The 72,089-nt window shown below is 29.4% G+C and overlaps 3 protein-coding genes across 4 annotated transcripts; 1 reads left to right on the forward strand and 2 right to left on the reverse strand.

The window, feature by feature from the left end:
- Window positions 1-5,476: 5,476 nt before the first annotated feature.
- On the reverse strand, window positions 5,477-15,914 carry LOC113377284 (DNA mismatch repair protein spellchecker 1). Its single transcript, XM_026617543.1, has 15 exons — window positions 15,717-15,914; window positions 15,585-15,634; window positions 15,118-15,498; window positions 14,573-14,719; window positions 14,048-14,448; window positions 13,837-13,981; window positions 13,402-13,563; window positions 13,024-13,330; window positions 10,433-10,652; window positions 10,081-10,196; window positions 9,761-9,856; window positions 6,880-7,016; window positions 6,705-6,796; window positions 6,271-6,493; window positions 5,477-5,746 (listed from the first exon to the last, which is right to left on the reverse strand). The coding sequence occupies exons 1-15, from the start codon at window positions 15,751-15,753 to the stop codon at window positions 5,519-5,521; spliced, it is 2,742 nt and encodes a 913-aa protein (XP_026473328.1). The 5' UTR covers window positions 15,754-15,914; the 3' UTR covers window positions 5,477-5,518.
- Window positions 15,915-19,112: 3,198 nt separating this feature from the next.
- Window positions 19,113-28,162, reverse strand: LOC113374588 (pre-mRNA-processing factor 39). Its single transcript, XM_026614568.1, has 15 exons — window positions 28,018-28,162; window positions 27,626-27,750; window positions 26,746-27,258; window positions 25,344-25,484; window positions 24,322-24,495; window positions 23,933-24,040; window positions 23,416-23,541; window positions 22,276-22,550; window positions 22,067-22,214; window positions 21,810-21,920; window positions 21,584-21,748; window positions 20,897-21,100; window positions 20,677-20,820; window positions 19,556-19,863; window positions 19,113-19,471 (listed from the first exon to the last, which is right to left on the reverse strand). The coding sequence occupies exons 1-15, from the start codon at window positions 28,064-28,066 to the stop codon at window positions 19,192-19,194; spliced, it is 2,871 nt and encodes a 956-aa protein (XP_026470353.1). The 5' UTR covers window positions 28,067-28,162; the 3' UTR covers window positions 19,113-19,191.
- Window positions 28,163-31,149: 2,987 nt separating this feature from the next.
- LOC113374589 (inhibitor of growth protein 1) lies at window positions 31,150-33,203 on the forward strand. 2 transcript variants are annotated; one of them, XM_026614569.1, is made up of 4 exons: window positions 31,150-31,410; window positions 31,497-31,721; window positions 31,791-32,084; window positions 32,827-33,203. In XM_026614569.1, exons 1-4 carry the CDS (start codon window positions 31,266-31,268, stop codon window positions 33,168-33,170), a joined length of 1,008 nt encoding a protein of 335 aa, XP_026470354.1. In that variant the 5' UTR covers window positions 31,150-31,265; the 3' UTR covers window positions 33,171-33,203. The 2 variants fall into 2 exon arrangements, with proteins under 2 accessions (XP_026470354.1, XP_026470355.1); XM_026614570.1 differs by having other exon boundaries at window positions 32,830-33,203.
- Window positions 33,204-72,089: the final 38,886 nt, after the last annotated feature.

Below are 72,089 nucleotides of genomic sequence, written 5' to 3' on the forward strand. Positions count from 1 at the left end.
ATATCCGCAACGTAGAGTTTTGAAGTTCGAAAATTGATATATATAATATATATATATATATATATATATATATATATATATACGAGGTGTGTTCAAAAAGTACCCGGAATTACTAATAATTAAATTTCGCGGGTCTGGAGTGTCTGATTGTCAAAATTTTTTTTTATTGTGTTGGTATACATGCCCCTAAAGTATGATGAAATTTTCAGCTATATTCACTGTTTACTTTGTCTGTGGTAGTCGCTAAGGTTCGACGTGTTTTTCTGAGCTCGGCGATTTTTACAATGGAAGAATTGAAAAAGTCAAAGAATTTGTATTAAATTTTGCGTAAAAAATGAAATAAAGTGTTGCAAAGTGCAAAAATTCACCAGATATGGCTCCGTGTGATTTTTTCCTATTCCCAAAGTTGAAGAGACCCATGAAAGGACGGCGGTTTTCCTCGATTGAAGAAAATCGCCGAGAGTGCTCAAGGACATATCAAAAAGTGAATATCAAGGGTGCTTCGAAAATTGGAAAAAACGCTGGCATAAGTGTATTATATCTGGGGGGGACTACTTTGAAGGGGACCACATTAATGTAGACGAATAAATAAATATTTTTTTGAAAAAACGAAAATTCCGGGTACTTTTTGAACAGACCTCGTATATATATATATATACGAGGTCTGTTCAAAAAGTACCCGGAATTTTCGTTTTTTCAAAAAAATATTTATTTATTCGTCTACATTAATGTGGTCCCCTTCAAAGTAGTCCCCCCCAGATATAATACACTTATGCCAGCGTTTTTTCCAATTTTCGAAGCACCCTTGATATTCACTTTTTGATATGTCCTTGAGCACTCTCGGCGATTTTCTTCAATCGAGGAAAACCGCCGTCCTTTCATGGGTCTCTTCAACTTTGGGAATAGGAAAAAGTCACACGGAGCCATATCTGGTGAATTTTTGCACTTTGCAACACTTTATTTCATTTTTTACGCAAAATTTAATACAAATTCTTTGACTTTTTCAATTCTTCCATTGTAAAAATCGCCGAGCTCAGAAAAACACGTCGAACCTTAGCGACTACCACAGACAAAGTAAACAGTGAATATAGCTGAAAATTTCATCATACTTTAGGGGCATGTATACCAACACAATAAAAAAAAATTTTGACAATCAGACACTCCAGACCTGCGAAATTTAATTATTAGTAATTCCGGGTACTTTTTGAACACACCTCGTATATATATTAGATGGTAGAGTCTTAGATTATTTTGTAGATATATTTTGTAGAGCAAAATATTCGAACAAAGAACACGTTTTGAAGGTTTCTGAATATTTTGACATACCTCAGAAAAAAATCGATGTGTGTGTGTCCGCATTTTTCGTTCAAGTTTTAGGGCGCACGGATCAACCGATTTGAATGGTTCAAAAAACATTCGCTTCCTATTGATAGGAAGATGTGCTTATTAGTTTTTGGCAAATCCAGGTTCAGCCGTTACGGAGATAAGGAGCATAGAGTGCAGAAAATAGAAATCGAGTTTTTGAGAGAACATCCGATTTGAATGATCTAAAAAACATTCAATTTGTAATGATTGGGAGAAGTGGTGATTAGTTTTTGGCAAAGGCAGGTCCAGCCATTTAGAAGATACAGAGCTAAATGTACAAAAAATGGCAGTTTTTGAGAGAAATAAGCATCTGATTTGAATGAATCAAAAAACTTTCTGCTTGTGTTGACAAAATAATTGCTTTTGGAAAAAAAATTTCATATTTTTTTTTTTTTCAATTTTTCTTTTTTTTTAATCATCGAAAATAATTCAGATTTAAATTTTAATTATGGTTAAAGTTCTAAAGCACAAGTGAATAATTATAACTTTATAATTCAGTTCATATAATTCTTATAAATATTGGACGATATTACAGAATTTATAATAATCTGTTTGAAACCATTTAATATTCCTCGAACATTTCGTTACGGTACGGCAAGTTCCAGCAATTTGCCTTAAGGCACGATGACATACACCACTAGTTGTAAATTTAAGTCATTAGTTATGTTTTTTCGAGTTTGCTAAGTGAAACAAAAAGTATTATTCCCTCAATGTTATGGGGTTACGATTTGGTGACAAACTGATTATTATACAGATGAATTTTAAGGAGAAACATTTGGGTTACAAGATGTATGTATGTGTGTTGTTTTTAATCATCAGGGTGTAAAAACTTAAGGCGTTACACCACTGTAGCAGCCTAAAAAACGTATGTTTTGGTCATTTTTTTCGGGCGGAAGAAAATGTAATAAAATCATGATATTAAAGATAGTTATTTACTGTACTTTGAAGTAACAAAATAAAATATAATTGTAAAAAAAATTAAAAACGACGGTACCACAGCCATTTCGGCGAGCCGCGTCAAATTGAAGGCGCTCCGCAGCACGCAAAATAACTACAACAATTTAAACATTTTTCATTTGAATTTTCAATAGTATATTTAAAATAACATTTTTAAGTGCCCATCGTAGCGGATTTGAAAAATATCGATTTTTGTTCCTTTGGCGAGCACTTTATTCAAAATCGTTGAATTTCAACGAAAAAAAAACGGATATAAATTTGTTAATAATTGATGAACAAATTAACATATAAAAGATCTCCCATGACGGGCACTTAAAAATGTGATTTTAAATATATTGTAAAAAAAATTATTTTTCGTGCCGCGTTGTAAAATCGTGTTTCGAGAAAAACGCGTTGTAAAATCGTGTTTCGAGAATAAGAAAAAATAGAAAAAATATCAGTTTAATATTTTTTACTATTAATCTGATATCCCAGCAACATACAGATGCCTTTTTATTTATTTTTTTTAACTTCCCGTAGGGCAAGTTATAGTAATCGCAAAAAAATCAAAAATGAAAATTTTTATATATCTTTACGTTTCAGAGGTTTCTGAACATTTTGGCATGCCTTAGAAAAAATGGATGTATGTGTGTGTGTGTGTATGTATGTATGTGTGTGTATGTATGTGCGGATACAAATTTTCGTCGACGATTTCGGGAACACGGATCAACCGATTTGAATAATTCAAAAAACATTCGATTCGTATTGATAACGAGACGTGCTGATTAGTTTTTGGCAAAGGCAGGTCTAGCCGTTCCGAAGATACAGGGCAAAAAGTGCCGAAAACGGTAACTTAGTTTTTAAGAGAACGGAGCGTCCGATTTGAATAATTCAAAAAACATTTTAGTTGTATTGACAAAATGAAGAATCGATAAAATTTTCATGAAGGTAGGTCTAGCGGTTTCGGAGATATGGAGGAAAAAGTAAAAAAATGAGCCATTTGGCGGTCAAAAATGATCATTAGACATATGCACATCAAATTATCAGATATTTTATAGAGATTTTAACAATAAGTATACATTTTGTTAACATTCCTATGGGTTCCGTACCAATGCTTATGCGTTAGACATTGACGCGGGGCTTACGCGCTTTATATTTTGTCCCTATGCAGTTAAAGCAGTACGATTGCTTTGAAAAGAAAGTTCAGATCTTCCACAATATGTCAAAATAAAGAAAAAAATGTTTTTTTCAAAAAAAAAAAAAATTATTTTTTTTAAAAAAATTTTTTTTCAAAAAAAGTAATTTTTTGTCCAATTTATAGTTTCTCAAGAATCTTATTTTTTCAAAGTGAATTTTTTTCAAAAATGTTAATCGTTTTTAAAAAAAATAATATTTGGTACGGGAAGTTCCAGCAATTTGCCTTAAGGCACGATGCCTTAATTGCCTTAAGACAGAATTCCACTTACAGCTAGTTTTTCTTATTATATTCCCTTAAAGATTTTATATCAGAGCGCCCTACTTTTGGCGCATCCGTCAAAGACCGTTCGGCATGCTTAAGACGTTTATAATCGACTTTAAGACAAAAATTACATGTTTAGATGCCAATATTAATCTCCAAAACTATTTCCATTTAAAAAATATTGCTTAGGCCATCGTTGATATTATCCTCAGCAATATCAGCCGCAATATAGTCAACCCTTATATGTGTTGACTCTGCACTGATCATCTATTGGTTAAAAATGCTTTTACAGTTAATTTATGCAATATAAATATTTAATAATAACATATATTAGTATATTTAAGAAGATACACGTTTTCATTTTTCTTTATAATATTTTTTGTTAATGAATTTGAGCGGTGTCGGTTCGGAGCAGCCTGACGCGCATGGGAAAAAGCTCATAATTACAAGTAAAAAAATAAAGTTTTAGGTATGGAATATTTTTCCTCATATTCTAAAAGGTTCAAAGTAAATTTTAAGCTTAAAAATTTTTTTTTGGTTTTTGAAAAATCTACAGTTGTGTAAGCCCTTAATATATTGATCTTTAAATGGACGTCAATATATTACTAAAGTACTAAAACAGAAAAGTAAACTTCAAAAATAGACTGACGTATAAAACTAAAAAAAGAATGATTTTTTAATTATTTGTCGAAGAATGTAAGAGATTTAAATAGGAATCGTAACAGGTTGTGATACGATCTTACGTTAACACCATATTGAAAGCGTTGTAACTCAAAAAAACATTATAACTAACAACATTATTTACGAAAATAGTTCTTTCTTAAAAGAAATTAATAAAAACAAATTAACATTTTTTTGATTTTAGTTACAAAGTGTAGTGTACAGTCGGACACGTAATTAATTCTGTTTTTTCTTGATAACCCTTTCTAAAAAACTTTTTGTTTTTCTAATAATTCTAATATTTCGTTATTAAATGCGCTCATTTACTTTTATCATTTTTACTTTGATTATATTGTCATATCTGTTTATTAATGTCATCTCTTTCACAATTTTATAAAAAACCATCAATTTCTATTTTTCTTAAGTAAGTATATCGTTTGTTTAAATCTAAACAAGATCACATTTCTTGACAGATGTCGTGAAAATGGAACGTACCTATTTCCAGAACGTTGACAGTAAATAAATAAACAAAAAATTGGTTAGAAAAAACTCTTGTATTTTATTACGTTAGGAATCATTGTTCGAAGCTCTGCAATATAATATATATATAAATATATACGTTCCACTTTGCTTCATACAACGTACTATATCGTTGTTATATTATATATGTGAAAGTTTCGAACAAAGGCAAGGAAGTATTGCGCGAAGTATTGCCTTTACCAATTTATTGCACAAAAGATTTAATTCCAATTAGAAACATAAGTTTATATTTTGAAATAAAAATGGATATCACTACTGCATGACATTAGATTAACCGGTATTCAAACTTCAACCCAATATCTTCTAGTTATGAAGCAATGAGCTTCATCATAAAAAATAAAATGGAATCTGCAACCGATTTAAAAATCTTTGCTTTTAAAATTTGTATGAAATTATTTAATATGTTAAGTTTTTTTAAATGTCGTTCATATGTAAAACTGGATTTTATACTAATTTTAAAATAAATGTTATATTTAATTTTAATATAAAAAATAGTAATACAGTTCATATGTTCATTATATTACGTGTAGAAACAATATCAATAAAATTTGACATTATCTATAACTTAAATCTGGTCAAAAGTGCTTTCAAGTAATTATTATTGGTTTCATTTAGTTCCTGAAAGCATAAATCCAATTTTTGCTTCAATTGTTGATCATTCAATTCCGAAATATCTTCCTTGCATTTCTTTAGAAAACTTTCAATAATTTTATCAGCTTCCTCAATAGTTTTAAAATCAGCATCTACTGTGTTATCTTCTAATTCTGAATGCTTATGTTCAGCATACTGTAAATAATATTTACAAGCAGCTGAGCATTGGTATAACTCAAGTTTAGAACAGTGTACACTGTAATCTCACTAATCCGGCACTATTAATAATCGGAGGGTATAAAAAAATCATAGGTATGTAATACATACATTATATTACGTAATAAAATAAGGAATTTCATTGGGTGACAGTCTCCAGAGCAAACCACTCTCATCTGCGTTATAGATTTAGAAGAGGCAGTTCTTCTACATTGTTTTAAAAGTAGCTAAATAAAAGGCTTTACTGCAAATCATGGCTTGATAATTTTGCACCATGGGTAATAGACGTATACCAAATAACTTTTTTAATTGATCCAGCCATCTATCGCTGACATGTAAGTCATATTTGTTGACTTTTTTTTTATAACAAGAAACATGTTGGCGGAAGATGCTGGATTAGTGAGATTACAATGTTTTAAAGTTTTATATAATAACAACCAATAAACATTAAGCATATTAAGACAAGGAGACATTAACAATTTTACAGTGACTTCATATTTTACCTTTACAACTTCTTCAGGAAAGTTTGCCATTCTAGCAACTTGTATTCCAAAGCTTTTATTACAAACACCAGGTCTAATACGATACAATAAAGTGAAAACATCGCCGTCACATAAGGCGGATACATGAGCATTGCGAACATTAGAACAATCTTCAGCCAGTCTCGTTATTTCGTGGAAATGAGTAGCAAATAGGGTAAATGATTTTACCTCAGTAGCTAAGTATCTGCAATATATTTAGACCAATTTTAGAATCAGTATATATTTTGACCAATTAATATGCTAGGCAAATATATACTAAAAAGAAATTGTAAGGACTATTATTCTGAAGTATTATTACAACTTGTGTATGAATAGATGCAACAATTAAAATATATAAATTGCATTAAAATGTTATATGATGTATTTAATTAATTTATATAAAAGATGATACGTACTCAGCAATGGCCCAAGCAATTCCACAACCTTCATAAGTTGATGTTCCCCTGCCTAATTCATCTATGATCACCAAAGATTTATTTGTAGCAACCTGAAAAATTTAACAATCGCAAATATTCTAGATTAAATATTTCATTAAAAAAATCATAAAGAAAAATAAATCCTGGGCTTTACCTTAAGGATGCCAGAAGTCTCAATCATTTCAATCATAAAGGTGCTAAGGCCTTTTGTAACACTGTCTTCGGCACCTACTCTACCCAAAATACTGTCAATTATACTTATATCAGCACTTTCACAAGCAACAAAAGAACCTGTTACGTGAAAAAAGAAATATGTTAAAAAATTAAAATTATAATAAACATAATTATATAAGTATAAGTATGAGTATATACATATTAAGCATTTAATGATTTGTAAACCACTAATATTGTTCATATGATATTTTAGTCTAAATTTTTCTATCAAATTCATCACGTTTTTATAAATTCTGGCCAGAAGCATCCAATATTTCTGACTATATTAAATAAATAATTTAATTGCAATTATTGAGTGATTGAAATTTTATTTTTTTATATTTATTTTTTATCATTTATATACTTGGTTTATTAGTTTTATATTGAAGCAGCTTGTTATATTTTCTTGGGTCTATACAAAATTTCTTTCTTAGTGTGCTTTTAAATGTTCGATAGCCAATAATATATCAATTCTTAATTTCTAAAAGGAGAAGTTAGTTTTAGCAAAAAAAAAACTTATTTGCTAATTTTACGTATTCTCGACTTTTCAAGTCATTCCGAATCAACTGAGACCAAATTTGGAAAATTTTGGTGTATATTGATTTTGGTGACATTTTCTCAAATAAGACTGAACCGATTTAAAAAAAATTCAAACGCAACGATCGGCTGAGCCGTTTCTATGTAATTGGCAGAAAACTATAAAATTTTTCATCCACGTTTTAGTCCACAATCTTGAATCGGTTTTCAAAATGTAAAAACTGTTCGATAGATATTGGTTAGTTATGTTAGAAAATGTGTTTGAAAAGAAAATTTTTTTCGACGATATTGATGAAATTTTGTACGACGACAGGTTTCGTCGTCTGAAATAACATATAACTAGTTGGTATTGGTATTTTGCCTTGAGGCAAGTTACATGAACTTCCCGAAATGTGTAAATAATCGACTTAATCAATAAAAAATAAATTAATTTATGAGTGATTAATAGTATTCCGAGTGGAATTAATTACACATCATTGAAAACGAACGAACACGTTAACCCGGTCGGAGTAGTTTCTAAAAGCAAATTTTCCAAAATCAATAATTTTAATTAAGCAATAATTATAATTGAACCAGTTTCCGTAGGACTTTAATGGTTTACTATGTTCAAGACCAAGTACACTATCGTTATACCAACTAAATCATCTAATTTTATTTTTAACAAACGTCAAAAAAACTACTCATTTTCTCAAACTCTGATGAATTTTTAAAATTCAACTACTTGTCGTAAGGCTGTAATAATTCAGTAAGTTATATAAGACCATGATATATATCGCCAAAAAAAGTTCCATAAAAATCGGCATAATTATTTTTTAGTTCAGTTAATTACAAGAAAACGGCTCGGTAGATTTTCACCTAAAACTATATATATATATATATATATATATGTATATATATATATAACAAATGTATTCTGAGTGGATAATAGATATTAATTTGGAAATATAAACAAACAACACTCTTTTTTGCACTAATTTATTAAATAATAATTTTCACAAACATTTCGAGACTAGGTTTGTCTCATCATCAGTGTGTTATGATTTAAAATTTAAAATATGGAAACCTAAATTAGCATTATGTGTTATCCATTACAAGTCGCTCGATACACTCATTGAGCAAGAGTGTATGTATACACTCATTGTGTATCGAGCGACTTGTAATGGATAACACAAAATGCTAAATTATATTTCCATATTTTCAATTTTAAATTATAACACACTGATGATGAGACAAACCTAATCTCAAAACGTTTATGAAAATTATTATTTAATAAATTAGTGCAAAAAAGAGTGTTGTTTGTTCATATTTCCAAATTAATATATATATATATATATATATATATATATATATATAATATCTACATATATATAAAAATAAGTCGGGTTTTCCTTCCTGACGATTTAACTCCAGAACGCACAAACCGATTTCGACAATTTTGCATTCGTTGGAAAGGTCTCGGGCTCCATAAGGTTAAAGCTAAGAAAATTAATGGTTAATGGCATCGGGCCCTAATGCAAATTGCTGGAGCTTCACGCACCGTAATTAAAAATTCGAGTAATGACGTTAGTGATAATTATCAGAATTATGCTTGGTTAAATCAACGAGCAATTCTTGCCGCCAAGAAATATGATATACACGCACTGAATTTCACCATTCAATCAAAAAATGCTGGCGATTTGGTGACATACCAAAGATTCTGACTGGTCTTCCGTTTGACTTCAAACAATTGCAATTTCCAGTTCGCCTTGCGTTCGCAATGACAGTTAACAAGTCGCAAGGCCAATAGCTTACTGTTTGCAGGATAAATTTCAAATAGATTATTTATAAAATCATTGTTTTTCACATGGGCAGTTATATGTTGCCTGTTCACGAGTTGGAAAACCATCCGCTTTGTTTGTGTTAACGACAGACCAAAAAACAAAAAATTTGGTTTACTAAAGAGCACTTCAATAAAATGGATAATTTGCGGATTCACTTTAATTTACTTAGAGAAGTTCAATTAAAAAATACTTCATTTTTGTAATCAAAATAAATTCATTACTGTTGTATAATAAAATCAAATTTTTCCTTTTCAAATATAAAACAAAAAATTTCTTCATCTTTCTCACGAAACGGAGTTCGTCGGGTTTGCTAGTATATATAAAATAATAACAATAGTAATAGTGGGTAGTACCGTGTGCTGAGTTAAACATGAACTTGATCCAGGAAAGAATAGTGTGAGATTTCCAATATATAATATATGTTTCATATAGTAATGTGCTAAAGAGTAGTAAAATTTATTTTACCTATATGGGCCATATGCACAGCAACAGCCACTGAACGAATGTATGTACTTTTACCACCCATATTAGGGCCAGTTATAATGTGCATTGTTGTACCATCTGTTACAGAGAAAAACTATTAATAATATTGGATTCCATATTGTCTAAATTATAAATCATACAACCATCATACAACACCTTTTTACTATATTATATCTGCAAATCTGTTTGTTACAGCAGAATTAATTATTGGTGATGTAAAAGTAAATTTTAATATTAAATTTGTAAAATTACCATTAACAAATTCAACACAATTATACAAAATTTATGTTTCAAAAATTTACCTTTATCAAATTCGACGTCATTGGGTATATAACTCATGTCTTCCTGTAACTCTAAACATGGATGCCTGATTCCATTCAATTTAATTTTGCCGACATCACTATTTAGCATATTAGGCCTAAAAATAAATATATTATATACATATTAGATAAACATAAATTCTGTCAGAATCAAACCAATGAAGAAAAACATTTGTAAATGTGAAATATTTACAAAACTTATTCAAATTTTTTACCAAGTTAAAGGTATTGAAGCTAATCCTCTCTCAATATATTTTATGTGGTTATGATAAGGGCAGTTATCAATCATTTTTATAACAATGATAATATTATATAATCAAAATCTTTAACTAACCGAATATATTTCTGAGGTGCTTCACAAGCAGATACTGCAAAGCTAACGAGTACATCAAGTTTAGCAATAAGTAAAGAAAGCATTGTAAGTGGTTCGCCATAACCAGCAGCTATATCAATTATCTCATTAACAATAACTGATTGTCTATCTTGATAAGATTTGCGAGCTATGGAATAATCGTCATTTAACTGTTGCAGTCGGTCATTTGTAAAACGAACACCTGAAAATTAAAAAGAATTATAAATTAGATAGTGTTTTATTTTTAAGTAAAACTTCTTTAGGCGCGACTAGGATGTAAATCCGTACAAATGCGAAGTCCGTTACGCCCGAACTGTTGATGTTAACTCCGAACCGAAATGAGATCATTTCTATGCGGGTCGATTGTGATTAGTCGTCGTGTATGTGAATAGAGATCTGTCGTTGTATGCGTACCGGCATCAACGTTGTATGCGTACCGATGTCAACAAGGAAATCGGCATAGATAAATGAACAATTCAAAGTTACATCGTAGTGCAAATCTTGATTTAATGAAAAATGCCTGAATCGGAAGAATATTTTACCCTATCCCCCGTAAATAATTATAATGAAAATAATGAAAGTTATTGAAATGGAAAATATATTTTAGGCAAGACAGATATTACAGCTGTTCAAAGAATGACATTATATCGCCAGCGAAAAAGTAAAAACAAATACAAGCAGTCAGCAAATGTATGTTAATTTTAATTACATGAAGTTCTTCGAACACAATTACATGATGAGTGAAGTTTCGAAAACAATATTTGTTTAGACGTTGTCTAACATAATCCACTGTGTGAACGAATATTATAGAATTTATTAATCAGTAATTACTTCATTTCTCTATTTCTAAATTCTAATTACAATGATAAACCTTTAATGCCATATTTGAAGTATGACTTATTTTACATTATTCTTTTTAAATATTATACATATTTTTAATGCTATTATAAATATATAATTTATAATTTATCATTATAGAAATGTGTATAATGGTTGACACTAATAAATGTGTTCATCACAAGTGTTATCATATTACTAATAAATATTATTCAAAATCGTTACATAATGTATTTATTTTTATTTAAATGCCATCTTGTACAGTAGCAAATAAGTTTTACTTACTTCAATCGCGTGTGAACCTTACGCCTTACCTTTTTTGTAAGAATGTATTATATATATACACCTAAGTCTGTTTTTACACGGTCTTTTTGTACACGGTTTTGATATAACACGGTTTGAAAATTGAATATTTTTAAATTTTTTACACGAATTTATTCCATTTAGCACGATTTGAAATTTTATGTACCTAAATTTTTTTTGTCAAATTAAATTTTTGCGAAGTATGTTCATATCACAAAAAAGTATTTATGAAAGAAAAAAGTCTGAAACCATCGATAGTATCGATAGTTTGCAAACACTAGTTTTAACACCGTTTAATATGACGTAATCGCACTAGGAATTTGGTTTGCATATAAAATTCCTTAAAAAAACAGCTGTCTAGTCGGATATATTGACATCGCTTACATTGACATGTCGCTTATAATGACCCATTTTTGCAAAAAAATATGTCCAGTTATAATGACCGACATGATTTTACATGATGTGGCCAAGTCTACGAAAGCAATTGCTATGTCTTTTGTGCACAATAGCACCAGGGACTGTTTTTACAATAAATTTATGTAAAGAAATCAATAAAAAATTACTGATTACTTACATTAAAAAAACACATTTGTATGTTTATGGGTAGGGGAGACTAATTATTAATGGCCCACCACGGATATCTCATAAACAAATGAAATTAGATTTTTTTTAACAATTATATTTGATAGTAGAGGGCAAAAAATGTATAAATTCATAACCAGCCATCACATTTATTCTTATGACTTTGCTATCAGAAGATAAGCAGCACATGAGTGCGATAAAAAGGACCAGCTGAACCTTTACTTTGGCAAAGGTGTAAGCAATAAAATAGTAAAGTTTAAAAAAAGCAATTTTACAAGAGATTAATTGAATAAATTGTTATTCCGGCTCTTCTGATGAATATTTCTGACCAATAGCAGATCAATGTAATATACTGTGTTGTCTTTGTAACAAATGTACCCACAAAATTAATATTTTGCATTGGTTCAATAATGTAGCATAAAATGCCTTTAAAATTTAATAGAAGAAATTGCATCTGTTCGCCGTAAGTCAAATTGGACCGTTGTGCCACGCCCTACCCTATGTCAATTTTATTTTATATTAAATTTTATTGTGTCATTTTTATTTTTAATTAAAACGTTTGTATAGGCTTTTCTTTTAAATTACTGAAACATGTAACATATTTACATATTAAAAAGTTTTTCTTCAGTACGCTTTTAATGACGACCGGTTAGTATGACGAGATTTCGGCGTCCCTTCGATGTCATACTAAGCGGATTCTACTGTATATATATATATATATATATATATATATACATATATATATATATATATATATATATATATAAGATGCATGCACAGATGCATATAGAAATATACATACATACATGATATGTGCATATTTAAATGAAAACATTCATTTCATATTATACCTCCTTTGACTGCATCAAGAATTTTGAAGTCAGAATTTTTTCTTAGTACAGGTTCCTCTTTTAGAGTAACTCGAAAAAAATGACCTAATTGAGGATTGCTATCAAGCTTAATAGTTTTGCCACTTTCTAATCCCAACTCTCTCGCTGCTTTTGAAAAACATGAATCTATTTTTTTCTCATAAGTTCGCATTTCATCATACAAAGCTTGAAATTCAACATCCAAATTTGGTTTTAAAAAATATTCCCCATGTTGAATTTGATCAAGATCAACATTTTGTTCTATCATTTGCTGATATTTTTCCATGCTCTATAAAAAAAATTTCATTATGACATAACTACACATAAAAATATCTATATGCACACGTAGTCACTACAAACCTGTATACAATCAATTAATGGTTCAACAAACACATTTTTCACAACAGAATTCTGATTTCTAGATAGCAAAGCCGCTAACTGAGGTAATTTTTCGATGGCTTGATATAGCCTATAGCAGTCTTGTAAATTTGCTTTCTTACGCAATAATTTTCTAGATAACATCTAAAATCAAAGTAGTTATGTTATTCGAACCGATTAAATATTGATAAATAATTATAATAAAAAGCTGATAAACAAAACTAGCAAAAAAAAAAAAAAATTGACAAACTCACTAACTGATCAACTAATCAAATACTTCAAGAAAAAAAAAACGATAATGATAACATACAACAGCTTTTATAATATTCCCATACTAATTTTAAAATATCAATTTCTTCAAATATGTATTGTGTCTTAAAATAGTGATAAACTGTTATACACTAGAAAATAGATTACCTGAAAATCTGGAATTCTTTTCAAAAAATCATTATGTAAATTCTGCCTCAATTCATTATCATTAACAAAATTTTCCACAATATCGTGGCGTTCATTTATTTCATTAATATCACGCAGTGGTTGTTTGACCCACTTAGCCAGAAGTCTAGAAAATGTAAATCATATGATGTGTTATTTATCAATATGTGTTAAAAACAAAAATAAATATTACCTCTGGCCTTGAGATGTTCGACAGTGACCTAGCAATCCTAAAATACTATGATGTTTCTGCATTCTACCAGTACGAAAAGTATTCTTTGGCAATATATTTAAAGCGCTTATTGCTGCTGAATCCATATGCACAAATCGTTTCATATCCAATTGTGTGAATTTAAATTGCTTTTCATAAGAGTTGTCAGAAACAAAATTCATATATTTAATTATTGCAGCTAAAGAACCCATTGCATGTTTCATATTAATTTCAGGTAAAGCATTCGCAGAATTTTTTTGACCTTCATCAAAACATATAAGTCTATCCAAATCCTGAACTATATCCTTACATTCAAAATCAGATTTCTTCAATTGAGTTACTAAGATATTACATCGCTCTAACATCGCTTTTACTTTATCTATCTACAAAAAGATATTAAATTCTTTTAAATATTTTGTTATGTTGTTAAATTATTATTTTATGTGTTTATATCATCAATATGAATATTTACTTTCAATAATTTTCAACATATAAAAAACATTTTACCTCAGATGTATTAGCCTTTGGCATTAAGCATTCTTTTGGGCTGATCTGTACAATTAAAGCTTCTAATTCTGAGTACACATCATTATCTACAAATTCATGTACCGAAAATGAACAATTGTCTGCATCAGCAAATGCAACAGCCAATGTCTAAATAGTAAACAATATAATAAAATTTAGAATACTTGAACATTTGATACTTTTAGTTCTCATCAACTAGATATATGTAAATACCTAATTAAATAAATTAAATTATTATTATCAATAAAATATTAGTTGAGGCTGAGATCCTTGTAAAAAACTTTGATGCATGTTATGTAACTTTTATATGCAGAACTTATATGTTGAGTTTCATTAAAATTAATAACTGCTCTCAAAAAACCTTAGAATGAATGGATACATTGACTTTTTAATGGTGAAGTCTTTTATATATAAATAGTTTGCTTTTATTTTTCAAAATCAGTATTTAATAAATAATTATTCGCAAATGCTGAAAATCATGCACATTTGTTTAACATATGAGAATATAATAAACTAATTTTTTATACCTTATTTTGGGACTCCCCACATATCTGCATTGCCATTATTAACGAACTTTCAGTTACATTGTTGTTGCTAAATAATAGATCTTCAAATTGTGCTAAATTGCCAGGAGAACCTTTATGTTGAATAACCCAATCATTATTTTTTGATAACCCTTGATTTGTGTAAACTTCTACACGATATTGTTTAACTAGCAACAAATCTCTAACAAAATTTTCAAAATTTCCTTTGCTCAAAACAATATATTTTAGCATATTTGGCGGTAGGCCCATAACTTTAACATTCGAAGTGGATTTAAAAACCTCTGTAGCCGCAAACAATGCATCTTCATCATGTAATGTAAAATAGTCAACTCGATTGAAGAATCGTATCGTTGTTGCAGGTTTCTATTGTAAGCAAATGTAACTGAATTAAAAAACCTGCAACTATATATAAAGATATACAAAGAAACTTATGAAAACATTGAACAAACCTTATCCAAACTGTTATAATACCGCACAAAGCTCTGTTGCTGGTTTGCATCTTTAAGGAAATATATTTCAGGTTAATTTGAAACAATGAACGTTAACGACAATGCATTTCTACAAAACACATTTATAAATACCTAAATTTAGAGCTTGTAGGGGTTTTAAATTTGCCATCGCAATCGATAATTTTATACAAGTTCGTAAGAAGATGTAAAATATTATAACAATTTATATTAAATGCAATCGTTTGGTTACTGCATCTTAGGTTTTACGCTGGATGCTGGATTATGTTGCCGCGGTTTAGTTAGGTTAATTGTAACTTAACAATTTGCGCCAATTTGTCAAACAGCACCATCATTTGCATCTATATAAAAATTCCGTTAAAACTCCATCGAATCCGATAAACTATTCACGTTATGATGCCATTTAACGACAGAGTCAGATTAAAAACGTAGATTATATATAACAACTGGATCATAGATAAATAAGCATAAACTGGATCATGTTTATTAACTTCCCGAAGAAGTTTATGTTTCCATAAAAAAATCTCATTCGCAAATTTTATGTTTTCTCGACGTTTCAAGCCAATCTGAATCGAATGGGACCAAATTTGGAAAAAGTATGTATGTGCATAAGATAAATAAAGTGTGTTTGCGTGTGCGAGAACAGATTTTTTGCCGAAAATCGACGTTTTCTCAAAAACGGCTGGACCGTTTTGATGCACCTCGATGAGGACCAATGAGGACTCTTCTCTTGGATACTCTTCTTTTATCTATGACTAGATTATTGTTTGTCAGTTTTGTGCGACGATCGGCCAAGCTGTTTCTTTACAAATAGCAGAAAAGTCAAAAAAAATTCGTCCAGATTTTAGCCCGCAACTCTGAATCAATTTTGAAAATTCAAAACCGTTCGAAAGATATTGGTTGGAAATCATGCTGATTACTTTCTGGTAGAGATCGTCCGAGGCGTTTGTAGACTTGTAATTGTGTTAAAAAAAAAATTCGGCGATTTTTATTATTATTATTTTTTTGACGGTAGATACCATAGTCTTATAGATCATACTAAAATATTACGGCTCTACGACAACTCGTTTAACTTTAAAAATTCGGCATAGTTTGCAAAAATTGGTATCGTTTTTTTGGCATTTGTCAAAATTAGACCTTTAATCGACTTTTGCTCAAAAACGCCTGAACCGATTTCAGTAATTTAAAAACCATTTGATGTATCTTGATGAGGACTATCGTTTGTCAGCTTTATGCGATGATCTACGGAGCCGTTTCTTTATAATTCAAAAAGAAAGTTAAACTTTTCGTCCACATTTAAGCTCATACTAACGAATCGATTTTAAAAAATCAAAAACTGCTCGAATCATATTAATTGGGAATGATACTCATTAATTTTAGGTGAAAATTTACCAAACTGTTTTCTTGTGATAAGCTGTTGAAAACAAAATTGCTGGAACTTCCCGTACCAAAAATTAATTTTTTTAGAAAAGATTAATTATTTTAAAACTTTGAAATAATTAGATTTTTGAGAAATTTTAAATGTTTAAAAAAAAACTTTTGGCTAAAAATGTTTTTTATTTTGAAATATTTTGGAAATTTTGAACATTCTTTCAAAGCAATCGCACTGCTTTAGCTGCATAGAGACGAAATATCGAAGCGCGTAAGCGCCGCGTCGCCGTCTAACGGACAAAGAATGTTACGGAATCCATAAAAATGTAAACAAAATTGATACACATTATCTAAATCACCATAAAATATCTGATAATTTAATGTGCATATGTCTAATGGTCATTTTTGACCGCTTTTTTTTTACTTTTTTTACTACATCTCCGAAACCGCTAGACCTGCCTTCTCAGAAATTTAATCAGTTCTTCATCTTGTCAATGCAAGTAAAATGTTTTTTGAATTAATAAAATCAGACGCTCCGTTCTTTTAAAAACTGAGTTACCGTTTTTGGCACTTTTTACTCCATATCTTCGGAACGGCTAGACCTGCCTTTACCAAAAAATAATCAGCACGTCTCCTTAACAATACGAATCGAATGTTTTTTGAATTATTCAAATCGGTTAATTATTCGAATCGGTGTTCCCGAAATCGCCGACGAAAATTTGTATCCGCACACACACACACATACATCCATTTTTTCTAAGGCATGCCAAAATATTCAGAAACTTCTGAACGTAAAGATATATTTTCATTTATATTTAAACATTTTCATTTTCGATTTCTATAACTTACCCTACGGGAAGTTAAATATGATGGTTCTCAAACATCACAATTTTCCAATTTTTCCAGAAATTCTTTTGTAAGAAATACTATCAAAACAGATCGCAAAATATTTCTGTACAAAACATGATCTTCAAAAGATCAATTGTGTTATAAACTAAACTATAAACCGACTGAAAAGTAAAGTGATTTTTACAAAATCTATATAGAAGTGTTATTCAGAAAAAATACAGTACTTTATTTTATTTTTATTACTTTTTTTATGGTGTGGACAAATTTTATGGCTAATAAAATAATTAAATTTATGACAACTTTATCAATGATGATATTTTTACCATTCTTTGATTGATTTCTTCAAATATGAGATATATTAGGAAATGTTAAAATTATCAGAGAAAGTAATGATCCTAGACAATATAATAATAATGGTAATGATACTGACAGCTCGATAGTTATTAAATAAATATCAATACGATAAGATGGGATATAGACATTAGAAAAGTGAGTGAGTATACAGTATATGCTCAGTTTGAAATCAAAGAATCAATTCGCATAAGGCTTTGCAATACCATTTGGAAGATTAATTCTAATAATAATAATACTCAAAAAGTTTTCTCATTTTAATAATGAATTGAATCCAACAAAGAAAGAATCATGTAATCTAATTTTAATTACTTCATATAACCTGCTACCAGTGTTCAGTATAATTTTTCAATGCTGAGATTGCAATCTATTGATACTCACCAAATTTAACTCTTATTTAACATAATATTACTAGATAATTCAACTACAAGTTTCATATCAAAGTAAATAATCTTGGACAGAATACAATAAATTAAATAATGGACTAATTTTTAATAATTGCCCATGACTTACTGTTGTAATTAAACCTAAATTTAGTTTCAACTACAAATCCAGGTTTCAAGCACTATATAATACCTATATTAGTTTGCACTTTTACAAATGCACAGTGTTGCTCGCTTTGCTGTATTTTTACTGTTTGTGTGGAGTATATTTAGTATATCAGCTAATTTCAGAATTAATTCTATTTTCATAAGAATATGTTAACAAAAAATAAGAAATGCTTGTGTTTTAGGAACTTAAAATCTATATTTAAATGTCTTTACACTATCATATCAGGCATCAATCAAATTACAACTAAAATGTAAACTAGAAAATGAAAACCAATAAAAATGTAGATATTAAAAAAATATTTACACCACTTTGATAATTAAAAATTAAAGGCAAAGTTGATTACAGATGTATATTGCATTAAAAAAATAATGCAAAAGTAACGCTGTTACAGAGTCAAACATCACTTAAATATTTAGTACATACTTGTGAAACTATAAAAAGAAAAATCTAAGACGCGATTTATGAATTAGTAGTAATTAGGATAACTTCCCCATGCACCATAACCACTATATTGGCCTTGGGAATATTGTCCCCATTGATAAGGGTATTCAGTGCTGGATGTGGGATAGCCTTGGTTATAACTACCATGAGCTGGATATCCATAAGCACCGCTCTGCATACTGCTCTGACTAGTATTGTAGGGACTGCCATATTGAGAATTGTTTGTACCTTGATATGAAGTAGTTGCTGGTAATGGTGGAACGGACCCTGCAGCATCTTTCGACTTTTTGGAAGGACTTGAATCTCTAGAAATTGTAATATTCATATGTCATACATAAATAGAAAACACCTTATTTTGAGATAACGAGTACAAAAAATATCCATATAACCTTTTTGAATCCTTTTTCTTGTTCAGTTTTGTTAAAGCTGTTTGTAGTGATCGTTGTGCTTCTTGCAAACTTTCCGCTGTTCCAAAATCCTCAAGAAATTCTAATTTCCTCTGAGCAAAAAGAACTCTTTGATCAATCTCTGGATCTCTATCCAAAAATGCATCAATCACTCCCACAATTTCTTTGAAATTCAATTCACTACGTTGCATGTAAAAATCAATTAGCTGCAATGATAAGCGAGAATTCGAGGGGTCACGCTCAATACCTGCTTTCAGTATTTCAAGGGCTTTGTCCATATTCCCTAAAATCTAAAACATTCAAATAGAAATTATTCTACTAGTAAAGATAATTAATTATAGAAACTCAATTGTATATGAAGTTGGAATGCAGAATGCACGCTCCAATGGAGACACAGACTATATATATATATATATTTTTTTTCCTTCTTCTATATTATATGTAATTCTTTTCACTGTTTTAACTGTTTCTACAGTTTGTCATTGAAATTATATGAAAAAGAATGTTAATTATGGTAGTTATTAATTATTAACTATTCTATTTTTAAATTATAATAATAAATTATGATATAACAGTAGAACCTCAGTTAAACGAATTTGCGATTATCCGGACTACCAACCGCGACACAGTTATATGCATGTACATACCTACAATTCGAATTTGTGCATGATTTATGCTGCAGGTTAGTATATTCTTCATACATTGGATTATTTGGATGCCTATCGACAACAATTAGTCCGGTTAATCGAGGTTCTACTGTATATATTATTTATATAGATCTTGTGATGGCGCTCCTCTCAATGAAGCCCCCACATTTTTGCATACATATACATATTCATACACACACAAAGATATATATTACCAAAAACTGGAAAGATATTAATGAATTTAGTGAAGCATTGCAAACATGTTACTGCTTTATTAAATATGCATTTAAAATAACTTGATTATTGTTAGGTTATTATGAATTGTTTTTACTACAATTCGATAAATAAGCTTTATCAAATCTTATTTTCTGATCTTGAACATTGAGACCCAGCATATAACTTGTGAAAATGTGCATATATAAATATTATAACAATAAGATCACATATTATTTATACCTTGTGGCAAAACCTGGCATATTTTATGACAAGACCTGCTACCGCTGTTTTATTTTTTAAAGTTTGAATGTAGTGCTCAAATAGCTGAACACATTTCTCTAAGTCACCCCTTCTCCTTTCTAAATTAATACGTCTGTAGGCAATCTAAAAACAAAAAATTAAGTTGATTGAAATTGTATGTATAATACAATTATTCATACTTGCACCAGTAAAGACAAACCTGCAGTACATTCGGGCAAGTTTTTTCAATATGAATTAAAATATCCGCAGCCTTGCTATGTGCATTATGATTCTCTTCAAATGCTGCCCATAAAAGGTGTAAAGTTGGCTTATCAGGATGATGTACAGTACAACCTCTTTCAAATACATCTCTCATATGATTAACTAATTTTTCATCATTCTGGGTTTCTAAATATCGAACAAGCTAAAACCAATTAAAATATTTTAAAATGTGAACTTAGATAAATGCAATCACAGCTATATGTATTACTCGAAAGTTTTAATCAAATTACATATATATACACATACACTTTATATAAATATGTCATTCAAAAATTTTCCGTTTCATGTTATCAAATAGGTTTCAAAATTTATTATCAATTATTGTACCATCTAGGATTATGTCTTTGCTACAGCAGCAAACGAGTACAAGAAAGTGACCATAATTCAAAAATTTTAATTTCAAGTTTATTAAAAATATTTACATATAAAGAAAATAGTAAATGATATAGAAGTCAAAAGAGTGAAATAAGGAAAAGATTAAATATAATTTGTAGTATATTTAAGTTAAAAATGCATGTACTCTCAACCTTCTTTGTTCACTACTGATAATATGTTCTTTATATAAAACTAGAATAAAAAAAAATACAATAAACACAATTGGTAACAACATTGTTATAAACATTACCCGTAGCCAGAACTCCTCATACAAGGCACAAGCAATTAAACATCGTTCATAAAGAACTATCACTCGCTCTTGGGATCCATGTTGGGTCTCATAATCTAAGTAATCCTTCCAATTATTGAGCTGACAACGTTCCAGTGGCTTAACATGGAAATACGGCCTCTTAATCTAGAAAACAATAGAATTGTAACTGTACAGTGTCAAAATGTTATGAAACTAATATACTTACCCCTTCTTCAAAAGACCAGCGTGCAGTTACTTCTGCAATCGTATTTTTATGAATTTTATGTCTTGATGCTATTAGCAACTGCTTAATTGCTGCACATTCCTCATCATTTCGCTACATATAAAAATCAAAAAACACTCAGTTACATGTTATGGATTACAACTATATCATAGCGTAACACAATATATAAAAAAAAAGGCGAAAGATTTATTAGCTCTGAAGGGAAACCAGAGTAACAATATATAATAATAATTCCATACCATATTATCATTAGCTTCATCTTCGCCTGGTGGAATGTTAGAATCAGTAGGAATATCTTTATCTGTTCTAGACTCAGCACGAAGCAACAAAAATTCTTCTTGAGATAAAATTTGAGGAGGCTGATTATTAGTAACAAATTCTTGGAAGCTGTAACAAGAACTAAGTTAATATAATGCCAGAGAAGTATGAAAAAACTTAATATAAGAACCTATCAAAATGAGACATATATCCAAAAGTGGGCGTGGCTAACAGCCTATCATATATTTCCATAACTTTTCGGTAGTTTTTCTCCTCTAATTCCCACTTAATATATCCCTCCCATAATCGATCTGACCGAAACTCCAACCCACATGCGCTGAGAGCTCGTTCAAACTGTTCTCTAATGCGACCGGTGTCATCTCCATAGGTTGCTTTCTGGTATGTCAGATAGTGTAGCCATAGATCAACAGATAGCGGGATTGCACGTAAACCACGGTCAAAAACCTATAATGACACTTGATTATAGAACAAATAAATTATACTGGAGTTGACAATAGCTGATTTATTATTCACCACAAATAATAGAACAGACAATGAAAACTCCAGCCAATAAAAAAAATACAGTATATAATGTTCCCCGTATTCTAATATTAGCCCAATCATATTTTTGTTTATATTTTGTTTGTAGTTAGGTCTTACTGAATGGGATGTGCATAGTCGCGTTCAAAACAGCATCAGCTTCCTCTGCTTTGATTTTGCACCAGCCATTTTGCTCTGCTTCCGACTTTTTATTATTAGCATTTGTGAGAAGTCAGTAATTTAGGACAATTTTAAATTTGTAGTTAGAGCTCTTGTTAAATTTTATATCACAAGGGAGGCAGTTATATCCAACATTGAACAATGTTGAGTAAACCTACAATCCCATTTCATTGACGTATTCCAAAATTATGTATTTTATTTCTATAGACTATCATTCTTACTTCATTATAAATTATTTTATATGAACAAATAACATACTCAATAAAATGTGTACACATATACATAGGCATATATATATATATATATATATATATATATATATATATATATAAGCATGTATATATATATAATATACATATATGTATATATATACACAAACATTATATATATATAAACATAATTCACATAACTAAATATATATCATTGTTATCACTTTCTGTGTAGAATACACTGCAAATGGTGACAATTTTTTTTTTAGATAGCTGTAGAAAATGGAAAGAAATGTTTAATCCATATTATTTGTATTTAATGAATTCTAAAAACTGACTACCAGAAAAACTGCTTGCATGCATTTGATTTATTAATAAAAATATAAAAATATTTCACATACCTCTTCACATTTCTTTTTGTTTCCTTTGCGCTTTTCATAGTCAGCGTACTTACGCCAATATCCATAGCAGTACGGGTAATGAGCTAAGAACGCATCATAAGCTTCTCTAGCAGGTTCAATTTCGTTCTGCAGAAAGAAATATACAAAAATAATAATGTAACTCATACTAATAACATTGATTCCTAAACAACTCTTGAAATTATACAAATTAGTTTTAACTCATATCAATTATATCACAAACAGTTTTGTTACCAATTGATTAACAGGTTTCCGATACAAGTAACTATTAAATAATGTACAAAATAAAAATCAAAAAATGATACAAAAATGTTTACTCCAATAATATAAAACTGTCCTAGAATTTCCAGCTTCATTCAGTTATTAAAAATTACACATTCAAGTCATATTACACAAGTCTTATTACACATTCAAATGGTATTGCATTTATTAATTAAAAAACGAATTGACTCATATCAATTGCTTGAACAGAAATGCATTCAACAGATTAAATATATACCTCTTGGTCTACATATTGCAAAAGATAAGTCCACCCAGTAAAGTCTCCAGGATCATCACGTACCGCTTTCCAATATTTGTCCAAGTCAGGTAACTTCCTTGATTTGACCTTAAATATTGAAAAAATACTCTGCAGATCTAAAATACTTGCAATGCATTGTGTGTCACTACTACAAAGAGGTATGTTAGATGTTTAAGGGCTTGAAATTATATGAAAGGTGATAACATAACACAGGCTTATAATACATAATGATATCATTTATCATTTTTAATCGACAAATCAAATCAATTTATATCTTTTAGAATTGTAAATAATATATAATTATACTTATATTAAGATTGGTCAATAGCTAGAAATAAGGCAAAAGTTTATGCCAAAAATAATCTCACCGATGTTTTCTTATCATCTTTTTCTTCTTTTGCTTCTACAGTGCTCTCAAGAGCAAGTCTTTTACTACTCCCAGAACATTCTTTACTATCAGTTGGACTACTAGGATCATAACCGGATTCTTCATGCTTACGTTTGGCTGCCTTAACCGTTGGTAATTCATCTTCAGAAACAACCTGCAGCAGGAAAAAGAGAAATTTCTAATGTTGATCAAAAATTAAAATAAATAAAATGGAACGTGCTTATGTATATATCCCTGAGATAAACAATATTTCTATCTCGACCCAACACAGTTGAGCTTAAGAGTAGAAAGACCTGGCCATCTAAAACATAAGGTGACCATACATACCACTTTGGCCGAGACAGTCAGGAATTTCCACCTTGTGTCCCTGGTTTTTCCATAAGACATGTTTGTCACAGTTTTTGAAAAGTATGTATTAAAGATTTAAAATTGAATCTTCAAAATTACTTGATATTAAAATTATAATATTTTAAAATGATATATACAATGAGTATGCTTATACCTCCCCTGGCAACTGTTTTGGATTAGTATAACTACAAGTTGCCATCCCAGTTTTGATGAAAAAATATGGTCACCTTACACAACAGTCATTAGTACTAACAATAATATTAGTGAGTAATTGATATACTAAGGTTTGCCAAATGGTGTTAAATGACAAACCAAATTATAATAAGGAATATCAAAGGTAAAATGAGAATATTCAAAGGTATCTATCATAATACCAAAGCAAGTTTTAAATATAAGCTTGTTACGTCAAAATATGTTCAACCAAACATAGGCAATATGTAAATGATGATATTCTTAACAAATGATATTTGTTACAACATCTAAAATGCATATCAAAAATATAAATGCAACAATAAATGTTAGTACCATATTTAAAGAGGATTCATCCAAAAACTACTGCATAGAAACATATTTTTCCATAAGCAAAGTTTTTATACCAAAATACTTTTGACCACACATGAAAAGCTTCAAAAGCTTAAAAAAATAAATGTGAACCTCTGTGTCAGCAGGTAACTCAGCTAATTTTGGACCTGGCAATTCTTCATCAGATACTTCCTCTGCATCTTCTGGAACTTTTGCTTTTGGAGGTGCAGGTAGTTCATCCTCCGATACCATCTCAGTATCAGGATCTGGTTCCTAAATAAAAAAAAAAAATCAAATTTATGTCTTAATGATACAATTTTATAAGTTTTTATTACCTTAAAGAATATAATATATAATATAAAAAAAATTACCTCAAAAGATTTGCTGGTTTGGTCTGAACTTTATAAATTCTATTAGTGTAAACAAAGTTTCTTATATTATTTTTATATGTGGTGTCTATACTTAAACTCTAAAATTAATTTTTATTTATATTTGTAATGTACTAAGTTGAATCAAGTGCTTCAAATCATTCGAATCAGGCCTTTGACCATATTTGATTTGAATCAACTCGTATCAAAATATTTACTGTGCTAAAATAGTATGAACACAAATTTTCATAAGTATATAAAAAATAATTTCAATACAACAATATTATAAATAACAGATACAATGCGTCGTCATTCTGGCAAGTTTGTTTAGTTTACAAAGCACTGAGAGCGAAATTGTTCGTAAAATTTCAATACCTAATTTTAAAAATAATTAAGTGTTTTAGACTTTAAATGTTATCAGAAAAAGGAACTCAAATTATGAAACAAGTTTCGGGAAACTTTCAATAAAACATTCTCTTTGAAACAATAATTAAACACAAGAAATTCAGTAAATCATATGTAACTCCTGATTATGTAAGTAATGGCAAATTCACATCAATGAAATTGCCTTTCAGCTTTCTGTTCAGATGCGATCCTTTACTGATTATAAATTGAAAAGAAAAATAAATCATTCTGAATACTACAATACCCAGTAATTTATGATTACAATCTTTACTTTGTCGAGTATATTGCTTAAACTAATAATTGTGATTACATTTACTAAATAAATACATCCATGTTTTTTTGTCCCAATATAGGCTTGATTCGAGTTGATTTATATCAGTTTCTTTTCTGATTCAAATCATTCGTCACAGGAGATTTTTGAGTTGGTCACTAAATATAAATATATGTATATATAAACATACATAAAATTTATAATTAAAATCTCGTGCATTATTTTAATACATATTATTGCTAATATGTTCTAGCTATAGTAACTATTACAGATTAGGAGTGATTAAACACACAAAACCATATAGAGCATAAAATTCCCTCTTGAGCTACCTTCCCTAAGTTTATATAAAGAACTAATAAACTAATGAACAATATACAAACGATATTCGTCAATTTCAATAACAAAATTATCACTTACAATATTTAATCAGTAAATGTTCCAATTTGTTCTAGAAATGTAATTTTAAAATGTAAAAAATAAATTTACTTACTTCCGTATTGAACATCTCCTGAGCGTCAACTTCACTCTCAACGGCACTAGTAATTGTTTCAGAAATAAAGTTCTGTACATCAGTTTCTATGTGTTCTACATCTGCTACTTCCTGCTTTGATTCATCATCTTCAAGCGCACTTTCACTGGAATCAACAGACATCAACTTTTGTGGTAAATCAGAATCATCAATGTTTTGCGTATCAGCACTATTATCATTAGTTTCCACTAAATCACTAGCCACTACTTGTGCTGTGCCACTACTGATTTCTATTATTTGGTTGTCAACATTTTCTTCATCTGCATCCAATTCAGATTCTGAAGTATGCTCTTGGGTAAGAGAATTATCTTCTGAATGTTTAATTAAACTCTCACTTGCACTTTCGAGTTCTTCAGAAGGTTCATTGCTGTCACTAGCAGCCATCGCAAATTGTGACTCGCTCATCTGTTGGTCCATACATTGCAATCCGTTTGAATTCTCAGAATTGTCAGCACTCACTTCCTTAATTGGAAACTAAAAAAAAGACTTCTTTATTGATGAATAATAACATTTAATGTATACTGAACCAAATACAAAATCAGATGGCCCTTGCATTTCTCCAATTATATTCAGGACATAAGTAACACGGTTACTATGCCAAAAGCTAATCATCATATTATAAATTAAACAATATTGATTTTCACATCTATCAACATTACAACATTTAATAAAGTATATGGTAAACTTTAAATCTTTAGTGACGTGAATGCTTTATTGAGCTAAAACTGTATGATTACAGAGTTAATGAAATTATGAAAATACATCATGTAAATTTTGTATTATTTTTCATAAAACTTAGCTTTGTTAAAGTATACTTAAAAAAAAATAGTTAAACACAAACCATTTTTTGACATTCTTCTTCTTCAGTTAATTCTTCGGACACCGAAACCTTTTTCCTTCCACGAGTTTTAGGCGCCGGTGATGATACTGATTTTACCGTACGTCCCGACCGCGTTCTACGAACAACTAAAATACAAATGATATAAACATTTATTTCGATCGATGACAGTTTTAAAACCCACACTGTAAACTTATGCGCAACTATAACGTAGCGTAATTATAAACATATCTCAATAATGAACCAATCGAATACCTTCTAACCCTCACATGCATGAAAAACAAGTTTAATTTTTATAAACGGTGAAACAGATCTTATGATAAACAAAATACAAACGGGACATTTGTAAAATTAATTTTTCATATTATATATGACGTTTTACAGGATTTATTTACCTGTTTCTTCGGTCGCATCTAAAATTTCACCTTCATTGCAATCGGCCATATTGAACTTTTGCTTATTGTGTTGTGATTTCAAAACACATCTTTAACAAACAAGGCTAAAATAGTGTTACCCGAACCCGAACATTGGTGTTTCCCTCTACGGCGCGAATTTGGGTATGTTTGATTATCTCTTCTTTTATCTATGGTTAGATGTGCAATCACAGTCCACAACCTAGATAAATAAGCATAAGTCGCATGCATAGATAGAAGAGTATAATTCAAGTTCTCGACGCATCGACATAATAAATTTATGTAAAATAATTATACATATATATATATATATATATATATATATATAAATATTTTAATATCCAACAAAAAAAAACTAATTTCATTTATATTGTTATTTCATTCAATTTTCTCTTATAAATATACGATTTGCTGTTTATGAAAGGTTACATTTGGAAATAAATTAACTTTTTAAAATTAGGTTAAACTCGTAAAAGGACAAAAAAGATAAGAATAATTTTATTTTTAATTTTTTAATAGAAATAAATGTTACCAACTTGGCATTTGTCTCAAAATATTCAATAATAATAAATCGATTGTGAACGATCAATTTGTGAAACAAAAGCTCTTGTATCCTAGACAATATGGGAATATAATATAGTTATATTATATTCTCATCTCATAATGTTTTAACTTGTACATAGCTATAATTATTTATGGTATATATGCTCATATTTTCATGGCTTATATTTCAATAACAAATGCGCGCTCTCAGATCTTTTTGAAAATAATTCAATCAAAGTATCGTGGGATGATTGTGGGTTACTTTGGAAAGCTTTATGCTCATTATACTTATTACTATTATATCATAACCAGAATGTTAAAAATATAATTAGAATAACAAAAAAAAATATGTCTCTCAAAATTATGAATAATTTACATATTTTTGTTTTGCGGATTTCATGTTAAAGCAATATTGTATTGTAAGCAAGTTTATTATTATTTTATAATTGTAAAACTGATCACGTCATCATATGATATTACTTATTACGTAATATTTTTATATAATGAAAATAATTGCAATATTGACCTAGACAATATATTAATATATTGATATTGACGTCAGTATTCTTCTAGTTCTAATATCCCTGTTCACCATACTACCTCTATCATTTATTTATAGTTGCTTATACTAATAATTTCATAATAATTTATATGCGAAAGCAATAAAAAATAAAACATATGTCGTAGACAATATTTTGTATTTTTGCTCTGTCGTAATGACCCTTTAAATAAGGTAATAAGGTCACAATATATCAAAGTAATAATTATTTAATAATTCAACTAAAAAAAAATCAACGGATCAATGGATTCTAAAATTAATGCAATGTATTGTACCAAACAGCTACATTGACGGCAATGTAGCGCCTAGACAATATTAGAATACCCCGTGTTCATATAGACGCTTCTCTCGCCCGATTTTTACGTTCAGAAGGAATACTTAAAGGGTCCTCCGCTCGACATGATGGCGCTGCTTTTGGCATTCAAATTAATGGCGCAAAATTTGAAATCAAAATTAATGATTTTTAGTGCACGGGTATTTGAAACTAAATTTGTTATTACAATCCTATTATGTTTTGTAATAATACAATAATAACAAAAATATACTAGATAATATTATATTATAATAAATTACAATCAAATCGAAATATAAATCAATAAATACACTGCAATACACCGGTTTATATATATCACATTATGATATCACATCTAATCTACTGGAATAACTTCTACACTTTTTTCTACTTATTAATATATATATTTATTGCAATTTAGTGAATAATGCATATAGTGTTAGTTCATTACATCGTCTGTCAGTCTTAACTTCTTAACTCTCATTAACTAATAATCATCCCGTGCAAAATTTGACATTCTTAAGCAATTCATTTTCTCCCAAGTACATTCAGATCCGTGTGAAGTGGTAGTCCAATTTTAAACAGCTGGAACAGCTTTTTATTTGTCTATTATGTCTTTCTTGTAGAAGCAAGACATTTATAGTAGATTTCCTAGAACTGACCTCTTTCCTTAAAGTGTATTATGATTAGACTAATATGTCAATGTACTACGTAGTAATGTAGTAATTATGTCCTCCATATGAGTTTGAAGCTGTTCTATTCATATTGCCAAAGGGCTATGCCTTTGAGAGCAATTCCTGATGAAATCCTTATTAACAAATATACAAACACAAACGAACAAGAATCGCCATTTTGTAAACTTAAACAAAAGTGACACTGACGTTTCTTAGTAACCAACATAAAATATTTGAAAATACTTTTTCATCGGCTCACTAGCGCCAAATCTGCGACTACAAATGGACCCCTAAGTATTCCTTCTGAACGAGGATTTTGTTCTAAGTGAAAAGGCCCTGATGTAGCGTATCAAAACAAAACAAGTACATAAAATAAAAGGTATAAATATATTTTATATATTTATAACAAATGCGTGTGTATCATAAATATATTGTATTCTATTATTCTCTAGAGTGTGTGTGTACTTGATTACTAATTAAAAATGAAGAATAGTGCATTCAGTTCTTTGTAAAATTTCTAATCACATAGATAAAAGAAGAGTATCATCAGATACTCTTTTATCTATGAGATGAGTATAATTTTCTCTTATTATTTCAATATGAATAAAAAAGAAAATCAATATGAAGTGTCTACCTACTTGTAATTCTTGCTGGAAAAACTAAGTGATAGTTTTCTCTTTATTTCCTCAATTTGGAACGTGAATAAATTCATCCAACCCAATATGATAAAATTTGTTAACTAAAATTTAAAAGAACAGCCAACTCAAAGTGACAACGATTTAGAATTGAAAGAATCAATTTAAGAATATATAATATTTAAGATAATGATAAAGATGATACCAAGTGGCCAAGCTCTCTTATCTATGAGATCAAAACTCTATTATCTATGGACCGACCAAGTCGTGGCCCGGTTCTGATCTTAGTAGCAGTATCGAAAAATACCTTGTAGTGGAACATCGACGGGAATGACAAATCATATCTATGATATTATGATGGCGGTGGAGATGGCGTTTAGTGGCTTGACAGTTACAGAAGGCATACACAAAACGTACTCGTCAATCGGATTGTGGTTTGGGATCGGTTAGGCATTAAATGATTGCAAGGAGTGGAAATGACTTAAAATGTGCTAATTCAAATACATTTAACAAAATTCTATATATATATGAACATGATAAATCCCGTTACGAATCAAGAAGCAGTATATTCTGCAACTTACGTTGATAATTATCTTGACTGTGTTGAAAATCTACCTGATGATTTACAGAGATATTTATCTCGAGTTCGTGAACTTGATATTAGTTATAGAGGTAATTACCTAAGTGTTATCGCATTATTAACTCAGTAGAATTGCATATTTACAACTATGAATTTAATTTAATTTTAATTTACACAGCTTGCATTCGGGAGGTGGAAAATAACTATGAAACTTTGAATAATATAAATATGAGTCCAGATCATGCTGTATTTGTTAATAGAAAGTCCAAAGTCATCAACCGCATACAGCAATCTTTAATATGTGCACAGGAATTGGGTGATGAAAAACTTCAAATTGTACAACAACTGCAGGATCTAATTGATAATAAATCAAGACTATTAGATCAAAATTATAAAAGTTTAGGTAATTATTTGTTTGTTCATTCTATATACAAAGATATAATTGCACCAAATTGTTATAATTATTTCACAGATTACAATAAAGATGAACCTGTCATTGAACCACTGAAAGAAGTATCTATCACTCCAAACCCAGCAACGCCTACATTACCACTTCTTACAAATGTAACTTGTTCTACATCAGCTAGTTGTACTGTAAGTTCACTTCAACATCAAAACTCAGGTGAACGTGCATCAAAACGTGCTCGTAGAACAAAAAATGAAACTCAAGAAATCAGTAGTAGTGAGAACAGCGTTTCAGTTGAACAGTCGCCTGCCAAACAAGTTTCCACCAATATATGTGCAAATACTTCTACAAATAAGAAAGGTAATGTTTATTGTGTGTGTGTGTGTGTGTGTGTGTGTGTATATATATATATATATATATATATATATATATATATATACCTTGAATGCAATGCATGCGAAAATGCGGGCACAACATTGAGGGGGCATTATCACATAGTTTTTCATAAACAGTAGAACCTCGTTTATCCCTCGGTTACACAGATTTTTTTTAAGTATATACTTACCTGCAATTCGAATTTTTGCGTAATTAATGCTGCAATTTAGTATATGTATGTAATGTAATCTAAAAAAATATATGTGTACATAAGGAAGTCTCAATTTAAACATTATTTTTGTTAATACTATATATGTATTTAACTTAATATACACATTATGATATGTAATAAAAAAACAGCTAATGCGTCAAAATAAAAAATATTCTGGACTATACGTTTCAAGACCAGATGTGTCTCATCATTCAGCTAAAAAAACATACGTGTGTTCAAAGATACAAATGTATAAGTATACAGAAAATGAAGTAAGATTATACATACCAGACCAGGTGAATAAACTAAAAAAAATGCATAACTAATGCAAATAATCTAGTGAAAAGTCCTGCAACACTAATAGGTAAAATGGACAAAGACCATTGTAGATAAAAACAACTACTAGGAAATATTATTGATTACTACATATATATATATATATATATATATATATATATTTGTATTTGTATATATATAATTTGGATTTAACATGTGTATGCCAACAAATTTATTCAGCAGGTGGTGGCAAAAAGAAAAAGCGGAAAGCACGTAATGTTCAACAAACGATACAAAGAGAAAGGAGCAATACTCCACCTCCAGAAGAACCAGACACCATTGATCCTGACGAACCAACCTATTGTCTATGTGACCAAATATCATTTGGTGAAATGATTTTATGTGACAATGATCTATGTCCAATAGAATGGTTTCATTTCTCTTGTGTTGCACTCAGTACAAAACCAAAAGGTAAATGGTACTGTCCAAAATGTAGAGGTGATCGACCAAATGTTATGAAGCCTAAATCACAATTTCTCAAAGAACTTGAGAGGTACAATAAACAAAGAGAAGAGAAGTCATAATATAAAGATTTTATTTTTTTAAATTTTATTTAAGAAATATGAAGCTTGTTTCAAGTGACATATTTTAAAATAATAAATTGTATATTGTGTTTTAATAAATTGTAAATATCAAATTAATAGTTATTTTTGTATAAATATCATTCAATAGTACTAAATAAACTTCCATCATACAATAATGAATGAACTTTTATTATATAAAATAAAATTATATATATATATATATATATATATATATATATATGCTGTATATGTATGATTTAGTAGTTATTCTTGGTGTTGATATATATGAGTTCTTATAGGGTGATACATAAAAGAAAAAAACAAATATTTATAAATTAATCTTTAAATTCAAACATATATGCATATGTACACAGAAGTACATACATACATCCACATGTATATTCAAAAGCATATAAATATATATATATATATATATATACTAGCTGACCCGACAGACGTTGTTCTGTACCCACGTCTATAATTTTTCAATATTTTATAATAATATTTACTGCTTAGTTAAAAATAATAATTACTGTTTTTTGAATTACTATTTACACCAATATATGAGTGATGTTGAATGTAGAACTGTTTCAAATAAAATGATTGTTCTCAATTCCCACAGTTAACATTTTAATTATTCATTTAACAAATATTAAAAAATGTTCATTAAATTGTATATTAAAAATTATACACTGCGATTTATAGAACAAATTTATTTCCAATAGCTCAATTTATTTTATTGCATTGGTTATATAGTATTTTTAGTCATACCTGTAGATGTGGATGTATAAATGAATGATTTTTTGTTTATTCACAACTAAAACATTGATTTTCCAAATTTATCACACTAAAAATGATCGTCTGCCTTTGTGATTTATGGTCATAGCATAAGATACACGTGTTGAAAATTGAAATCTTTTAAAAAGTACAACAAATTCAGAAAGAATTAATATATAGCATTTGCGGCAAAAGTGCAATATCACCTTTTGTTTTTATACCCAAAATAATTGCTTCAATAATGTTGCCTATAATTTTTATAATTTCGTACCATATTTTAACTGGCTTTTAGTAATTTTAATATCTAAATTACATTTTTTTCTCCAATAATTCAATATACATTATTGCTTAAGTTTATATTTGAAGTGAATTAATTGGTCAAATCCTGTTCACATGTGCTCTATTCAACTTACGATCAACAAAATTATTGCTCTGTGAATTTTTTACTGTGCTTCAATTTACTTGATATTTTGGAAATAGGCTAATCTTTATCTTAAGTTCAGAAGTGAAAACAATTTGCACTCCGTCACCATCCACCACATTAATTAGATTATTACTCTTCTAATTCTGATTTTATCAGAACTTGTAATACACTATTTTAAAGGTGATTAAATGAGCTACAACTTTCTTTATCATAAATTTTACCGTAACTTCTCTTATTGTGAAACGGCGAAGGGTTAAAGGGCTCGAAAGATCTCTGGTTGGACAGCCGCGCATTCCTTAATTAATACCTCTATCAATATTTGTATAATGGAAAAATAATAAACAACAATAATTAGTCAGAAAAATACCTCGAATTTTCATATATATATATATATATATATATATATATATATATATATATATATATATACTTTTATACGTATTCTTTCAGAGATATTATAATGAGAAATTGGATGTTTTTTTAATGAAATCATGAGTTTTTTGAAAATCGTTTGTACTAAAATTGTGGTATTTTCCAGAATCCATCAAGATCTCTTAAACCAAGTTAATTCTAGATAGAATACGATTATTTTTAAATTTGGTGGAAATGACACTGAAAAACTATTTTATTTAAATGAAAAAACATTATATGCGTCTTTTATTTGCATGATAGTTACTCATTTTACACGCGGAAGTACTCATTTTAAAGCTTATTTTGAGCACTATAAAAACCCATTTTCATATCTAGCCTAATAATGTTCCTAAAACACTATAAAATAGCGATTTATTAAGATTTTAATTGATATAATTCTGTTCATTACATGATTTTCGTTAAAATGTATATTTTTGAAGATATTGGCAAAAAATGATGAAAAACGCAAAAAAGAAACAAATTTTCAGTAGCCAGTAACTTGAAAAGTATTTGCTTTTTTGAAAAACATTATTAAACATTTTTCTCTTATAATTAGTTCTTTTATCGATACCCAACGTTATTTTGAAAAAAGTAAAATTACACCACTGAAAAGAAATGTCATCCACCCGAGAAGTGGTAAAGGAGTCTAAATTGTTTTCACTTCTGAAGAGTAAGATGAACCTAGTTCCAAAATTCCAAACGAAATGGAAAACAGTAAAAAAAGTTCAGACCGAAATCGCTCCATTGAGTAAATATTCCGTACCCAATGACAATAATATGAATTTTTGACACAATGAAACTTCTAAATATTTTTTTTTGTATTGTGACTTAGTATAGTAAGGCAAAACGACTGCAAATTGAATATGTTTGAGCGCAATCACTTATGGCTCGTCTCCTTTGCACGAATTCGTACGACGAATCTGTTCGCAAAGTGCGCAAACAGAATGATTACGCGTACGTTGAGAACACGAATCGCCGTGCGCGTCAGACGCATGCGCAGGCTGCATCACTTATCACATGAATGTTATATTATTTGCATCTTATATTAATTTAATTTTTGGCACATCTCAGCTGCTTTTCGGCATTAATAATGTAGACATTACATTTTCCTTAATCATAATCATGAATTTATTATATTTTAATATTGCCTTAGCCTATAAGTGAACAGAAATGTTTGGCAAATGACAGTCTTCAATTGTTTTTAATGTCAAACTAAGCTTCAAATATTTTCAAGGGCAAACAATGATAAGCGGTTTTTTGTAATTTTTTCCATTTATTTCTAAAATCTAACTATATTTCTATGAATCAAAACATTCTAGAAAATTTCCCGAACAAACTTCAGGAAGATTCATTAAAATCCGAATTATAGTTTAGGAGGAATTATGAAACTTACATTGTTACAGAAGAATTTTATATATAAGATATATATATATATATATATATATATATATATATATGCACATGCATACATGTACATATGTAGACAAACACATATTTATATATGTATACAGAAAGCATATACAAAATAAAAGGAGACTTACATTAACTTTGGTAGCTTACATCTAAAGATGTGTACACAGCACAAAAAATTAGCACTAACATTTATACAACAAACTTGCCTACACAATGAATTTTTATTCTTTTTTTATATAATGTAAAAAGAATGATGATAATTTTATTTGACAAAAATGTGAAAAGAAGTAATTTCTGCAACGACTTGTGTATCATACGTCCGAAGCACATTTAAAACCACGTGTCGGTTAAAAAGATTTTTAAGAGTCATTCAAACCTTGCCATACCTACCCAAACACAGCAATTTTGAATGACCCTTAAAAATCTTTTTAGCCGATATTAAACTATTTTATTTTGCTTGATCAGCGATAAGAACTTAAAGGTACTATCATGGTACTATGAGCTGCTGCGATGAATTACTCACAAACTACTACAGTTTTATATAGATGGCAACCCAAACAGTTGGTCCATCTCTCTGTGATTAATTTTATTATTACAATTTCTGTAATACTAATTTTTGATGCAGCATACAATAGCATATTGCTATCTATATTTCTAACAGTGTAAGTAAGTGAAAACCGGAGTCGCTACTGCTTGACATTAGGCTGCGAATATTACACTGAAAATTAGACTTGAATATTTTTATATATTTAATTGATAAATATTCGGACATGTAGATAAAATAATTTCGTCGAAGTTGAACTTTTTGAAGATTTGTCTTGGTAAAATTAATTAAATCCGACTTCATGAGTTATTTTCACACTCTTTGATCATTCGCGTTTGTTTTAATCTTTTCATAATTTATTTTTATATACCTACAATGGACCCGATAGACCTTTCGAAAACGTAACATCAAAGATCATATTAGTCAATGTTCATATTAGGGATTGAATTCTTAAGGTTCCCATCCACTAGACAACCAGACTACCGAGCAATCTATGACAAAATGACCAATAAATGTTGAGTTGTAAAATTTTTCGGTGTCCAAGGCAATCGAACAAGATTTCATTTATTTTTCTTGAACATTAGAGAAAAAAGTTTGTATATTTCGAACGTGAAATGAGATTAAATCGACTTTTGTTGCAAATTCGAGTTTATTATAATTTTATTTAAACATTGATTTTATATATACAAATTATATTAAAGTCTTTTCATTTAACATTAATGTTGTACATTTGCAACATATGAATTCGGAATGAATTTTGTAGCGAATAAACAGCTCGAAATATTATGTATATAATAATAAAGATTTTGTAGTATGTAAAATATTTCTCATTATCAAATAATCATTAAATGAACATCACCCTGCCGTTCTTACATTTCGAGGATTCAATATATATATATATATTAAAGATATTTGATTTTTATGTTCTTATTGTTGATAATTATTTGAAATAAAAAAATATATATTATTCTTATACCATTGAATTCGATAGATTTTTATTTTGCAAACTAAGGTGTTAACGCTTAATTTATAGAATTTTTGGGTTTGGAAAAACCAGATTAAATTCATTCGTGAATTTTCGGTATGATTATTCCTGTTGTCATTCAGGACAATGGTTATCATAACAAAAAAAGATTAATGCATTAAACGCAATGTTACCTCTTTCAAAAAGAAATACCCATACACTATTGACAGGCATTTTCTAAAATAATATTATTAATAAAGAATGTACCTTTCCCATTTAGTGAATATTAATGTTTACCAATGAAGTTAGCATATTATTTGATAATATATCAAACTAACAATAATGAACGTGAAAAAATATTTTAATTATAATATGTATTTATTATGCACAAAATTTATTGTCAATAGATATATTATATTTTATATTTTGCATTTGAGTTCTTGTTTCAAATACTTTACTCTTTATTTATATTTAAAAATTTATATATAAATAAATTCTATACATTATATACAAATAAATATGGACAAAAATTTTGCCTACAGCAATTTTTAAAAATATATTTCTGATTTTATGAAAAAGGTATCGTATAGTGTCATTTTATAACTATGGTGTCATAAAAATGGCAATATATCTAGGTAAAATCTGGTTTAACTATAAATGTTCATCATTTACTACGGATCTGCATAAAAAATTTCAACCCGGGTGTTAAAGATTCTTTTGTGCTGTTAATTTTCTTATAATGCTTCTTGAAACATATAATAGACGATATCTTGTGAAATCGAGAATATTGTTAATGACATCATCTTAAATCTCTATTTTGTATCTGCCTCTTGCTCATTTTTTCGATTGCTTCGATCATAAATGTCCTAGTGGATGGGTACCATCAGACACGGACGTGAGCTAGCAACAACTAGCCCCGGGTTCGATGGTTCTACTAGCCCCGGGTTCGATGCCTTTCATGCATTACTGCATACAAAAATATCAGGTCAAAAAATACTAGGACAAATACTGGGTGGCCATCAAAAAAAAATATAATAATAGGTCAAAACAATTACTAAATGCTCTCGCAATATGAAGAGATTGTAATTCAAATAAACAATAATAGGTCGAGCGTTTCTCCTTCCAAATTAATTGTTAAAAAAAATTGTCGCTAATGCCTTCTACAAGCAAGTGGGTGAATTTAAAAAATTCATTGAAGTTTGGAATAATAAGCCGCGCTTTTGGAAAATACACTGCAATAATTTAAACTATTTGTCGAATATAACTAATATGTTTGGAAAATTCGAACAAAATAAAATGATCTGCAATTGTTTATAACATGATGAGTCCCTACAGCAACTCGGCATATGTGTAAATCACTCATAATTTTTTTTTTTGTTTTTGTTTATTAACATATATATATATAGTCGGAAAGTTAGACTTTCCTTTAGGAAAAATATCACTAACGACTAGTTTTATAAAACATTCCCACTATTAAGCTATGTCGCTAATTTGTTGCCAATAAACTGATATTTTTATATCAAAAAAATGTTGTAGTTGTAGTTTCATCTATAGGTTTAACAGTTTCTATCTATCTTTTATTCAATAATCTTTTGATTTTGGAATTTGTTTTCTGACAACGTGAACACTTTTAGTAATTATGTTGACAATAGATTTTCTTGTAAATTTCATTTTCTTTTATGAACAGCTTTTTCGTAATTTTTATGCCACCAGATATCGCGCCACTCAAAGTGTCACTGGATTTATGTGGATTCTTAATATATATCAAAAGTTTTAGAAATTGTTGAAATCCATTTAGATATTTTAAGTGCTCTCATTTTTGTGTTTTAATTTGATTATTTGTATGCATTGAAGATGAGTCAAATCTAGCCTTGAAACGTATGCTATTATAATAAAGACGTTTTTATTTATTAAATTCTTTTAATGATTGGATAGATGCCCAAAATATTTCACTGTATATATTTCACCATCTGAAAAAATCTCACTGTTTATATATATAAAGGGTAGAGCGGGGCTTCAAGGTAGGCATGTAAAAAGGTCCACCATCAATATCTCAAAAACGAGTAAAACTAAGATTTTTTCCACATCAATATTTAAAAGTAGACGGATAAAGATGTATAACCATTTTATTTCTTTCACTACCACGGTCATCACGTCGGTAGTTTTTTTTTGGTTATCAACACTGCTGTTTAGTGTAAGAGACCTTAACAGTGGCGTCGGAAGCAAATTTTTGATGGGTGACGCCACTGGACCTTAATATAATTTTTAAGTATATCTTATTTATTTGTTTTATAAGATATATTATTAATTTTAGGTTAGATTCAACAAATTTAAAAAAAAAATCCAGTATTTGCAAAAAATTGATAAAAATCTAATTTTCTAATTAAAAATGGTGTGGTCGAGATTTTCACAATCCGCCGTCGTTAGGCCTATTCTAGAATATAATTTTATAGTTTGCACAAGTTATATGGAATTATTGAGTAACAAATTAAACAGAGTGCAAAAAATATTTGAAAAATACCTAAAATACTTTGCGCAATCAAAAAGAATTAGTGTACATTATGAATTATTTCGTTACAGAAATGCGAGGCCAATAATTTAAGCAAAGTAATATAAAATTCGATCAACATATCAGCATCTGCTCTTTTGCTTGGTTTCAATTGCGGCGCAAAATTATATGCAGGATTATTTGTCTCACGCGCTAGGCATGCGCGTGCTCCAAGAGCAAAACCATCGATATAGATCCAAGTCCATAGCCTGACCTATTCGGTTATTTTCTGTGAATTTATATATCAGGTAATCCATCCTGAAATTATATATATCTCTTCTAACACTGTGAAAACCAACTGTTTATTGCATGAACTTTAGGTAGAGCAACATTTCTATTTAAATAATATAAATATATGCTTTGACATACGAGCAAAATTCTAGATACGAGTTTTGAGCGAGTAAGAGTTCTCTCGAAAAATGTTAATGGCAAAAATAAAATATGAAAAATTGCGTCAATTGCAACTACCATGCAAATATTTTGGTTGTTTTTTTATGGTAAATTAGTTTATAGTTTCAGTCATTTTAATCATATATAATTATTAATTGTATAGTAACAGGATTATTTTAACATATGAAATTTTAACTATAATTAATAGTTAGCATTATTTAGTTTTATAACCATAATTTCGAAGATATGAACTTTATGTATGAACTTTACGCGCATTCTCTTTTAATTCATTTTCCCAACTTTCTATGCAATTTTAGGTTAACAATACAAATTCTAATTAATTTTAACTCAAAATTTCAAATTCTAACTCAAGACATTACATTATTAACATTACTTCATTAATTTTACTAACTCTTCTTACTTCTGAATCCATCTTCTTTACTTTTCTACTAATGCTATTGCAATCTTCTTCTAATTAAGTCGAAATTTCTGCTTGATATTGTTTGTTTTTTTCATACATCTTCGATATTTACATACTTTATATACTAATTTATTCAATTACAATTATATATTATCAAACAAACAAATTCGTTATTACAATTCATTATTTTATCAGGAAGCGCCAGGAATCGAACCAACGATCTCCGGCATGTGAGACGGACGTGCTACCTATGAGCTATGCCCGCCACTTTAATGGCCCTTTCTCTTGAATCAAAGAAAAGTATGAGGATGGCGAGGATGTACGAACTTACATCATAGACATTATCATTCATATCATTTCCGACAAACAAAATATTAAGCTTGGTGTCCCCCAGGCTCAATTCTCACACCATTATTATTTCTCATCTACATAAACGATCTGCCAAATTGTACAGATCTCTGTAAATTTATTCTTTTTGCCAACGACACGAGTGTGATTGCAAAAAGCAATTCTTTAGTTTCTTTAGTAAATACTAAATTAAATCTAGCAATGAATTCAATTTCGAATTGGTTCAATACTAATAATCTTTTTGTTATTAATGACAAAACCCAAATTATGTCTTTTCGAACAGTTAATAGAATAAGTCATGAGATCAATTCTTTAACTATCAATAGCATTCATGTTCAATTTTCCTCAGTCTCAAAAAACTTGAACTGGGACAATCATATTCATTCCATACTTGTACCTAAGTTAATAAAAACTTGTTTTATGTTGAGGATTTTAAAATCAAAAGTTAGTTTAAATTGCCTTCTTTCAATTTATTATTCTAATTTCTATTTGCATCTTGCAAATGGAATACATTTCTGGGGATTCTCGTCATCCTTAAAGGATATATTCAAAATACAGAAAAGAGCATTAAGAATCATTTTTTCGTCAGTTTCTTGTCCTCATGTAGGAATCTTTCCCGACAATTTAACATTCTCACTGTTCCCTGTATATTTTTGCTAATTACGTTGTCCCTCATAAAGAATAATCCTGAACACTTCAACCTATCCTCCATGTCAAATTTTTATTATAAAACAAGAAATTTGACTATAAAAGGACCAACTTTTAAACTTGAAACATCTTTCAATACCATATACGGAAGAGTACAGCTTTTTAATCCGCTTCCACCACATGTTTGGAAATTGAGTGATCGTCAATTTCACAATACCATCGTTAAACTTTTAAAAGCCCAAAGTTTCTACGATACTTCTGAATTTGCCAATTTCGAAATCAAACAATATTTTGAGAATGAAATGCCTACTGATAATATCTGATACTTTTTTCCAATAGTTACAATTACTTTTGACTTTTTTAATACTTTTTCTAATTTTTAAGTATTTTATCATTACATTTATTTTTATATTATATCCTTTTTCATGATACTGACCTTAATTATTATTTTCCAGGTATGGGACTTCGAATTGCGTAACGGATATTTAAAGGATTTTTTTTATCATCGGAAGGATCTCAAGATCTACAAGCCTTAAATAAACTATCTCAATACTATTTTTTTCCTTCAAATTGTTATATTTGATAATACTAATTTTAGGCTTAATATTGTTTTAGAGTTGAATTTTACTGTAATTAATTTAATTAAGATAATTTATTTTCTGTAATTACTAAATTTAATCCTGTATCCGTAATATAAATATCTAAATATAAAATGTCGAAATATAATAAGCACTGTGTTTATACAGAAGGAGTTGATAAAGGGTGTAACTCCTTCTAAGGGCCTTACAATAATTTATAAGGAACAAATAATTATTAAATTAATAAATAGTAAATTCATTTTTAGTATTCGAAAAAACTCATCTGAAACCACAGTGCTTGGAGATACGAGCTATTTGTGTGTTGAATTAAACTCGTATGTCGAAGTACCACTGTACATAATAGCATGCATTTAGTAGAATATAACTTTAATAATTAAAACTAAGTAAATAATATGTAACAGTTTAAGAATAACAAACTAGTGGGGTGTATGGCATCGTGCCCTCAGACAAGCAAATTGCTGCAACTTCCCGTACCGTAATGAAATATTCGAGGAGTATTAAATGTTTTCGAATAGATTATTATAGATACTATATATTATATATGTTTACAGAAGAGTAAATAAACAAAATTTAATCAATCGAATTTAAAATGAAGTATTTATAAAAATTATTTAAACTGAATTACAAAGTTAATTTTTTTATTTAAAGTATATAAGTGAGCCTTAGAACTTTGGCCAGAATTAAAATAGAAATTCAAATAATTTTCAATATTCAAAAAAGAAATGAAAAAAATAAAATAAATTATTCCGCAAAAGCAATCGTTTCGTCAAAACAAGCAGAATCAATCAAATCGGATGCTTAGTTCTGACAAAAACTGCAATTTTTTGTACATTTTGCTCCGTATTTCCAAAACGGCTGCACCTGTCTTTGCCAAAAACTAATCACTACTTCATCCCTTCACTACAAAATGAATGCTTATTGGATTATTCGAATCGGATGCTCCGATCTCTTTTGCTATCAATAGGAATCGAATGTTTTTTAAACCATTCAAATCGGTTAATCTATGCGCCCGAAAACGTGGAAAAAAATTAGATTCATACATACATACACACACATCCATTTCTTCTAATATAAGGTATGCCAAAATGTTTAGAAACCTTCAAAATGTGAAGGAACGCTAAAATTTTCAATTTCGATTTTTGGACGATTACAATAACTTACCCTATGGGAAGTTAATAAAGTTCGAACTCAGTCAGATCATCCAGTTTATTCTTTGTCTTTCCAACGTTTTGCCTTTTTGTCCAAAGAGCATTTAATACAATTTGCGTTTTTTATCTGTTAAGAGTTGTTAATAAGTGAATATTGCATTTATCGTATAACACCAGAGTACTGCTTTTTAACTCCTGTACTAATACGGATCATTTTCAAGCAACTCCCCTTATAATTATTTACAAATACCATTGGAAATTTTATTCGCTCTTCTTTGATCTCATCATTAGATAAGCAGTTACTGTTTATCGAACTATTTCTTGCCTTAAGTCGTAACGCCATACACTACTTTCAATTATTTGGTATTAATATCACGCAGATATAATGAAAATCTTGTAATATTATTACTTTTTTTGTTTTTTGTTATCAATTTTTTCCGTTATAATATAATATTTATATTTTTACAATGATAATAGGTTTAAAGATCCGCGGGTAAGAAGGTCCACCCCGATATCTCAAAAACAAATAACGTTAGAAATTTATTAACAACGATATATGAAAGTAGAGGGCAAAAAATGTATAACCAGCCAACACCTTGATTCTTACGACTTTGCTATAAGGAGATAAACAGCAATATTTGAAAATCTATAACAAAAGTTGTTAGTTTTTTTGGTAGTGAGCACTGCTGTTTAGTTTACGAAACCTTAATTTAACCTTAGAAAAAATGGATGTATGTGTGTGTGTATGTGTGTGTGTGTATGTGTGTGTATGTGTGTGTGTGTGTGCGGATACAAATTTTCGTCGAGGATTTCGGGAACACCGATCAACCGATTTGAATAATTCAAAAAACTTTCGATTCGTATTGATAAGGAGACATGCTGATTAGTTTTTGGCGAAGGCAGGTCTAGCCTTTCCAAAGATACGGGGCAAAAAGTGCCAAAAATGGTAACTTATTTTTCGAGAGAACGGAGCGTCCGATTTTAATAATTCAAAAAACATTTTACTTGTATTGACTGGTTAAGTTTTTGGGAAGGCAGGTCTAGCGGTTTCGGAGATCTAGTAAAAAAAGTAAAAAAAAAATTGCCATTTGACGGTCAAAAATAATCATTAGACATATGCACATCAAATTATCAGATATTTTATAGAGATTTTAACAATAAGTATAAATTTTGTTTACATTCCTATGGGTTCCGTACCAATGCTTATCCGTTAGACGGCGGCGCGGCGCTTACGCGCTTCGATATTTCGTCTCTATTCAGTTAAAGCAGTACGGTTGCTTTGAAAAAAAGTTCAAAATTTCCAAAATATTTCAAAATACACTTTTCTTCAAAAAGTCTTTTTTTCAAAAAAAAGTAAATTTTTGTCATTTATAGTTTCTCAAATCTAATTTTTCAGAGTAAATTTTTTTCAAAAATGTTTTTTTAAAAAAAATTTTTGGTACGGGAAGTTCCAGCAATTTGCCTTAAGGCACGATGCCATGCGCCCCACTAGTTTTATGTTTTATCGACGTTTCAAGCCGTTCTCTATCGAATGAGACCAAATTTGGAAAAAGTATGCGCGCGTGTGTGTGCATGTGAAAAGATTTTTGACCTTCGTCGACCTTTTCTCAAAAACGGTTGGACCGATTTAAAAAAATTAAAAGCCATTCGACGTAACTCGATAAGGACTATCGTTTGTCAGTTTTGCGGTTTGCCAGTGAAAAATTTTTCGTTCACAATTCTGAATCGATTTTAAATATTCTAAAACTGTTCGAAAGATATTGGTTGGGAATCAGCCTAATTAGTTTTCAATAAAATTTCGATGGCACGAGTTCTTGTAATTAGCTGTTGAAGAAAAATTTTCTTCGATTTTCGACGATAAATGTCATGGTCTTACTAAAATATTACAGCCCTACGCCGTATCCTTTAATTTTTAAAAAATAGTCTAAGAATAAGTTTGAAAGAATTAGTGGCATTTTTTTGGCATTTGTCAAAATTATATCTTTCATTGAAATCTTCTCAAAAACGCATGAACCAATTTCAAAAATTTAGAAGTCATTCGATATATCTCCATGAGGACTATCGTTTCTTCGTTTTGTGCGACGATCGGCCGCGCCGTTTCTTTGTAATTGGCAAAAAAGTGTGAAATATTTTGTGCACGATTTAGCTCACAATCCTAAAAAATAAAAAACTGTTCGAAAGATATTGCTTGAGAATGATACTGATTAGTATTTGGTAAAGATTTATTTTACAAATCAGACAAAAATATTTCGGCCTTACAATAAGTCGTTTAATTTGAAAAATTCGTCAAAATCTGAAAAAATTAATAGCGTTATTTCAGCGATAAAGTTCATGCACTAAACAGTCCTACGAAAATAGATTGAATTATATAAATTAATTAAAAGCTGGAATAATAAGGCACAATTTTAGTACATAATAAGCACGTGTCTGTACACTATAATTAATGTTAAGAATACATATAATAAAATATGTTTGAGCAATATCAATTAGAAATGTTTAGATTTAAATGAAAGCGACAACCTTATATTCGAAATAAACAGTTGATAATTTAATCTAATATCTCAATTCCGGTTGATTGAATCAATTACACATTTTGGGAAGTTCATGCAACTTGCCTTGATGCAAAATGCACTTTCAACTAGTTTTTAAGTTAGATTCAACAGTTTTTTTTATATAATCTTTATAAATGTATATATGTGGGTACAAAGGACCAATTCAAACTTTACTCTGGCAAGGGTAAATACAGTAGCGCAATACAAATTGTTCGTTCGATTGATTGACAAATTTATTTAATTTTTGTGTCTTTGACTCAAGTTGTAACACACGGCTAAACAAATGAAAGACTTGAAAACAATATGGTACCATTTATACCCTTTGGGAATGGAAGCCTAAAATTAAAGAAAACTACAAAACTATACCTAAGTTATAATGTACACATGTTAATACTCTCAAAACTCTTTAACCTTCTGCAATAAAAGTACCGTTTATAATATAATCGTATACCTCTGTTCGGAAAATTTGTCGATATCGTCCTTTTAGTCCGTACTTTATATGAATCCGAATGTCGTCTTTGGGTATTTATCTGTATTTACCTTCATTTCTATATTTCAAATATAAACTCTCACAGAATATAAAAAGCAGTTGGTTCACTCAAATCCTTTGCTAAACTTTCGAAAACAGAAATTACAAATTATGTCTCTATATTTTGATATGATATTCCGTTTTACCAATTAAGAATATTGGCATATTCGTAGTAATCATTCATTACATAAACTAAATTAGCCTTAGACAGTCGGCATTTCTCTCGATTCTTCCTAAAAAAATATTTTATTATATAGTGACTACTGACAAATAGTGTAATGCTTCATTACAATTTATAATTACTAAATTATTATTTGCCATTATTATGTGTTAGTGCTATTCTAATAAGTTTAGACCCTCTGTTGATGACGAAGAATTTCAGGTCAAAACGGAACAATAAAAATATATATAACTGATTGATATAATATAACTGCTTTGGTCTTTACAATATAATTGCTCAAAGTCAAATTTGACCTTTGTGCCCCGCCTTACCCGAATTCGTGTTATATATGAGCATTTTATACAAAAAATGTCCTGAAAAACTTCTAAAAAAATATAAATTATTAGCTATCCCCGTTTTTTTCTTAAAATGATGACAGCTAAAAAAATAAAATAGGAATTGTATTTGAGAATATATAATTAACTTCCCGTAGGGTAAGTTATTGTAATGGGCCGAAAATCGAAATTGAAAATTTTTACATTTCTCGACGTTTTGAAGGTTTCTGAACATTTTGGCATACCTCAGAAAAAATGGATGCGTGTGTGTATGTGTGTGTGTGTGTGTGTATGTATGTATGAATACAAATTTCCAGTCACGTTTTCGGGCGCACAGATCAACCGATTTAAATGGTTCAAAAAACATTCGATTCCTATTGATAGGGTGAAGAGCTGATTAGTTTTTGGCAAAGGCAGGTCCAGCCGTTTCGGAGATACGGAGCAAAGAGTGCAGAAAATAGAAATCGAGTTTTTGAGAGAACGGAGTATCCGATTTGAATGATCTAAAAAACATTCAATTAGTAATGACTGGGAGAAGTGTTTATTAGTTTTTAGCAAAGAAGAGAACTAAGCGTCCGATTTAAATGATTCAAAAAACTTTCTGCTTGTCTTAACAAAATAATTGATTTTGGAAAAAAAAAATTGTTTCAACTTTTTTTTTCAAAAAAAAATTTTTTTGTATATCGAAAATAATTCAAATTTTATTTTTAATTCTGACTAAAGTTCTAACATACTTTGAACAAATAATTTCAACTTTGCAATTCAGTTTATATAATTCTTATAAATATTAGACAATGTTACAATATTAATAATAATCTTTTTCAAAACATTCAATATTCCTCGAACATTTCGTTACGGTACGGAAAATTCCAGCAATTTGCTTTAAGGCACGATGCCATACACCCAACTAGTTTTTTATTAAATTGGTTTTCGGATACCAATATTTTAATTTATATATTGTGATATTAGGATGTAACATTATTTTTTTAAATTAGATTATACATACATTTTTAGAAAGCAATATAAAAAGCAAAATCTTGAGAAATTAATTGAATATGTTTTAAACAACATTTTATGTATTTATTGTATTTTTATTAGGTATATTTCCGATTACTGATTTAACAATCAATGCATTTTGCGTCGTTTTTTTTAAGTAGATACTGTTATTTAATACTAATAATTTAGTAAATTAATAAAAAGTGAACCACTGAGTTTTCCTTTCAAAATTCTATGTTATTTATCAAATTAATTACTCAATGTCTTTCTATATAGACAGATTGTAATTTATAAGAAAATAAAAAAAAGATACTGTTATTTTCTACTATCCACCATGATAATGAATTTAATTTATCGATGTCTATTTTTAAATTTTTTTTTTTTGTTACAATTTATTTTTGTTAATCAAGACTTTAATGTCTTATTTACAAAATTAAAAAATAATTGTGCAAAGCAAAATTATACAGCTTTGAAGAAAAAAACATAGAAACGAGTTTGGAGGACTTTTTTCTTGAGTTCTTATTAGGATGTTAATGTTTTTTTTTCTACGAGCGCAACAAAGTTAAGTACTCTACGACTACGTCAAACTGGCTTTGGCCTAAATTTTCTTAAATGATAAAGTATTGCTTTCAATAGCTATTAATTTTATATATAAGCAAGCCTAAAAATAATTCATAAAATGATCATTTAGTTTACAATAAAACCTGGGCATAAAACTGAACCTATTATGATCCTGCTAGTTAGTCTGATGCGAATACAACCTTGCTAATCTGTGTTGGTAAAAAAAAGGAAATGCAAATTATAAAATAGTGGTTTATGGCATTGTGTCTTAAGCCAAATTGCTGGAACTTCCCGTTTTGCAATGAAATATTCGAAGATTTTTAAATGTTTTCAAAGAGATTATTATAAATACTGCAATTTTCATTATTCGTATTTTGTAGAGAAAAGCTATTGTAGCTTATAAATTGGACGGCGACATTTATATATGCCCGCATGAAAATTGAATAAAACAAAACTTAATCAACCGGAATTAAAATGAAGGACGTTATCAATATTTATAAGAATTATATAAACTGAATTGCAAAGTTAGACTCACTTAATTTGAAGTATATAAGTGAGTTTTAACATAGTTGGAATTAAAAGTAAAATCTGAATTATTTTAGATATTAAAAATAATTAAAAAAAACTATTTTAAAATCTTGAAATAAAGGAAAACATAGTATCCCCAAAAACTGAGCGTTTCTTTACACTGTTAAGCTAAATGTTTTTTTAATCATTCGAATTGGATGCTATCTTCTCTTAAAACCTGCAATTTTTTGCAATTTTAACTACGTATCTTAGAAACGGCTGGATTCGTCTTTGCTAATAACTAATCCATGTTTCCATATCATTATGAATTGAATGTTTTCTAAATCATTAAAATCATTTTTATTTTTTGCATTCTTTGCCTCGTATCTCCAAAACGGTTTGATGTGTCTTTGGACCAAAAACTAATCAGCACGTTTTCCTATCAATAGAAATCGATTGCTTTTTGAATCATTCAAATCGGTTGATCCGTGCTCCCGAAGTCGTCGTCAAAAGTTTGTATCCGAACACACATTTATTTTTTTCTAAGGTATGCCAAAATGTTCAGGAACGTCCAAAACGTGAAGATATGCAATTTTTTTCATTTTCGATTTTTGGACGATTAAAATAATTTACCCTACGAGAAGTGAATAAATGCGCGGTGTCTTCATTTTGCGATAAGTTAACATTAGTATGCCTTTAGGCTTTCGAGTGACGGCGGCGGCAAGGTGTGAATCGTAAACTCATTAATCATAAAATTGCCCAATCGCGTTTTCGATCCGTCGATGATCTTAAGAGTTTGACACATATAGTCAGGGCCGGATTTAGAAATTTGGCGCCTCGGGGCAATGACAAAAATGCCGCCCCATCCCCGAAATTTTACGAACTTTCGAACTTTTTTTAAAGCAATCGTGCTGCTTCAGCTGCGAGAGACAAATTATAGAAGCGCGTAAGCGCCGTGTCGCAGTCTAACGGATAAACAATGCTACAGAACTTATATAAATGTAAACAAAATTTATACTTATTATTATAATATCTTTAAAATATCTGGTAATTTAATGTGCATATGTTTTATGATCACTTTTTATTGGACTTTTTATTTTACTTTTTTATTGGATCATCGAAACCGCTAAACCTGCCCCACACAAATTTAAGCAGTTATTTATTCTGTAATTTTTTTTGAATGTTATTGGACGCTTTTTTCTCAAAAACTGAATTATCATTTTTGGCATTTTGACCCGTATCTTCAAAACAGGTGGACCTGCCTTGACCAATAACTAATCAGCATGTCTCCTTATCAATAGGAATTGAATCATAAATCGGCTTGAATAATTAAAAAATATTAGATTTGAGACGTGCTGATTAGCTTTTGGTACAGGCAATTACGAAAAATGGTAATTGAGTTTCGATATTTCTTCTCTGAAACAGCTACGCAGCGCGATTGCTTTGCAAAAAGTTCGAAAAATTTCAAAATACAAAAAATGTGTTTTAGAAGTCTTTTTTTCATTTTTCAATAAAATTTAAAGCTCTTTATAAAATGTAATTTTCAGTACAGGATATTTCAGTAATTTGTCTTAAGGCACAATGCCATGAGTCACTAGTTTAAATATTTTTTTCGACGCTATAAGCTTGGAAGTGCACAAATACGTCATTTTAAGAGGGCTCGAGAACTGAAGAACATATTTTTCTTAAATTTCCAGCTTGTTTACGGATCTTTATATTAGCCAAATTGCCAAATTTGATAACTTATTAACCAATTTGATAATTTACGTTCGGAGAGGGAGGCAAGGCAAAATAATAAATTTTAGTTATCGTTTATTTCAACCCAAATTTTGCATTGTAATCGTATTATGTTTTGTTCATTATATTTCTTGAAATAAAAAATGTTGTTAAAAAAGTTGATTATATTGTATAGAATTTTTTTCTCACTATCCAAATTTTGCCGCCCCCCAAAATTTGCCGCCCTGGGCAGTAGCCCCGATTGCCCCTACTGTAAATCCAGCACTGCATATAGTAATAAACTAATATTCGTAATGTTATTATTGTGCGAGTGAATCGAGTGAATCGAGTGAATCGAGTGAATCGAGTTCGGCGGGCGCGACCTAGCGCTGTTATTCGCTGTTTAGTAATTGACGTTGTACGATTGGTGCAGCCGTCAGATAAGCGCTCGGGAGCCCTATTGGCCGTACGCGTGTGGTGGGGCCTCCCGCATCTCGCTTCATTCGCATCGATGTGTTTCCGCATGAACCCGTGACAACCGTTTCGTCTGTTGCGGAGTGAGTATCTCACGTGCACTCTGAACGTCGTTAAACGTCGCATTAACATTAGCATTAGCATTAGCATTAGACAAATGCGCACAGCTTACGTGATTATTGTGATGATATGTGACTTGTTATTTAGTGAACATTAAGTGTCTGGTGATAGATAATACGAATAGTGTTTATTATTATTAAGTGAGACGGCGTTCGTTAGCGAAGGGTTAGGTTAGTGCAGTTGATAAGAGCGTGCAGTGATTTAACTAAACTCAATAGAGTAAGCGTTCGTTTGTTAAGTGTACGCGGGATCAATCCCGTGCAAGCCGTCAAAATTCGTGTCAAAAACAGAGATCCGGTGCCGGTATACGCCATGGATGGCCCGCCCGGAAATGATCGAGACAGCGAACTGGGTGATGACAGCCCCATGGTAAGTGCCCTCATATACAATTATCACATTTTTATCCCAATCATCAATCTTTTCTTTGATAACATAGCATCATAAACAATTCATATTATATTCCTACAATTCGTGCAATACGCCAACGCTCTTTCAACAATATTGACGCCTTCGACGATCTCGGAAATGTCAGTTTGATTCATTTTTAATAACATTTAACATTAATGCTCTTTTACACAAATCGATTCTACTACATAACTTCAAGATATGCGTTTCAATTATTTCACATGTATTATTATCATGTAATTTCGTATAAGCTACTCATTGATTTGTACATTTATATGACCTAATTATTATGATAGATTAGTTAATTTTGATCTTGAGATATATGTGTAAGTTTTTTACGTCGTTACATAAAAAAGGCAAGGATTCATAAATTAATCTTTAATTCGCAAGCGTTTCGACATGCAATTTAATGTCATCACCAGTGGTATCTTGCATCAAAAGATGTGTACACAGCACAAAAGTTAGCATTAACTTTAATACACTAACTTGTCAATAGCCATACTATTTTTTTATATTATGTAGATATGTAAAATAATGAGAATTGCTCGACAATAATGTATATAACATTAAGATATTTTTGCAAAAGAACTTGTAATTGTCCGAGGCCACTGATGATGACATTAAATTTTATAGCGAAACGTTTGAGAATTAAAGATTAGTTTAATATATATATTAATATAGATTAGTATATATATATATATATATATATATATATTGAAGAGTTTATTTGCGGCCAAAAAGTCGAAATAAAATGCAATGAATAATTAACTATTTATTATGTACGTTTTGACACTTCATATGTGTCACCATTCAGCATGTTATATTCAAACCAAAAAAACAATTAAATTTACAAATTCTAAAACATTTACAATATGTTAATCACGTGATAAAAAACATAAGTTTCGTATACAATATACAATAATATTTTTAGTTTATTATTTTATTTTATTGGTTTGTTTTTTCATGAAACTACGTTAAATTATGTTTTGTGTTTTTTTTTCCTGGTTTTCAATTTGTTAAGCATGCTGAATGACACACATGCAGTGTCGAAACGTCAGAATAAATAGTTAATTATTTATTGCTTTTTATTTCGACTATTTTGCTTCAATTAAACATTTCAATAATGTTATATATATATATAATATATATATATATATATATATATATATATATATGTGTGTGTGTGCGTGTGTGCGTGTGTGTGTTTATATGCGTTGGACATAATTGCCGAAAGATAATTTTTAAAGTAGTCTAAAAAAATAATCTACGTTGACATTTGTCGAACATTATTTTATGTTTTGATTATTTTGTCTAACCACCTTAGAGATGGGTTAACTTTGTGATTTACGAGATTACATACTTATCCAATGCTCAATTTAATTATCAGATGTTATCATTATTTAATTTAGTATACGCTATTTTATAATTTGAAATGTACAAGACCAATTATTTATTGCTCAAATTTCGAAAATTCAGTTTATTTGACATGTATATATACATAATGTCTACATAGTACCTACAAAGTGAATTATATATATTAAAAATTAAATATTTTTTGGCAAACATTGAAACAATTAAATATTAAATATGATATTAAGACATTGTAATTATTTGTTTCGCTCAGGAAATTGTTATTTTTTCGAAAATTATGGCCTGGGGAAAATATACCCTGTGAGAAACTACATCGTAAATTTATTTATCATTGGAAAATGTTAGATACTAAACAATTAATTTTATTTAATCGCCGATTCCTTGCGTAATAAATTAGTATAATCACGTTTTATCCCTTGTATCCAACATATAACGATTTGCAAGATTTGATAGAATTTTAAATTTTTATTCTATACGGGAATATACTAAATAGAGGGTATTTCTACTTCTACAAAAATTTCGATTTCAACTTAAGTTTATTATTTAAAGCAACATTTGAATAATGAGTAAAAATAATTCAACTGCAAGTATTTATACTTGTTTATCTATGACTGCAAGTAACTGTAAGCTTCATGATATTTTTTTTTAAACTCTCTAATTTTTAGGGCTATATCATCTTGTTTGTCTCGGGAAACTAAAAGGTGAATTGATTTGTTTTTTTGCAAATTGTGTAGTTTGGTTGCTTGACAATATGCGTTTTTAGTTTGTATTTAAAAACAATGTTATTTGATTCGAGGAGGGTGTATCTACATTTTACTACTTTTCGTAATTTTAATTTCTAGAATTTTTTGTTAATACAGCTTTGAGTAAAAGTGGCGAGAATCTCTTTTTTGCCTCTATATGTTCGTATAACAAAATGCGAAATGTAGTACTGGATTTAAAGAAGGTGCAGATAATTGTCAATTGGTTCTGTGAGTTCTCTCGAAATGGAAAGAAGATTAAATTATCGAATCTTGTAATGAAAGTATGGGCCATATTATATATCTATATATATATATATATATATATATATATATACTACAAGAATAAAGTATACTTTATTTCTGAGGTGACTTTAATTATAGAGTTGAATTAAAAATTATTATTGAGAAATGTTAATGTGATTTAATTATTCGGCATACATCCCGATGTAATATGTAATTTTGGTTCTTTAAAGATCCGCGGGAAATAGGTCCACCACCGATATCTGAAAAACCAATAAAGATAAGAATTTTTCAACAACAATATTTGAAAGTAGAGGGGAAAAGATATATAACCACCTTGATTCTCACGATGTTGCTATCGGGAGAAAACCGCAATGTTTGAAAATCCATAACAAAAGTATTTTCTTACGTTGTTAGTTTATTGTTTGTGAGCACTATTGCTTAGTTTACGAGACCTTAAGTTTTTATATCGTTAAATTTAAGTCAGATTCAACAGTTTTTTATATAACCTCGGTCAAAGCTTACACCTGGGTGGGGTAAAAAGAATAAACCGAACCTTTACCCTGGCAAAGGCGTAAAAATGAAAAAAAATAGCAAAAAAAAGTAAATTAAAATTATTAAAATAATTATTAAAAAAGTAATTGCAAATTTTACAAAAAATGAAATAAATAAATAGTTATTCTAACCTTGCTGAAGAATATTTCTGTCGGAATACCGGATCAAGATTGTGTTATTTACAGTGTTATCTCTGTAAGAATTGCATTCATGAAAATTATATTTTGTATTTGTTGAATAAAGCAGCTATTATTTTGTAAAATCCATTTAAAATTAAAATAAAACATTAGACCTGTATGTCGCCCGGCCGTCCCAATTTCTCCGCCCATTGGGTAAAAAAACCAGAATACATTAAAATTGTTTATTTCTTAATAATTAAGTCCATCTACAAGAAAATAAAAATGACAAATATGTATTCAAAACTACATTGCAGTACATGATCAAGTCAAAATAACTCCTCAGAATGAGCTTAAATTAATATACATAATTAAATTGTATTTAATGAATAAATGGATAATAAATTATATTTAAATAATCGGTATTTTATGTTTATTTACAAATGTATCAATTAAAAATATTAAAATAAAAAGTTCAATTTTTGTAAAAGAAAGTTTTTATATTTTACGTTCATCGAAAATATCCTTTGAATTTAGGTCCATCGAGAAGGCCATAAACTGGCCACACGTGCTTCGCACATTGAAAAAATAATTTAAGAACGAAACAGGGCCGCTTCTAGACCGTTTCAAGAAACCATGCTACCTTTACCAATAATATTTTGCTATATAGGTTTTATGCAAATCACAAAATTAAAAATGTTCAGTTGCGACTTGTGCGTCAGCTGTTCACATTCTAAAACCGTGCATTTTGGCCATTGATGAGTCGCGCGTACTAAACGAAAAACTTTGTATAAGATTAAATTGTAATATTTAAAATTTTATAGTTTACTTGATAATAACATTTTTAATCCATCATTTTCTCTATATTGAAATCAAAAAAACGTGTCGAGAGAAAAAATTATAATTTAATGGTGAAACGCGTGTTTCAGTTGACTCTATTTGTTGGGAAATGCATTCAAATTCGATTATCGAAAAACATTTAAAAGTAGGGTAGAGCGGGACTTAAAGACTCGCAGGTCCGGCGACAATATTCTAAAAATAAATGAATTTAGGAGTTTTTTAACAACAATATTTGAAAGTAGAGGGCGAAATATGTATAATGATAATATATATAATCGTCTTGAATAGCAATGTTTGAAAAGTCATAACAAAAGTATTTTCTTTCGTTGTTAGTTTTTTTGGGTGTGAATACTGTTGTTTAGTTTACGAGATCTTAATATAGTATTTAAGTATACGATATTTAATTGTTTTATAAGATGTCTTGTTATTTTCACGATAGATTCAACAGACTGTTTTATATAACCTCTATAAAAGCTGTGAGTGGGGTAAAAAGGAGCAACTTAAACTTCACCCTAGCAAAGGTGTACACAATAAGAAAATAGTAAAAAAATGTAGAATCAGTTAAAAAAAAACGTTTCACAAGAAATATATTAAAATAATAGTTATTCCAACACTTTTGATGAAGATTGCTGATGAAATAACAGATTAATGTCAAATACAGTATTATCTTTGTAAAAAATGTATCTATTCAAGTTATATTTTGCATTTTGTCTATTATTTCGAAAAATTCCTTTAAAATATAAAATAAGACATTGTTTGCCATTTTACTCCGCCTATGGGGTAAAAAGGATTAGGTAATTTTTTTTTTAAACAAAAAAACATATTTCTGCAATGATGAATTAGTTGAGAGTTGTCAGATAGTTGATTAGTTGTTATGTGGTATGTGTTGTGATGTAACCGGTTTGGTTTTTAAAATATAATTGCTCAAAGTCTAATTGGACCTTTGTGCCCCGCCCTACTCTATAGTAGATTTAGGCCAAAGCAATGAAACTAGTTAAATCGCGCGCCATGGAAACGTATCCTTACGTTACTACTTAAATCAGAAACGTTCACTGATCTTCACCATAGTTGGCATCATAAAACTATAAAAACAAAATTTTGTTTTGTGTCAAAAACTGTCTTCCGAAACTGTATTTTATTACATGAAAGCCATAAACTGCCACTAAGGGCTCACATGTGTTTTGCACATTGCATTAAAAATATTCTTTTCTCAATTGCATTCTTGAAAATAAATTAACGATGTAGATGAATGAATTATTTTATATTAAAAGTTATATTAATATTTTGTAAAATATAAAATTTTAAGTTACTAAGATCAAATATATTAATCATGATTAAAATGACATTCGACGTTTATGAACATAGGCAAATTATCATATAAGTATTAAATGTATCTTATTCTTGAATTAAATTATAATTTATGAATCGTGTTTTTTATTTATTATTTGACCGATATAACATTTATATTGCAAACCTCGTGTAAACATGATAACAATAACTTGTTAACAAAATAACAATAACTTAACAAAAATTAATCCAGAATTTTAATACGATACCGCATGATTTTTTATCTTTTAAGACAGTTTGGAATTTTATTTATACTACTAAGTAAATATTAGTCATCATTTCAGAAGAGTGTCATTTGTGCCAAATAGAATGACAGACAGCTCAAAAGTCTATATTTCTGTACATAAAAATTAATAACATAATTTCATTTCAACACAGAGTGCCAGTAAAGAAAATACTTGTTTACACATAGCCGCATAAATCTAGACATGCGCCATGCCAATTTCCTATAATAGTCTCCTTGGTATATTAACCCTTTCCACTCGCGCATTTGCAAAATTTGTATGTATTTTGACGCCAGAGCGGCGGCATCCGAGTGGAAAGGGTTAAATATTAAATTATTGATAATCTATCTATGGTAGAAATCTATTGTAGAGATGATTATAATTTATTATGCTCATATGCTCAGTTGTGTTTTGCATGAAACCAATTAATTAGACATGCAATGAACACTGCTGCATTTATTTACTATTTTGAGTTTATCGAATCGATTGCTCAATGCTATATAATGTTATCCAATTTAATAATATAGATATATTTATTTTTACTTATAATTAGTATGTCTGCTACAATTGTCAATAAATAAAAAATAAGTACCATTTGTGAAAATAATATTACAGTCAATATTAAAAAGAAAGAGCAGAATCTTTTACAAACTCGTGTGGTAATAATGGATAAAAGCTAAAAAAATAGACACACACATATTTATATATATATATATATATATATATATATATATATATATATATATATATATATATATATATATATATATATATATATATATATATATATATATATATACTAGAACACCCGACAGACGTTGTCCTGTACCCACGTCTACAATTCAAATGTTCCATTTTTTTTAATATCCTAACTTTTTAATTTCCTATTTGATGTCCTCCCTTTATGGTCTTAGCATAAGCAGTATAAAAAAATCAGAAAAAAATAATATAGTATCTGCGGTAAGAGAACAATATTAAACTTGATTTTACCACACAACATAATTGCTTCAATAATTTAATCTATAATTTTCATAATCTTGTACGGAATATATATAATGTATATAATAAGTAAAACATTTTTTTGTATTGTTAAATAATTTAGTAAAGTAAATCGAAATGCGACATGCATAAGTTTCAAAAAAATGTATATGCAATTTTGGACTTATTGCGTTGTTTATTAAACTGAATTATATAATTTCATCTGCCAAAAATATACTGTTGACTGTATCTTATATTATTTTAATTTCTAGCACATCTCGGCTGCTTTACGGCAACAATATATAACCATTACATTTTTTTGTACGTTATATTTTATTATTATCTAGGCTCATAATTTCAGCTAAATAAGCCATTAATCACGTGAGGTTTTTAGGGGTAAGGGGGGGGGTGGTTGACAAAAAATTACGAAATATCACGTGGGGGAGGGAGGGGTATAGTAAGGTGTCACGTGTATTTATTTTTTGCAAAAATTCAAAATGTTTACAGTTGTAACAGTTGTTTACAGTGTAACTAAAAATACACGTGATGTTTGGTGGGGGAGAGGGGTAATTTTGAATATCACCATAAATCACCAAGGGGGAGGGGGGTCCAAAAATCCTTAAAAACTAGCTCACGTGATTAATGGATGCCCCCTGACCAAAACTCTAATGCAATTCGGCATTCATCACTCATAAGAGAGAACGTGTTTCATCATAATATCTCAATAATAATATTTATTAAAACTAACAAATAAATTTCAATTACATATTATTGCAACCGGACCCATATAGAAAATCAAAGTTTAAAATTATTGTTAAACGTTATAATTATATTTAAAAATCACTTTGGTATATGATAATATTATAGTACTTCTCAGCTAAACTCTCATTATTATAACTCTATGCCGATATGAATGTAAATTTATATAAATAATCTTTATTATATAATTGTGCTGTTATCATATCTTTTATTTGTGATTGAAAATCCTTATCTTCAGAAGCACATACAGTTTGTTCAGACCATAGGTTCCCAAACTTTTCTTTGTCGTGGGCTCCTTGGTCTTTACCATTGACACTCTATTTACACGATACTAATTTTTTTTATTATCAATTTCTAACGAGACTTTTTAGTTCTATTTACAAATAATGTATATGTCGTTTTATTATAGATAGTATAATATAAGTAAATAGTTATTAACCTGTTAACCGGATAGGACACATAAATGTTCTCGAAAATTATGTACGGACGTGGCCTATATTTTGGATTGACAATTACACTTATACTTGTATTGTACTTTCTTTTGTAAATATTTTCTTTCTTAAAAAATATTGAAACACAATATATATTTCATAGTTTTTCATTTATTTTGTATCGATAAAAATATAAAAATATGAAATTATAGAGACAACACACGTTCGGTTAACAGGTTAATGTGTGACTTCTGATCCACTATCGCGGACCCCCATTTTCATTTCATGGACCCCGAAAAATTTTTGTCCTTCGTGTTACCTGTTTTCCCGAAAAACTCGAAAATCGTAACGCTCAATAAAAGCATTATGAAAAAATACTATACTATTTATAATTGAAATAATGATTAATAATGTAATTTGTACTCAATTAGTACCTAAAGTTACTGCATAAAAGTATTTTGTCGTGATTGATGCCTGTCTTATTATTAATGTCGATACATATTGGAAGCTGCTTCTCTTTACTTGAAAATTATTTGTTCTCTAAGAAAAGGATGTAAGAATTACTCTGCTGTTGAATAGTTCTTTTCAAATTCATTTTCGCTACTTTATTATCAGTTACTGACCGATAACAACTTTAAAAGGACATGCATTATCGCCGCACTATTCAAGTGTTATTTATTGTAATCTACCAAACATAATGGTGTCGAGCGAAACATGGGGAAGCTCTGCATATAAATGCACAGAGACTAAAATCACATCAATCGTATTACTTTTTGTAGGTTAATATTATTAACTATATTGATTAAGTTCAGCACAATGTTTGTATATTTTGTACCATAATTAATTAACTCAATTTTTTAAAGAATTGAGCTACATACTTTGAAATAATGCTTTATATCAGCCCTTTTTGATGCAGTAACTTATGAGTCATAAGTTATGACTATATAACTAATTGTTAGTAGTGACCATAGAAATTGAAAAATAATTTTTTCAAAATATGAGTTTTCGAAATTATGTATTTCACATTAGCACTTTGCTTTAATTGCAAAGGCACTTTGTGTATAAATTGATAAAATCGACAATAAGTACACATACTCTTAGTCATTCTAGCTCGATTAGAACACTTGAAACGATAACATCTAATACAAATAAATAAATTCAATAAATAAGTATACTTTATGGAATGTGGGACTTACACACCGAAAGGTGAATCGGAGGCAAGCGATTATCAATTTGGAAACGATTGAAGTAACTATTAAAATATTTTCTACAAAGTTTTGGACATTATGCTTAGCTAAAACGTTTGTTCTTTATACCACCATACACACACACGCATATTATATATATATATATATATATATATTTAATTTGTTTTTAAAAATTATTTATATCATTTTCAATAACTTTTTTTGGAAAAATCTTATTTTGTACGAATAACTTCACATCACAGCTTATAGAATGCAACTGAATATGAAAGCTAAAAGAAAATTGATTGTCGAACTTGAAAAAATTGTACTCGTGCAAATAAGTAATGATTAAATTATAATAAAAAAATATAACATTCTATAAATGATTTTAAAATATTTACAAATTAATATGTTGTGACATTTAATTCACACTTTATCCGTTACGAACAGGAATATGAAAAAATCACCAATAAACAATTATGTAAAATCTGTGCAGTAGTCAAATAGCTTTTTGTCACATTCAGTGATGAAATAAAATAGTTTATATATAATTCAATCTGACGTGAAAATACAAACATTCTTCTTATGGAAGAAGTGGAATTGCAAGTCAAAATGTCTGTATTAAATTAAGGATCAAATTCATTATTAGCAAATTTTCGACAAAACATAAAAGGGATCGTCCATTAATTACGAGAGGTTTTTTGTGGAGGGGGGTGGGGTTTCGACAAAAGTCACAAAATATCACTTGGGGGAGTGTATTTATTTTTTACCTGATTTTTTTTTTAAATCCAAACATTTTCAAAAAAAATCAAAAATGTTACAATTTTTTCTCGTAACTAAAAGTACACGTGATGTTTGATGGGGGAGAGGGGTAATTTTGAATATCACCACGTATCACCAAGAGGGGGTCTAAAAATCGTTAAAAAATCGATCACGTTATTAATGAGCGCCGCCAAAGATAAAGAACATGATATGGAGTAAAATGGAATATTTTATAATTGCGAACAATAATTATGTGCATTTTTACAGCGAAGTTTTATTTAAATAATTGCTATTCTTCTTTGTACCAACTCTTTCTTTAAAAAGAACAATCAAGTTTTTTCGATACACGTTTATTTATTTTTTATCTATTTTTCCTTCACAGTAGTTCTGATGGAGTAAATATTTTTCTTTTTATTATTTATTTTATTTTATTTCAATAGCCATCAGAACCTTACGTCTTATAAGTTGTTGAACTAAAATTTTTAAACGGTTGATCGACTCATATTTGATTTAATTTTACCTTTAGTTTTAATTATGTTATGAGTTGAAATTATTATTTTTATTTTAACTTTTATATATTACACCTAAGTCTGTTTTTACACGGTCTTTTTGTACACGGTTTTGATATAACACGGTTTGAAAATTGAATATTTTTAATTTTTTTACACGATTTTATTCCATTTAGCACGATTTGAAATTTTATGCACTTAAATTTTTTTGTCAAATTTAATTTGCTGCAATGTATGTTCATACCACAAAAAAGTATTTATGAAAGAAAAAAGTCTGAAACCATCGATAGTATCGATAGTTTGCAAACACTAGCTTAAAGATTTAAGTGAATTCCCCTTTAGCGCGTACAAACAATTTTCACTGGTCAAAGCAAATGTGAATAGCACTAATTTAGGGGAATTATTATTAAAATAAACATGAATTCTTGTTCTTGAAAATTCTTGTTTTTCACTAATTTTAATAGGTTTTAGAGAGTAAGACAAATCACCCATTTTTGTATAAGATCAATGTCTTTTTTTACACGTTTTTTTTTACACGGTTTCTTCTGGAACCAATCTCCGTGTAAAAACAGACTTAGGTGTATTTTACTTATAGTTTCCTTCTTATATCAGCTCTGTAACTCATAGAGTCATTCTGACTCTGATTGTTATAATTTAATGAAATAAAAAAAAAAGATTATTACAATACATCTAATAGGGCTTACTTATTATTCAATTTGATGCAGCAATTTCCGTGAATGGCTATTTTCACTTGGAAATATATTTAAGATCTATATTTCCAAGTGATAATTGACATTGCTACTGTTCCATATTGGGGTAAATAAATCTACTTATTATGATCCGACAGTTTTTTTCAATCGTAACTTGATCAATACGCACCCCGATAATAATTTTATCTTAAAACATGTAATTTATCGGGACAATTTCTCTTAATGCAGAGATTTACAGAATTACATTTTTATAGACCTAAAATATTTTATTATGTAGGTGCGTATGTACGTAAACACTTGTGAATGTATGTATTAATCTGCTACGAATGCTACGTTTTTGGGCGACCGCATCTGACGATTTCGAATGATTCCATACGTAGACGTGGAGCCCACTGATTTTTGGTAAAGGCGTTTCAACAACGTACACTGCTAGTTTAGAAGTTTACGTTCTGGAACTATCGAAGTAAACTCCAATTGCCATAATTATTATTTGATTGCATCAGTCAGACATTACAAATCAAAATCCAAAGTTGTATAGTTTAATCCAAACCGTTCTTGATGTAAGTACGAAAGTATCTAGGATTTCTTAACTGACAATACATATTCATTATGCATATTCTTATTGACTTTGTAGAAAGTATTTTAAGCATTACGTAGCTGGGCACCTGATATTATCACGGATTATCGAATTGTCACTTCTCATGTTACTCACTTTGCTTCTGAGAGTGAGAGTGAGATACAAAGAACTGGCTTACTGAGCACTTGCAGTACGAATTACAAGCGGATACGTTTCTGAGGTTTCTTAAGATTAATTGTTCTATCGAGGGTTTCAGATTGTTGAGAATTTGCTAAATATAGGTTAGATTGATCAATATTTCCTTATAGCAACTTTTATGAAGTCAATTCATAAATGATATAGCGTAGAGCGGGTCTTAAAGGTCAGCGGGTGAAACGGTCCACCGTCGTTATCTCAAAAACAAGTAAAGTATGTATAGATTTTTTTAATAACACTATTTTAATGTAGAAGACAAAATATGTATAACTAGCCATTTTACCACGTCGCTATCAGGAGATAAACAAACATGAATAATCATAACAAAAGTATTTTTTTTTTGTTGGTAGTTTTTTTTTGGTTTTCGAATTCTATTTAGTTTATGATACTTGAATATAATTTTTAAACATATCTTATTAAAATCTTTTGTAAGATGTATTGTTATTTTTAAGTTAGTTTCAACAGTTTTCTTTATATAACCTCTACAAACGTATACACGTGGGTAGGGTAAGAAGGACCAACTAAACTTTTTTGACAAGGATGTAAACAATAAAAAAAAGCAAGTTAAAAGTAAACTAGGTTAGAAAACAATTTTACGAGAGTGAATTAAATTGTTCCGAACTCTGAATTTACATAAAACACAATCCACCTTTTAAAATCGGTTTACGAGTATATATTGTAAGGTCTATGCATATGATGTAACCACTACATGGACTGAGTTTTTTTTTCTTCAGAACAATTTAACAATTTCAAGCACAAGATTTACTTTTAGGTTAGTGACGTGACATATGACATTTAATGAATCGAGAGTTTCCACGATTGTCGTCAATGCTCATTCACTAAGTGATGTCCTTCTATCTTTTGACACTTATTTTGCGATCGATTTGCAGTCCACATAGTGTAAGGTCTATGATTTCAATACGCTATTGATATTCTAGTATTAAAATGCAAAATCAGGCATCTCGGTTTAATTGCTATATTTTTTTAAAAAAACTATTGATATTTTTTTTCTATACACTATTTGCAGAAATATTACTACAACTCCAAATTAGTTTCAATTAGAGTCTTTTAGGTTTTTCACATATTTTTTATTATATAGTTACGTAATTATTTATATTTCTCCCGCACTGATTCGACACTCTTAATTAAGTAATGAAAGAAATGAATCTGGTCATAGATATTTTTATTGTAGCACTAATATGTATATATATGAAGTGATGCTTTTCATTAGTCGTATCAATTAACTTTTAGTATCATGAATAGTAAATTTAAACATGCAGAGAAAGCAATGAACAAAGGAACTTATAACTTCCCGTAATATTAGATTATGATATTAGATATGCACATTCGCTATGATGCAAACTTTCCATACGTAAGTTGGAATCCCATTCCATTAATATCACGAAAAGCATGGTAGATAGCAATCACTGATATTAATGGGTTATAAAATGGCTTATACTTTAAATGAGATATCATGACGTGAAAAACTATTGCAAACTGTCGTAATAAAATATTTATACATTCAACCATAGTATACAAAGCATTTTTAGGTATATAGGTATTTGGCTATAGATAATTTTTTCAACTTTTGAATGTGTTCTAGCACATGGAGTAAAACTTAATTTTGGGTAGAGAAAAATTAATACCCTTTCCAACGATGCTAATTGAAAATTAGTCCAAACAACCGCGCTACTCGAGAATTCAAAAACAAAAAAAAATCACTTTTTCATGAATTAACAAATAATTATTTAACAATATTTGTTATAATATAGTCCACATGGATATGAATAGAATTGCGTTATTTGTCTTTTACAGTTGTGTGAAAAAGTGACTCTAAAAAAGAAGCCATATTTCGCATATTATCAATGATATCTCGGACAATTGATGAGCTACAACAGAGAATAAAATTGGTATATCTGATTTTTTCAAAAAAAAAGCAATAAAATGACACCAACATCATAAACAAAAAGGTGGGGTTAAATGCATTCCAATTCTGTATAAAAACACGACCAAACTTTTTAAGCAACTATCATATATAGCAATTGCTACACAGCAAATTAAAAAAAGTGATTTATTAAACTGCAGTGATCATTACAGTTTCATACTTTTTTATAATTTTGATATAAAATTCAAATATATTTATTAATAATATTTCCACACATTTTTTGCAATTTTATTATAATATATATAAACAAACTTAGAAAATTGATTGGATTTCTTGTTGTGGAGTTGATAAATTAATATTAGCCAAAAGATTGAGGTTACAACGTTCATATATTTTTTTTTTTAATTTTATTTGAACAGCGATCAGAACTTATGGGTTCTATGAGCTGTTGTGATTAAGATCTTACAAACTACGTTTGTTTTTTATTACAGATGGTAATCCAAACAGTTGTCACATCTCTGTATGATAAATTTTTATTACAATCTCTGTAATAGGCCAAGTATGGTGCAACAATGCCGGGTGAGGGCTATTTTCACTTGGAAACATATTGCTATCTATATTTCCAAGTGAAAATCGTTGTCAATGTTGCCTGACAACAGCCTGCTCGAAGTGGGTATCGAACCCGGGAACTCTGAAACAAGTCCCATCGCTCTTAACCGCTTACCTACGGGCGAGCCCGTTCATAAATATAAATACAGTAGAATCCGTTTAGTATGACTTTGCATATATTAACCAACGGTTTTTTATGTAATCCCACTCGATGCTTGGTTTTCATATAAAATTCTTCATAACAAACGGATATAATGACTTCCCTTAGAGTGACATTTTGCCTATTATGACCTGTTATAATGATAATCAATTTCTTAGCTTCACGAAATCAAATTTCAGATTCTTTAACAGCCTACAAATTATGGGAAAATTTAAACACAATAGTATTAGAATCTGTTTCTATAATCATCAAAAATTACTTACATTTAAAAACACATTTGTATGTGCATAATGTGCTAACTACGTGCAATTTTTATTTTCATTTAATATGTATGTACACATGTAATTTAGTATGTTATTCCATTAAAATACTTAAATGCATAAATATTTACATAAAAAGTTTTTTTTTACAAAATGCTTGTATGACGTCCTCTTATAATGATGCATTTGCTGTGTCCCTTCGATGTCATACTAAACGGATTCTACTGTATATTGTTTTATATTTTCATTGTCACTATATGCAATTTTAAAAACGTGTAGTGGCGTTATTAAAATATGAAATATAATAATTTATGAGAGTTATCAATACAATAGATACTTATTAGCACTTTGCGTTTGCGGTCAAATGTCGGTACATGTTTTGCATATGCTCTATTATTAAGATTAGGTCATTGTTATTCATTTCACATATAATAAAACTGGATCAGATTAAATAACTTCAATTATAAATATATGAATTTAAATCAGTACGAAGGAGAGCTCGCTAGCTTTTAGGACAATAATAATGAGCACTTGCGTATGGTATGGCATGGAATAGTAGGAGTTCTACTCGCGCTTGACCTGTGTTTTTGTTGATATAGTGTGTTTTACGGTACCGAGACCTATAGTACCGAGACGCAAGCGCACAGTTGGCTGGCGATTGGTCCTACGACTGCGCAGAATAGCGCGGAATTGCGCTTTCCCGTCCACGGGCCGCGGCACCGTGATTCTCTGATTCGCGGCAGGGCGTGTTCACGCCGCGTCCAATAGCGACGGACAGGCCGCATTGCCAACGATACTGACAATCAGCATCATTACACGATGTACACAATTTTGGGAATGATAGCATTTTCCGAACAACTGCGGACCAAATGCAAGTTCAAACTAAAACCCACACTCAAATCTCCGTTGATAAATATGACGTACAAGTTCGCAATAACGTGGATAAAACACTGCCAGAAGTCACTATTCATCGTGCAAAAAAATAACAGATTAATGTAGCTATGAGCTGGTTGTAATAGTTATTTTTTTAATTAATATATCATGAGATCTACTGATTCTATTCCTACGAAATGAAGATAGATAGTTGCTGTAACTCTCTTTTCCTACCAAATTAAGTAAAAATAATACAACAACTGTTGTTCATTATTTCACATTTAATCATTTTCTAGAAAATGCGCGGTGTTACAATTTACCCCGTGTTTGGGGCTATTTTTAACGTCTACCGAGGCAAGTAGTAACGACAAAAAACAACAATAAGATCTCTGGTGATTTATATTGTATTTAGTTTTAAGAAAATTGATTTGTTCCTAAGTATTAACTTCCCGTAGGGTAAGTTATTGTAATGGGCCGAAAATCGGAATTGAAAATTTTTACATTTCTCGACGTTTTGAAGGTTTCTGAACGTTTTGGCATACCTCAGAAAAAATGGATGTGTGTGTGTGTGTGTGTGTGTGTGTGTGTATGTATGTGTGGATACAAATTTCCAGTCACGTTTTAGGGCGCACGGATCAACCGATTTGAATTGTTCAAAAAACATCCGATTCCTATTGATAGGGAAAAGAGCTGATTAGTTTTTGGCAAAGGCAGGTCCAGCCGTTTCGGAGATACGGAGCAAAGAGTGCAGAAAATAGAAATCGTATTTTTGAGAGAACGAAGTATCCAATTTGAATGATCTAAAAAACATTCAATTAGTAATGATTGGGAGAAGTGTTTATTAGTTTTTGGCAAAGCAAGGCCGAGCCATTTTGAAGATACGGAGCTAAATATTGATTCAAAGAACTTTCTGCTTGTCTTAACAAAATAATCGATTTTGGAAAAAAAAAATTTGCTCCTTTTTTTTTTTTTTTTTTTTTTTAGTTTTTTTTTAGTTTTTTGTATATCGAAAATATTTATTTTTAATACTGACTATAGTTCTAATATACTTTACAAATAATTTCAACTCTGCAATTCAGTTTATATAATATTTATAAATATTAGACAATGTTACAATATTTATAATAATCTATTTGAAAACATTCAGTATTCCTCGAACATTTCGTTACGGTACGGGAAGTTCCAGCAATTTGCCTTAAGGCACGATGCCACCCACCCCACTAGTTTTTTTCATAAATCAACGCAATCTATAATTAATACAAATAAAATATATAATATAATGTCTGCTATAGTATATTTTTTCATCCTCAATCAACGTGAAATATAATTATTATCTTAATACAAATAAAAGATATAATGTCTCCTGTAACACAATGTATATTTGCCTACATCTTACAATAAATTAATTCCACCCCATCTCCTTCACTTGAATCTGTATATAATTTTTCTATACTGTACAACTAGCCCCAAGATTTAACCCCAGGTGTGATTTTTTTTACATTAATCAAGATAACTATTTTCACAATATTACTATATTGTGGTTGTGGCACAATCATTATTACACATTATCAAAGATTGGTAAATTTGAAACAAAATAAGATATATAAAATTTAAAATTAGTCGATAATAATAACTCAAACTGATTTTATGATAGATACATTTGAAAGATAGATTTGAAACGCTGAGGAAACACAAAATTAGCGACTTACCTGGTGAACAAACAAACACTTCTTTGGGAACTTAAGAACGAACTAAATCAGTGTCAAGGGAATAACAAATGCTTTTTTTAGTTTATATGAGTCGTCAAAGAATATTACCATGCTTTTTAGATAGTGACGTTGCTTTAAATAGGGACATAGAATATAAATACGAGATTTATAGCGTATGTTTTTACTATCAAATGACAATTTTATAAATTTTATAAATAAATTCGCCCAGTAACGTGTCCGACTCACACGACAGGGATCTTCGGAACGAATCCTGTCTTTGACATAGAATTTAAAAAATATAGTTAATTTAAAGGTAAATAGAATTTGATTTGTCAGTAGTTAGAATTGAATTCGAATAAAAATTAGAAGTAAGAATAAAAGCAAGATTAGAATTCGAAAAGGTTAGACTTTAGAAGAACTTTTAGAAGAAAAAAAGCAGAATGAAGAAATCACTTGTGAAGAGCAAAAAAATAATGGATAGAATAGGATATTCATAAAAAGATAGTATAAAATATATATATACAAGATAGTGTGGAATATATAAGGATAGTATAGAATATATATAGAGATAGTATAGAGAATAAAAATGAAATACTGTAGGTGGCTAAATGCTCTAAGTGTGCGAAGCCAATAAAAATAAATAAATAAAATAAATTTGCTTAAAATTTATGCAAAAAACGACATCTGGGCTTAGTCGAAACAACGCCTTGGGGCTAATAACATACAAAAATAGTTTTGCTAGGTATGTAGTGATGCTTGCACAGATTCCAGTGAAGAAGATTGGGTGGAATATATAGTTTGTGAAATGTGGGCACATGTAAATTGTGTTACAGGAGACACTATTAATTGTAGTTTTTGTTGATTTACGTCAAAAAATTCTATTACGGGGGACGTATATTTTATTCACGGCCATTAGAAATATGTTTGCTTGTTTAGTTAAAACAAGCAAGAAATAAATAATTGATGGTTTAACTGTCATTTTTTTTGTCGGTACTACTTGCCCCGGTAGACGTTACAACTAGCCCCAAACACAGGGTAAGATGTAACACTGCACTTTTTATAGAGAATGATTACTTGTAAAATAGTGAACAATAGTTATGAATATATTTTTACTGGATTCTGCAGAGTGATAGTTACAGCATCTATCCAACTTTTTTTCATAAAAATATAATCAGTGGATCTTAAATTTCAAGAAAAACTGTTAACCCCTAGCTGTCGTACTAGTTTGTAACTGATTTGCAAGTGTAAGAATCTCATTCTTTAATGGGTTTTTTCTTAGAATATTTTCCCAATACTTTTGCCTTCGATCTCTATTAGTCAGGAAGCTATGAGTCTGTAGCTGATTTACAGACGAACAAATAAGGGATTTATATTCATGTTAGACGTAGTGAATTCCAAAACAAGAATAATGGCTCCTCGACAATTTAATTAAGTATAGTTCTATATTTTCAATTTTTGAACAGCAATCAGAACTTAATAGTCTTATAAACTGTTGTGCTAATTTGACTTAATACTAGTCTATGTCTATATATACCCAAACTGTTGTCCCATCTCAGTATGATATATTATTATTACAATTTCTGCAATAAAGCGAATATTTTTATTGGTGCAGCAATGTCGGGTGAGGGCTATTTTCACTTAGAAACATATTATATTTCCAAGTGAGAATCGTTGTCACTACTGCTTGACAACAGACTACTCAAAGCGGTATCGAACCCGGTACCTCTGATATAGGTCCAGTGGTCCAGTCGTTCTAGTTGCTTACCATCGAGCGAGCCCATTTTAAGTAAATATAGTGTACAGGCATTGTCGTATTTTTGAACAATAATTTGTCATATAACATCGTATAATAAAACAATTATTTTAATCTATTTACCGGTTTGATCCTTAAAAACGTTGCGACATGTAAAGCGAATGACAACTGAATAAAAGATCTAAGCTCGGCTCGGTCCTTGTATGCGGGCTATAAAACGTTTACATATCGTCAAAACGCTAAGTGCTGAACACTGCTGTAGGAGACACGGCCTTTGAACACGATTTTCATAATTGCTAATGCAATGCGGGGCGCTTCCTGATACACCTAGATGCGTCTTCGACGGTTTATTGATTTTGACTTTTAACATGTTCACAATTAATGCCGTTTTCACTTCCTCACTACAAATGCAATGCATTCACACACAATCGTTTGTTATAACATCATATGCACAAGGATCATATGCATTGAAGAAAAGGACAAGTATGATGTTTTCCTATTACAACATAATGGCGCTAATGGAGTTAACATTTTTCAACAGTGTGCGATCTTAATATCGTTATTTTTTGTGTTATGGTAATTCAGTGGAATCCAATATAAAATTTTGTATCCTTGTATAACAGATGAATGATACCAAATTTTATATTAAATGGAAGCTAAGATTCTAGTCGAAACGTATGTTTTAAATCAATTTCTAAAAACTTTCATACTAATTTTTATTGATATAACGCTTGATATTTGTATGGTGAGTTTCTTTACATTTGTTTATTTTATGGTTGTTTTTCATATATACTTTTTATATACATTGTTCTACTTATTTTTGTCTGTAATTATGTATTTTTTATATTGTTTTAATTTGTAACCCTGAAATATTTAATTGTAGCACTGAAGATGGGTCAAATCAAGACCCGAAACGTATGCTCCCTAAATAAAAACATTTTTCAATAAAACTGTTTTTTAACCACTGAAGAAACAATTGTATCATATATTCCACCATCTGAAGAAAATCCTCTCGTTATATATATATATATATATATATATATATACGAGGTCTGTTCAAAAAGTACCCGGAATTTTCGTTTTTTCAAAAAAATATTTATTTATTCGTCTACATTAATGTGGTCCCCTTCAAAGTA

This window comes from Ctenocephalides felis, unplaced genomic scaffold, assembly GCF_003426905.1.
Source record: "Ctenocephalides felis isolate EL2017-DRISC unplaced genomic scaffold, ASM342690v1 CF-g0.4_SCAFFOLD_01886, whole genome shotgun sequence".
NCBI lineage: Eukaryota > Metazoa > Arthropoda > Insecta > Siphonaptera > Pulicidae > Ctenocephalides > Ctenocephalides felis.

Bases quoted from the DNA above. Each gene is read 5' to 3' on its own strand.
- LOC113377284 (XM_026617543.1), bottom strand. From the start codon at position 15,753: ATGGCAAATTTAAAACCCCTACAAGCTCTAAATTTAG. The intron at 10,197-10,432 runs GTTAGTTAAAGA...ATTTATTTTTAG, and splicing joins GCACCTCAGAAATATATTCG to GCCTAATATGCTAAATAGTG. The intron at 9,857-10,080 runs GTAAATTTTTGA...TCTCTGTAACAG, and splicing joins TGACGTCGAATTTGATAAAG to ATGGTACAACAATGCACATT.
- LOC113374589 (XM_026614569.1), top strand. From the start codon at position 31,266: ATGAACATGATAAATCCCGTTACGAATCAAGAAGCAGTATATTCTGCA. The intron at 31,722-31,790 runs GTAATTATTTGT...ATTATTTCACAG, and splicing joins TCAAAATTATAAAAGTTTAG to ATTACAATAAAGATGAACCT. The intron at 32,085-32,826 runs GTAATGTTTATT...AAATTTATTCAG, and splicing joins TACTTCTACAAATAAGAAAG to CAGGTGGTGGCAAAAAGAAA.
- LOC113374588 (XM_026614568.1), bottom strand. From the start codon at position 28,066: ATGGCCGATTGCAATGAAGGTGAAATTTTAGATGCGACCGAAGAAACA. The intron at 24,041-24,321 runs GTGAGATTATTT...TCAATATTTAAG, and splicing joins AAGATGATAAGAAAACATCG to GTCAAATCAAGGAAGTTACC. The intron at 23,542-23,932 runs GTATATATTTAA...TTCTTTCTGCAG, and splicing joins TGCAATATGTAGACCAAGAG to AACGAAATTGAACCTGCTAG.